The sequence below is a fragment of the Primulina eburnea genome, chromosome 12, assembly GCF_022965805.1.
Source record: "Primulina eburnea isolate SZY01 chromosome 12, ASM2296580v1, whole genome shotgun sequence".
NCBI classification, from domain to species: Eukaryota; Viridiplantae; Streptophyta; class Magnoliopsida; order Lamiales; family Gesneriaceae; genus Primulina; species Primulina eburnea.
In genome coordinates, this window is record NC_133112.1 from 11,473,941 (window position 1) to 11,546,029 (window position 72,089).

The window sequence follows — 72,089 nt, forward strand, 5'->3', positions numbered from 1 at the left end:
TTGATCTGCGCCTTTTTCAACTGAACCAGTTGGTTCTGATCTTACAGCAGCTAAAGCAGTTGTTGCTGCTGGGGTAGATGGTTCTCCTTCTCTAGTTTGTAGTTCAAACTCATATGCTTTTAAGTCAGCAAATAGATCGTGCAGTTCAACTTTGTTCAGATCTTTAGATTCCCTCATTGCCATAGTTTTGACATCCCATTCTTTGGGTAGTCCTCTGATCACCTTCAATGCCACTTCTTTATTTGTATACACTTTTCCAAGTGCATTCAGTTCATTGATAATACAGCTGGTTCTTTCATCATATTCGTGCATTGTTTCTCCCACCTTCATTCTGATGTTGTCGAACTTCTGCACAGCAACTGAAGCTCGTTGCCTTCGCAGAGTTGAATTAGCTTCTCCCAAATTTCTTTGGCGGTCTTGCACATTTTGATTTTACTGAACGTTACTTTGTCCAGTGTCTTATACAGTATATCTTTTGCTACATTATCCAGATTTGCTTTTCTCTTGTCTTCAGCAGTCCACTCATCTCTGGGCTTTTCAATACGGTTCGGTGCCCCATCTGTGATTGCAATTGCTGTATTGGCTTTCAAGATCTTCATGGGTCCGTCAGTTATAACGTACCACATGTCATCATCCTGTGAAGACAGATGAGCCTGCATCCTGATCTTCCAATCGTCGAAATCTTCTCTGGAGAACATAGGAATTTTGTTGAATGAAGACATAGTGAGCAAATTGAGTATAGATAATCTTTGATAGGATATGCCCTGCTCTGATACCACTTGATAGGATCGGTTAATAGACTATGAGTGTTTAGAAGGGGGGGAGGGTTGAATAAACACTCCTCGATTTTGTCAAATCCTTCGAAAAAGAGAGTTCAGTTTTGTTACAAACTGAACTAGATATCCCAACGATCAAAAACAATCAGTTAAACTGAATATGCAGTTGCGGAAAATAAACTGAATGAATGATAGAGTATCTAACTGAAAATGAAAAACTGAAGTAAAGATAACACGATATGTTTCTGGATGTTCGGAAATTTGAATAACTCCTACGTCACCCCTTCTATCACGAGGATAGGATATTCACTAAAAGACTTTGATCAAATACAAGCAATGTACTGACCCACTTCAGTTATGGACTTATCACTTTGCCAAAACTGAAACTCTTAGTATACAACACTTTTCAAAGATCGTAACTGATCTTAGTACAACTTGAAAATCAAACAGCGATTACAAAGTGTTATGTAAGCTCGAAGATGTAGTCTGAATACTACTGATATGACTTGTGAGCGAGAGCTTTGATTTCTGATTGTGAGCAAGTATTTTCGCAGCGTAACAGCAAGTAAGATTATAACTGAAGGTCTCTGTTTCTCTTTATGCTGTCTTCATCTATTTATAGGCTTTCCTTACAACGGTAACATTAAAGAATGTTTGAATATCCTTACCGTTGATTGCCACGTCGGTACGTTCTGACAGTCGTGCACTGCTCATTCTGAAATGCGGCATTCCACTACCAGTTTGCAGATGACTGTACTATTTGTCGGTTGTCGTTTTCACTTCATGACGTGTACAGCTGAATGATCAGCTGGTAACAAATCAGTTGGCTAGAATGAACTGGCGAGAATATCTGCTGAAATATCAGTTAAGCTTGGTTCAGTTACGTCGATCAGTTGGTTGCATTTAGTTGCTGAATTCAGTTGTGAGTCTTTTGTCAAACGCCGGAATTAAGTTTCCAACAGGAATTCATCTATGCACAAAGGTACAAAAGCATCTGTACTATCAATAGTACAATAATGGATGTTGCAGCAAAGCTTAAAGACAAAACGTTCCAGAATGACTTTCGGAAAAGTCGAGACACAAATTTCAAAGAACGCATTCAAGCTACAACGATCACATGTGATGAGTCTTGATGTATGGTTGCACAGACCAAGACCATAATTATATGAACGAGAGGTGAAAAACAAGAGAGAAAAGAAAGAGAACGCTTATTGAATATCAGCTTACAAAGAAGCAATAAGCCCAGTTGAGGGAACACTTCAAGTTATATCAGCTTAGTGTAGAAGCTTATTTCCCGAAAGTTGTTCTCCTCAGTATGTGAGAACAACTTTCGGGTTGTTTTCAGATATCAGTTCTCACACACACACACACACACACACCTCCACTCAAATTTCGTCTTGCACAAAGACGTAAAACTTGTGTTTTTAGTCTTTGACACATTGACGTTAAACAAGTGTTGGCTGGAAGATGATGCCTTCAGTCTAGACGAAGAGTTCAGTTAGGCAGTGAGTAAGTCCTAAGCTGGGTGGATTTGTACAAGGTGTTGTATAAACAAAGTTTTCTAGTGGATCCTACCCGAGGTGGTAAAATGGGTGACGTAGGAGTAGTTGAAGTCTCCGAACATCCATAAACATATCTTGTGTATTAACTGCTCAACTGTGTTTCTTAAATTGATTTGATCAGTTCAGCTGATATCAATTCAGTTCAGTCCATAGCTGAAATGATAGTAGTCATAACTGATTTCCCGTATTTCAGTCGATCAGTTTACACAAGTCTTTAGTTTTTAAAATCTATCAGTTTTTCTTAAAGAAGGATTAATTCGAGTGTTTTTCGCTTGGTGTGAAACCAAACTCGATCTAATTCATCGGTTTATGCATTCTTAGAAGAGCTACTGCAGCACATTGAGAATATTGTAATTGAAGCACCCTTGCAGGTGCCCTAATCGATCCATCAATTGGTATCAGAGCTTGCTGTTCTAAGAAGGACATTTGAAAACTGAATAAAATTATTTTACTTTAAAATAATTTTAAAAGCTATTTAAAGATACTTTATATTATCTTCAAAACTATTTGAAAATGTTTATCTAACGCTCATTGCGAAGAGTTGAGAGGATTGGCTCTGCAACTAACATTGTAGCTACTTCACTCGACTCAGAGCTTTGGAGCTTTAATCTACCTGCAGGGGTATGTGTCCTACCTGCTGGATATTCAGCAAAACTGTTCGGAAGACAAGGTTTTAGCTGCCAACCTACTAGTTGAAGCTGATCAACAGATTAAACCCAGCTATGTTGAGATGTTGGATGATTAAAGTTGAGCTTGATCATCAGCAGGATACCGCCGCTTAACTTCCATATCAGATCAAGTATATGATCAATGCGGTTCAACATTAGGTGAGTCCAGATTGAGTCAGCCCGACTAGTTTGGCAACATAGAGATCATGTCCAAGGAAGCTAGCTATTACTCTGGCAAGAAGACTCAAGATTGTTGCAGCACTTCAAGAGTTCAAGACAACCAGTTGTTGGTACATTCAGTGCTGTCGTACATAAATTGTTTGGTATTTGATGTTATTTAAAATATGCTATTGTATTAGCAATTTTCCCTTATAACTGATGATGTACTTAAATGTATAATAAAAAAGAGATCTATTTGATTAAATAAACATCATGTTTATCCAATTATGTTTCTTTGTGATTGAACTGATATCTCCAAATGTTCTGTCTAAACTGCTTGAATGATTAAATCTACTAAATTTTGGAGTGATAATTATTTTTAAAGAAGACTTTTCAATTTAGTTAGTGAGGGAGAGCTTTATTTCACTCGAAATTGAAAAATGTTTTGAACTCGTTTTTAGCACGGTTTTAAATTCAGTTATTGAGGGGGAGCTTTCTTATCCCTCGAATTTGAAATTTTTTATTTAATCGTTTTTTAAATGTTTTTGATTCTCACAAAGGGGGAGAAAAAGTTAAATTTAAAATTTTAAAAATCGCTTTAACTGTTCAAGTTTTGTGATCATAAAAAGGAGGAGATTGTTGTAACATTTCATGTTCGCAATCTTCATTTTGATGATAAGAAGACTTGTTAATGTGTTTCTAATGATTTTACATAAGTGCGCAGAAATGAAACTGATCAGGACTTGAACTGATATGTTATCAAGTCAAAACTGAAACTATCGAGACGCAAATTGAAAGTGCCAACTAATTGATCGAATTGAACCAGTATAACTGAATGATCAAGAGCAGTTCAACTGATTGTCTAGTTGATAGGAGATTCAGCAGAAGACCTTCAAAAGCCCGTCCAGCTGATGAAGTGTTCAACTGATGAAGAGCCCAACTGACTAGTTTAACTGAATAAGTGAAATCAGTGCAGCTGTCGATTCAACTGATTTCACCTTACTAGTTCAAGACCAGTTCAACTGACTAGTTCAGAACATCAATTAGAACCAATCAGCTGCAGAAGTCGACAAGCTTATTCAATGGAATCCAGCTGTGCACAAAGATACAAAAGCATTTGTACTATCAATAGTACAATAATGGATGTTGCAGCAAAGTTTAAAGACAAAATATTCCAGAATTGCTGTCGGAAAAGTCGAGACACAAATTTCAAGGAACACATTTAACCTGCAACTATCACATGTGATGAATCTTGATGTAAGGTCGCATTACTGCTATAAATACAAACCAAGACCATCAACAAACATATGAACGAGAGGTGAAAACAAGAGAAAAAAGAAAGGGCACGCTTATTGCATATCAGCTTACAAAAAAGTAAGCAGCCCAATCTAGGTAACACTTCATGTTATATCAGCTTAGTGTAGAAGCTTATGCCCCTCAGTGTGTATGAACACCTTTCGGGTTGTTTTCAGAGATCAGTTCTCACACACACATACACCTCCACTCAAATTCTATCTTTCACAAAGACGTAAAACTTGTGTATTTAGTATTTGACACATAGACGTTAAACAAGTGTTGGTTGGAAGGCGATGTCTTCAGTTTCTTAAATTGATTTGATCAGTTCAACTGATATCAGTTCAGTTCTTTCCATAGCTGAACTGATGGAAGTCATAATTGATTCCCCGTATTTCAGTCGACCATTTTACACAAGTCTTTAGTTTTAAAATCTATCAGTTTTTCTTAACAAATGATTACTTCGACTGTTTTTTGCTTGGTTTGAAACCAAACTCGACCTAATTCATCGGTCTATGAATTCTTAGAACACAAGATATATCAGCTCATTGAGAATATTGTGTTTGAAGCACCCTCGCAGGTGCCCGAATCGATCCATCAACTACCCACTACACAAGTAGTAGAACCCATACCCCAACAACCAATCAAAGAAATATAAGCTCCTAGGAGATCCGAAAGGATCTCAAAACCGCTGAACAGGTTGAGCCTGCTTCTTGAAGAGGGCCAAAGTGAGCCCATTCTTACATGTGATCCAAGAAATTTCAGGGAAGCATTGTTTGATGCCGATTCATCTAAATGGATTGAAGCCATGCAGTCCGTGATGGAATCCATGTATTCGAACCAATTATGGTCCTTATTATATCCACATGAGGGAATTGTTCCCATAGGATTCAAATGAATGTACAAGAGGAAACTTGTAATGCCCAAGATTTTTATCCTGATAATTCGAGATGATTAATTTATGAATTGATATGATTATGAAGGACCCTTCTGAGACTTGATTTGAGTTGTCATGTGATATCGAATGTGCGAGGACAGAACACCTCGCGCATATGCGCGAGATGGGCAGAGGACCTCGCGCATATGCGCGAAGAGTGTGCGCGCATATGCCCGAGCTGTGCGTGAAGATTAGTCTGGAGACAGTAGGTCTTGCGCATATGTGCGGCAATGGTGTGCGCATATGCGCGAGCTGCCGAGAAAATAAGCGCCGAGATAGAAAGTCTCGCGCATATGCGCCGAGAGAGGTCGCGCATATGCGAGAAAGCTACGGAAAATCCTTACGCCTTTTCATATTTTAGATTTTGATTTGCGAAAGATCCGTCCGTCTGATTTTGAATCCGAGCATAATTCCGTGTTCCTCTCGTCAAGAACTTCAAGAGGAGGTAAATTTTATTGATTTCTAGCATGGTTCAAATTTCATGTGTTGAAGAAATCAGATACGATTGATTTATGATGTTCTTGATATATTAGACATCGTATAATTGAAATTGGATTGAAGAACAGATACCGTATGAAATTTTTATGATTTTTCAGAGTTGATTTGATTGAGATTATATAGATTTGATATCAGATTACGTTTGTCGATCGATTATGAGTTGAGATTGGCATTTATTGATATTTGTATTGTTGTGTATATTGAGATTGTGCAGTTATGCTATTGAAACAGAATTAGATTGAGTTCTGATTATATCCAGTATTGATTTGAGTGGTATATTGATAATGTACTCCTCGATATTGTCATTTCCAGATTGAGTATTGACAGGCTTCGAATTCGAGACTTCGATGGAGCCAGAACCCAACGAAGGAAAGGTATAAATCAATGTTAATCGGGAGATCGACTCGAGTTAGACTTGACTTGAGTTTTCCTAAACCACATACTTGTTTGTTATTGTCTTAATATTGTTGTATTATTTGAATGTATATGTCTATTCTATTGACTTATAGAATAGCAGAGAATAGAAGATAGATTACGAGAATGAGTTATTGGCAGAGGTGTCAAGTCTGTGGCAGAGGTGCCTAGACATTGGATGATTGGTTTAAACCGATGTTGCTTAGAAGTAGATCGACTTATATTGCTGAGATTCGGTATGATATGCCAAAGTCCGAGAACCGGGATCCCTAGATTAGACTTGATCAGAGTCGAGTCAGAGATATGAGTTTGATTTATAGTTTTATATCATTTCATGTTTCAGATTGATACATGTGATTGATATTGTTATATGCTTTCTTATATCATTTTATATGATTGCATGTATACGTTGTTTATACTGGGAATATTATTCTCACCGGAGTTATTCGGCTGTTGTTGTGTTTGTATGTATGCATGACAACAGGTGGGACATGATCAGGGTCAAGACGAGGATGAGAGATTATATTTTATCATGGAGATCCGACCTAGAAGTAGAGTTATTTTCATTACTTGATATGTAGTAAAAGAACAGTAGTTTGTTATGACATACTCTTGTACAAGACATGTACTTTTACTTTTGATATGTATATCAGATTGATTATGTTATGTTCCGCATTTGTATTTAAAAAAAAATTAGACCCAGTTTATTTAATTGATTCAATTATTCCCAAGAATGATTAAGAAATGAATTAGCGTCCGAGTCCCCACAAAACTTGGAGTGGATGGGAAAGTGGTGACCTTCAAAGCTATACTGGTAGCAAAAGGATATACTCAAAGACAAGGTATTGACTATGAGTAAAAAATTTCTCCAGTCGTAATGTTCAAGTCCATTAAGATACTGATAGCCATAACAGCATGGTATAACTATGAAATATGGCAGATGGATGTGAAGACATCATTCCTTAATGGGGGTATGAAGGAAGAGATTTATACGTCTCAACCTGAAGGATTCACAGCAATAGGAAGCGAGCATAAAATATGCAAACTTTAAAGATTCATTTTTAGATTCAAACAGACATCGAGGTGCTATAACATCATATTTGACAAAACTATCAAAGAGTTTGATTTTACCAAAAACCCTGAGGAACCTTGTGTATACAAGAACGTCAGTGGGAGTGCAGTAACATTACTATTGTTTTATGTTGATGACATACTACTCATTGGGAAAGATGTAGGAATGTTGCAGTTAACTAAAGTATGGTTAGCTGGTAAGTTCTTCATGAAGAATATGGGTGAAGCATAATATGTATTAGGAATACAGACCTATAGAGATAGATCAAGAAGATGCTAGGGCTCACGAATCCACATATATCGATACCATACTGAGGATATTCTCTATGCAGGAGTCTAAGAGATGATATCTCCCAATGTCTCATGGTATGATCTATCATAGTCTATGTGCCCTAAGACTGATGAAGAGATGGAAACCATGAGCTGCATTCCATGTGCGTCTACCATAGGCAGTATTGTGTGGTATGATATCTACTCGACTTGATATGGCAAATGCACTGAGTGTTGCATGCCGATATCAGTCGAATCCCGACCCACTGCATTGGAAAGCAATGAAGGATATTCTTAAGTACTTGAGAAAAACTAAGAATTTGTTCTTGGTATACAAGAGTGGAGAACTAAAATTGGAAGGCTACACTGATTCTAGATTCCAATCAGACGTGGATGATTCGAAATCAATCTCTGGATTTGTATTCAAGATCAATGGTGGTGCTGTCTTCTGGAAGAGTTCCAAGCAAGACACTACAACAGATTCAACCACTGAGGCCGAATACATAGCTGGATCGGCTGCAACAAAGGAGGGTGTTTGGATGAGGAATTTCATCCAAGAGTTGGGTGTGTTCACTGTGACAACACCAATGCCATTAAGCAAGCGAAGTAACAAATATCTCATTAGCGATCCAAACATATACTGAGGAAGTTCCACATAATCTGGGAGATTGTGGGAAAATGAGACATATCGATAGAGAGATTCTCCTCCGTAAATAACGTTGTTTATCAACTGATGAAGCCCATGCCAAGACCATTGTTTGAGAAGCATCGCGAAGCAATGTGTCTAAGTTCTATAGGTAGTTGGCTTAGGGCAAGTGGGAGATTATTAGAGTAAGTGCCCGGCAAGCCAACTTTTGGCTCCTGTTTTATTGAATCTGATGTAAAACAATAATTATTTTAATAATATTTTATGATTTTATTCGATTATGGAATTATACTTTATCTGTATACCCATGCAAGCTGCATAGATAAAGACCTCGAATATACAATAGGTACCATGAGGTCTGCGTCGCAACATAAGATCATGAAACTCATTAGAAAGTGTACCATATATTATAAACAGGTTCCTAGTTGAATCAGCCGCCTAAAACAAGGATAAAGGTCCCTTGAGCTCGAGACTATCATTGTTATGTAAACGCCATGTTTCATTGGCAAGGGCATGGAGATGTCCATTCACACAGATGGGTAATCATATGATGATGTACTGAACAACTCTCCCTCGAATTGTCCAAGTTGTTCTCACTTATCGAGTGGAATAGTCCGCAGTTACGGTTGTACACCATTAGCCCTTTGACCTGGGACAATGTAGGGGCTATACGTAATACCATACACTTTGATCCATTTACCGACTCCATCGATGGTCATCTGGTGACGAGGTTGAGTGTAGTTTCGATTACGTAAGAACAACTGCATTGTAATCTGGGATCCACCGTTCGTCTATGGGTGAAGATATCCTATGTGATCTGATGAGTTAATAGTGCAAGGAGTCTCTAGTCAGAGCAAGAAATGTGCTTTAGAGAAATGTGTTATCCTAGTTGCACATACCATGCCACTATTAGTAGTCAAAGATAAATCGCATCGTTATCGAATTAATATGCAACTCTCGATATACCAAGGGTTACATATTCGATCAGGATATATGTGTTGAAGGGACCGTACTGTATGCTAACCATGACTAAAGGTTCTTGTAGGCACTATCAGTGATACCTAGGGGATCATGAGACGATGCTACTAGACACTCTTACCTTGATCTGTTGGGTACAATTAGAAATGAGTTCTGACATTCTTGATCAAGGAGTTGATGAAAAGAATGGGGTTAACTAGGGTAAACCCGAAGAAGAATAAATGTTATTCTGAATCACATGGAGATGTGAACCCATAGCTAGCTGTATCCCTGAACCATTGAAGGTCACACAAGTATCGGATTCTGTGTTCCCGTTGAGATAGTCGAATTTCAAAGAGTTGGAATTTGGCGACTATAGTTTGATGGAAATCAAACATGAAGCTTATAAATGAATTTATGAGCTTATTCAATGGGATGGAAGACATGGAAGTTAGCATGATTGCTAAATAAGGAAGGAGACTGAAACCTCCTGTTTGGTGAAATAATTCACTAAACTGGCAGCTGCCTAATTTGGCAAATGAAATTTTGATCTTTGAAATTTTCGATTTTCATTATATGAACAAGATTTATATCTTTGGTACATCAACGCTCTCGGATCGTCGATAAGGGTTATAAAGAGTTCGAATTTTTTTAGTGAGTTTGGAATTTATTAATTAAATGATTGTGCTAGTACTGGTGACTACTAACATGCAATAATTCTCATAAATATTCTAGAGGAGTCTAGAATTAAATTAACCAAGGAGTTAGTTCATGTTTGCGTCTTGATAGCTTCAGTTTTGGCTCGGTAACTGATCAGTTCGAAGCCTGATCATTTTCAGCTTTCTTCACACTTAGGTAAATTTATTATAAAAAAATAACAAGTTTTGTTAACATCAAAATCAAGATTGCGAACATGAATTGTTCCCAAAATCTCCCCTTTTTTTATGATCACAAAACTTGAGCAAATAAAGCTATTATTTATTTTAATTAAAAATAAAAACTTTAAACATTTAATAACTCTCCCCCTTTATGAGAATCAAAATCTTCTAAAAATTGTTAAGCGAAAAAGAAATTTTCAGTTCGACAGATAACATATATAGTTAAAACTCCTACTCAAGTACTGAATTAAAAGATTTAAAATATTTTTCAGTTAGAGGGATAGCATATTTAAAAACAATTTTGAAAGAAAATCTCCCTCTCAAGAATTGAATTAAAACTCCTCCTTAAAAATATAATTATTAACGCGATTTAAAAAGAAATTTTAGCAACATTTAGCATTCAAGTAGTTTAGGCAACGAATCTGGAGATAGCACTTCAGTTACATAGAAACTAACTTGATAAACACGATGTTTATTTAATCAAATGCGCATCCCTTGTATTATATATTTAAGCACACCAATATGTGTAAGGGAAATTGCTACTACAATAGCAAATTTTAAACAACATCAAATATCAGTCAGTTTATACATAATAGAATTGGATATACCAATAACCGGTTGCCTTGAAATATTTTGAATGCTGCATCGATCTTGAGTTTATTTGCCAGAAGAACAGCTAATTGCCTTGGACTTAATGTGATATCCCACATCTTAAAAATGAAATATTTAAAATGAGTTTATAATGGCTTACAATGGACTTCTATAGAAACTTGGGTTAATCATTTTCGTAAAGTAAGGACAAATACGAAATAGTTGCTATATGATGGGCTTATTGTGCAGTCACGCAGCCGCGAGCCCGGGCTCGGGCGTGATAGAATGGTATCAGAGCCGGTCACCGGTATGGAACACCCGGAAATAAGTGCTATGCTGGGGCAACGTGCTACGTGCATGGGAGCCACCTCTTGAACTTGCGGGGCAAAGTGCTACATGACGGGAGCCACCTCTTGAACCTGTAGGAGCCACCTCTAGATACTCGGCGTTGGTGGATCAAGGGGTTAGGCCGCGACGAGGACGTCGCGTTATGAAGGAGGTGTGATTGTGATGTCCCACATCTTTAAAATGAAATATTTAAAATGAGTTTATAATAGCTTACAAAATGGACTTCTATAGAAACTTGGGTTAATAATTTTCGTAAAGCGAGGACGAATACGAAATATTTGTTATATGATGGGCCCATTGTGCAGTCACGCAGCCGCGAGCCCTGGCTCGGGGCGTGACAGAATGACTGTGACTGTCCTCACTGTACCAAGACGAGTCTTTCCAGCGTGCTTATTTCCTCACTCACACGCACCCTAGAAAACTTCTCAGGAGGTCACCCATCCCAAAATTGCCCCAATTCAAGCACGCTTAACTTTGGAGTTTTTATGTGATGAGCTACCGAAAAGAAGATGCACCTTCTTGATATGAGTAGTATATATCAAATGTTTTAAGCCATCTTCAACTGTACAGTCCATTACATTGAACAGTCTTGGAATCCCTATCATTCCGGTGTGGGATTGGTTCATTCATGTTCCCTCTACCTAGAAGCTTGCCAGGAGCCGCTCATTGTCCGTGCAACGTCATGGCACCGACGATCACCCCCCGCCCTCTTCGGCCTCGGGCCTCACACTTAATCTCTGTGCTGGCTAACTGGTCTAGTAGATGCAAACTGGACTCAACTGATGGTGAACCGCATTGATCATCTGCTTTGATCTGATATGACAATGAAGCGCCGATATACTGCTGATGATTAACCTCTTAATCATCCAACATTTCAGTTGGTAGTTGGGGTTTATCTGTTATTCAGCTGAAATCGTAGGCTGGTAATTGAAATCTGATACGCTGAACAATTTAGCTATCCTGTTGTCAATTTGAACTCAAAACCCTTGTTGGAAACGAAATTCCGGCAGTTTGACAAAAGACTGACCAACTGATTCTAGCAACTGAATTGGTCTAACTGATTGACGCAACTGAACACGTCATCAGTCAACTGATCGCTTCAACTAAAGTCTATTCCATCGACAACTGATCTTTACCAGCTGATCTCTCAGCTGTACACGTCATCAGTTGAAAGCGACAACCGACAAATAGTACAACCACTGGTAGTGGCTCGCCGCATTTCAGAAATGAACAGTGTACTATTGTCAGGATATTTCGACGTGACAATCAACGGTTAGAATATTCAAATATCTTTAATGTTACCGTTGAGAGGGAAGCCTATAAATAGTCGATGGCAGCAGCTGAAGAAAAAATCGCATTCTCAGTTATCTTACTTGCTGTTACGCTGCAAAAATATCCGCTCACATTCAGAAATCAAATCTCACGTTATCAGTTATATCAGTAGTATTCAAGACTACGTTCTAGAGCTTTCATAGCACTTTGTAATCGATTGATAAATTTTCTAAGTTGTGCTAAGATCAGTTACGATCTGTAAAAGTGTTGTATACTAAGAGTTTCAGTATTGACAAAGTGATAAGTCCAAACTGAAGTGGGTCAGTACACTGATTTGTATTTGATCAAAGTCTTTTAGTGAATATCCTATCTTCATGATAGAAGGGGTGACGTAGGAGTTATTCAATTCTCCGAACATCTAGAAACAAACTGTGTTGTTATTATTTTCAGTTATCATTTTCAGTTAGATACTCTATCTTTCAGTCAGTTAGTTTTCCGCAACTATTTAGTCAGTTTAACTGATTGTCATTGACCGACGGGATATTTAGATTCAGTTTGTAACACAACTGAAATCAGTTTGTCGAAGAATATTTTAAATTGAGCAGTGTTTATTCAACCCCCCCTTCTAAACACTCTTCACCCGATTCACCGATCCTTTCAAGTGGTATCAGAGCGAGTCATATCCTTTCAAAGATTATCTATACTCTAAGTGCTCACTATGTCTTCATTCAACAAGATTCCCATGTTCTCCAGAGAAGATTTCAAAGATTGGAAGATCAGGATGCAGGCTCATCTATCTGCACAGGATGATGACATGTGGTATGTTATAACTGACGGACCCATGAAGATCTTGAAAGCCAATACAGCAATTACAATCACAGATGGGGAACCTAACCGTATTGAAAAGACCAGAGATGAGTGGACTGCTGAAGACAAGAGAAAAGCAAATCTGGATAATGTAGCAAAAGACATATTGTACAAAACACTGGACAAAGTGACGTTCAGTAAGATCAAGATGTGCAAGACAACTAAAGAGATTTGGGAGAAACTAATCCAACTTTGCGAAGGCAATGAACAAACCAAAGAAAACAAGCTATCTGTTGCTGTACAGAAGTTCGATAACATCAGAATGAAAGTTGGAGAAACAATGCATGAATATGATGAAAGAACCAGCTGCATCATCAACGAACTGAATGCACTTGGAAAAGTGTATACCAATAAAGAAGTAGCATTGAAGGTTATCAGAGGTCTTCCCAAAAATGGGATGTGAAAACCATGGCTATGAGGGAGTCTAAAGATCTGAACAAAGTGGAACTCCATGACCTGTTTGCTGACTTAAAAGCATATGAGTTTGAACTGCAAACTCGAGAAGGAGAACCATCTACCCCAGCAGCAACTACTGCCTTAGCTGCTGTAAGATCAGAACCAACTGGTTCAGTTGAGAAAGCTGCAGATCAACTAAGCAATGACGCTATGTCATTATTCATCAGAAAATTCGGAAGATTCATGAGGAAGAATCAAGGGAATTTTCAGAAGCAGTACCAAAGAAACAATTCCAGAGAAGAGTCCAATGCATGCTACAACTGTGGCAAACCTGGTCATTTTATTGCTGACTGTCCCAAACCTAAGAAGGACAGTCAAGTTTCAACTGAAAGAAAGAAGAAAGTGTATGAGCATAAGAGGAGATCTAAGGATGATAAGAAGCCTTACAGAAAGAAGCATTAGGTACTCCTAGCTGAGGATAGCAAAGCCAAATGGGCAGAGACTGATAGCGAAGAGTCAGAACCAGAAACCTCTTGCAGTTATAGTGAAGATGAGGAAGAAGTAAAGTGCTTGATGGCTGATGACACAGACGTTCAGTCAAGTAGCCAACAGGTATTTGACTTTAGCTCAACTGATTTCACAAGGGAAGAACTTATTACAACTCTTCATGACATGGTTAGTGAATATCAAAAGCTTGCCTTATCATTTGAAAAGGCCAGAGTAGAGCAAAATGATCCTATCGACAATAAGACAACAACTGATATATCAGTTGAAATGTTGAGTCTAAAAAGGGAGATTGCCGAACTCAATACTGAAAGGAGCAAGGATCAATTAATGATTCAAAAGTTAATGCTTGAAAATTCAAAGCAAACTGAGCTCATTCAAACTTGGAATAAATCATCCGTTGCATTGACTGATATACAGAACTCTCAGAAATCATTTACTGATAAAACTGCATTAGGGTTCAGTAACCAGGATGAAACACCTTCCAAAGATATTCAACCGAAACTGAATATGGACAAAGGGAAATATATTCACTTTGTCAAATCAGTTATGGTACAAGAACAAGCTGAGCCAAGTAAACTGATTGAACAGCCGACTCATAATATGAGCAAGGGCAAAAGATGTGGTATTGGTTATAGCCCAAGAGCTGTGACTGACTCACGAAGTCAGCCACCAAAAATTTTCAGCAAAAACTATTCAAACGGCTATTCCAACTACTATAACAGCAAGCCAGTTCAGAAAAGATACTGGCTGAACAATCAGTCGAAAAAGGGCAAATCACATGTTGTATCCCCTGCACACCATACACCACACACACAGACCGGGAAAGACAATTTGGAATACAGCAACTGGACGGTCAGTCAGACTGATCCAAGTTTGGATTCCTAAAGGACTAATCAACTTTGGACCCAAATAGAAAAGGGTACCACAATCTTATCTTGTGTTTGATTGCAGGTAACAGGTACAAGCAGTGGATCTATATGGTATTTGGACAGTGGATGTTCACGCCACATGACAGGAGATTCAAATTTATTATCTCAACTGACTAAGTACACTGGACCAAACATCAGTTTTAGAGATAACTCTAAAGGTAAAACTGTGGGTAAGGGTAAGCTTATCCATGGTAACTTCACCATTAATGATGTTTTATTAGTTGAGAATCTCAAGTATAATCTGATCAGTATCAGTCAGTTATGCGATAATGGATTCTCAGTTCAGTTTGACAAACATTCTTGTTCAGTCAAAAACTCAACTGAAGAGATCATCCTAACTGGAAAAGGTGTGAAAACACTTACAAAGTCAGTTGGAATGATGAACCTTATGCACCAGTATGTTTTATTGCTTCAAAATCTTCTAAAAACTTGTTGTGGCATAAGAGATTAAACCACCTCAACTTCAAATCTATTGCTTATTTGAGTAACCACGATCTTGTTACTGGATTGCCCAAAATGGATTTTATCAAAGACAAAATTTGCTCAGCATGTCAGTTTGGTAAACAAATCAAATCCTCTTTTAAGAACAAGGGTTGTAAATCTTCCTCCCGATTCTTAGAACTGCTACATATGGATCTATTTGGTCCTATACCAGTCATGAGCTTAGGGGGAATGAAATACACCTTGGTGGTTGTAGACGATTTTTCAAGATTCACTTGGGTTATATTTCTCAAGTCCAAAGACCAAACTGCTGCTCAACTGATTAAGTTTTTCAAAAGATTATTAAATGAAAAATCAGTTGGAATTGATAGAATCAGATCCGATCGAGGAACTGAATTTATCAATCAAATTCTTTCAAATTATTTAGAGAATACAGGAATCAAGCATGAGCTCTCAGCAGCCAGAACTCCTCAGCAAAATGGTGTAGCTGAAAGGAGAAATCGGACCCTCAAAGAGGCTGCTAGAACGATGCTTGCTGATTCTTCTATTTCTCAAAGGTTTTGGGTAGAGGCAGTGAACAATGCGTGTTATACTCAAAACAGATCAATGATTAATAAGAATCATATGAAAACACCTTATGAGATCTGGCATGGACAAAAAAGTGTGGTTTCTTACTTCAAAATATTCGGCTGCAGATGTTTTATACTTGTCAATGGTAAAACCCATTTAAAAGCTTTTGACGCTAAATCTGCAGAGGGAATATTTCTTGGTTATTCTTCAGTGAGTAGAGCTTATAGAGTCTTCAACAAAAATACCTTGAATGTTGAGGAATCTATTCATGTTGTGTTCGATGAATCTACACTAACGTTTAAGCCAACTGATACACTTGAGTTAGCTGATAGATTTATAGATATAAGCTTGGATGATGATGAAGAAGATGTTCAACTTAATCAAAACAACCTCCAATCACCTGAACCTAAAATATTGGATCAATCAGCTGAGTTGGAAGCAAATCCTGACAATCAGTTAGTGGAGCATACAAATTAGAATCAGTTGCCAACTGAACTAGCTCCAACTGAAACTGAAGATATTTAGTTACCTACTGAGGATATTGCTAATACAGAAGAAACAAATGCTGAAATTAGATGGAAGAAATCACATCCTCCAGAACTGGTGATAGGTAATCTATCTGATCCGGTAAGAACAAGAAATCAAATGCTTAACTTGTTTATTCATTCAGCTTTTGTATCTCAACTGGAGCCAAAGAAGACTGATGAAGCTCTTGCTGATCCTAACTGAATAAATGCAATGCAAGAAGAGTTAAATCAGTTTACCCATAACAATGTCTGGAACTTAGTTCCAAGACCAATTTCTAAAACTGTGATAGGTACAAAGTGGGTATACAGAAATAAGCTGAACGAAGATGGTTCAGTTGTGCGCAACAAAGCAAGGCTGGTAGCACAAGGTTATAGGCAGGAAGAAGGAATTGATTACGATGAGACATATGCACCAGTTGCAAGACTGGAGGCAATCAGAATATTCCTTGCCTATGCCTCTTTCAAAAACTTCAAAGTCTATAAAAAGGACGTAAAGAGTGCATTTCTGAACGGCCAGTTGCAGGAAGAAGTTTAGGTTGAACAACCTCCAGGTTTTGTAAATCATCACCTTCCTGATCATGTCTATCATTTGAACAAAGCTTTATACGGTATTAAACAAGCTCCAAGAGCTTGGTATGAAACACTTTCAAAATTTCTAACTGACCATGATTTTTCTGTTGGATCAGTTGATAAAACATTGTTCAAAATTCTCCAAGAATGATCATATTCTACTTGTTCAAATTTATGTTGACGATATTATTTTTGGGTCAACTAACCCCAAACTATGCGAGAAGTTTTCCAAGTTAATGCAGGAAAAATTCGAGATGAGCATGATGGGTGAACTGACATTCTTCCTTGGTCTACAAGTGAAACAACTGGATTCAGGAACGTTTATTAGTCAAACCAAGTACACAAAGGAATTGCTGAAGAAATTTGGCATGGAATCATGTTCAGCTGCAAGCACCCCTATGAGCTCATCAGCTAAATTAGACACTGATCAAGGGGGAATATCAGTTGAGACGACGCTTTACAGAGGTTTAATAGGTTCATTATTGTACCTAACTGCTAGTCGTCCTGATATTGTGTTTGCTGTATGCATGTGTGCAAGATTCCAAGCTAATCCTAAGCAATCACATTTTTCTGCTGCCAAACGTATCTTGAAATATCTTAAAGGCACGCAAAATGTTGGTTTATGGTACTCTAAAGACTCATCTTTCAATTTAGTTGGCTATTCAGATGCAGACTATGCAGTATGCAATCTTGATCGGAAAAGTACAAGTGGATCATGTCAGTTTCTAGGAGACAGACTGATCTCTTGGTTCAGTAAGAAGCAAACATCCATAGCAACTTCCACAACTGAAGCAGAATATCTTGCTGCTGGAAGCTGCTGTGCCCAACTGCTCTGGATTCAGCAACAACTGAAAGATTATGGTGTTGATGCAAAGGAATCGCCAATATTCTGTGACAACACGAGTACAATCGCTATTACGTATAATCCAGTTCTTCACTCCAGGACTAAGCATATAGATGTCAGACATCACTTCATCAGAGACCATGCTCTAAAGAAGAACATCAGATTGGAATACGTATCAACTGAACAGCAAGCGGCTGACATCTTCACCAAACCACTGGCTGAGACTAAGTTTTCTCACTTTCGCAATATACTTGGATTAATTGATTTGTCCTAATTAATTATTATTGCTCGTAATTTGTATGTAAGCTTTACTGCTTTCTTACTGATTATTTAAGAGAGTTGCTTATTCTTATGAGTTCTTAACTGATGTCAGTTAGTGTTTTTGTCGTTCTTGTGTTTATATCTCATACAGATCATTGCAAGCAGGAATAAAGAACAACGACGATAAAACATAATAAACATTTTATTTAAGAAGAGCGGGTTAAATTTTCATATTTGTCCTCCACATCAGTTATCCACATACTCAACCATGCAGCTAGTGCTGAGGAAGAGGTTTTGCAGAAACTGTGGGAGGAAGCGATGCGGCGGAGGGTCTCCAGCTCCTTCAGAAGAAAGAGCTGATAGAGATGACCTTCCTTGAAAAGGTCCACCCCCGCAGGAACTTCTAGGAGCTCCCGCACCTCTCGTAGTTGGGCCATCCGCTTAAAAGTGGTGACCCGCCCAGAGTAGTACAGGAACTCCAGCTCCTGCATCTCCTCCCAGTAAGGAAGGCTCGCGTAAAATACTTCGTCTTCAATGGCCTCCTTCCGGGCCTGCAGTGAGAACGGGGAGACGCCTGAGCTTCCAGCACCTGCCATTATTTCTCTCTATGAAACTTGTTTGCTGAGATAGCTGTGACTAACCATCTTACCCTTATTTATAGGCCAAGAAGAGGGAAATGAAAGGACACTTATCTTAGTGACGTTTGCTCTGCCGAGCACCAGACTTACCTTTAATCATTTCTGTCTATTGCCGTCATTTTTTGAAATGCATTTATTAAGGGGGAATAATGGTTCAAGAGGTTAACTGAGAAGACAGTTGTAAGTGAATTCTCAACTGAAAGGACTCAGTTTTATCAACTGATCTATCAGTCGAATTTTCCACTAATCTTCTCATATAAGTTAACTAATTAAACCGATTATATTCCAAATCAAATGACGTGACTGTCCGCTAAACTAATGATGAATTTCAGTTTATGACGTGGACTCATTTTTAACCGCTCAATTTATACACACGATTATAGCACACGTACACACTTTGCTTTTCAAAATTTCTACGGACTGACACGTGTCCAGAATTTGAATGGTCACGTACATATGTACTATTACCCGCTTCATTTCAGTTTCACTTTACGATTACTCACAAATTTTTGAAAGCAAGAACTATTTCATCCTTCGAATTCTCTTTCAGGAACTTTCTCAATTATCAATGGCAACTCAAATTCCCGCTTTTATGTTGAATGCTATGGCCATCAACTTTGGATCTATCTTATCTTTCGGCGATGCTGAAGTCAAGAAAGTATTTCAGAAACTTGAAATTGCTGGACTGAGAACATTTTTGGGACAATCTTCATAGGATATTTATCCCAAAGAACTTCAGGATTTCTACTCCACTTGCATGATTGATTCTGAGGGAAACATTAATTCTACTATCAATGGTCAGTTGCTGACCATCTCTGAAGATTCTCTTGGTGAATTATTTTCTTTACCCTCTGATGGTATGGCACAACTTTCGGATGTTATAGCATCTGATATTGAGGAAATGCAAACCCTTCTCTCTGCTGATCGACAGAAGATTAAAGTTTCTGATCCTAAGAAGGAACTCAAGCATGAAGTTCAATTGCTTGCTGATGTAGTTGCTAAAGGGTTTTTGGCAAAAGATGGATCATTTGCTGCCCTCACCTTGGAGAAATTTCAGGCCATTACTGTTATTATGGCTGATCGCAAACTTAACTGGAAGCATCTCATCTTTAATGTTCTGAAGAATATGTTTTTGTCTTCTAAACAATCCAAGGGTTTTGCTGTTCAAATCAGTTATCTACTGAAAGTTAAAGGTTTAGTAGCTGATGATTCTGAGAGGACATCGAAATTTAAGGTGTTCAATGCAAAGAACACGATGCCAATCAAACCCAAAATGGACATAACTCCTACTCAGTTTGTGCAAATCAAACAGGAAATTGGGACTCAGTTAGCTGCTCCTAAATCAGTTAAGAAGGCCAAAACGTTGGCTCAACTGAAGGTTGCCAAAAGGAAATTGGTATTGAGTGCATCAGAGTCAGAGAAGACTCCATTTCCTCAGATTGCAAAGAAGCCAAGAACTCAAAGGGTTAAAACAACTTCTGAGGTATCCATACCTACTGATGCAATGATTTCCTTAACTGATCAGCATCCTATAGAAGCAGTTCCACTGCGGATTATTCCACAAGCTGCTTCAGTTGGTACTAAACAGGAATCAGTTAGGACTCAAGCTCCTGTTATTCAAATATCTCGACCTATTGGTGTAGCACCTGCCAGACCCAAAGGCATAAAATTTGTAGAGCAGGTGGAATCTACTCGAACAGGACTGGAAATTCCTCATATCATGAGTACTGATAAAGGGAAAGGGAAATTGATTGTAGAGCCCAGACCATCCAATCCAATTCAGACTCATATTGATCTTGTCTGGGCAAAGGTGAACAGTTTTGATGCTTCAAAGATTAAGTCCTATGATGCTTGGGTAGCCTATCGTACTGAGGTTTTTGCCAAGCAATTGAAGAAGAAGTCTGAGCTGAGCAAATATATCAAGCTGGAGGCCTTTGTTCTCCGAACTGTCAAAGCTGCCTCTATTGCTCAAGCTATGGAGAGGAAAAGTTACTTATTTGATCAGATGAGAGCGAAGAAGTTGGCTCAAATTGTTGCCAAGCTAAAAACCAACTACTTGCCTACTGGCCCTACTGTCTATGCTGATCAAGCTGTAATTACTCAGCTAGACACTGATCTTATAGGGCTACTATCTCGAATCAAGTTTTGGGAATTGAATCAAGAATTGGTTATCTATCAAGGAGATTCAGATGATGACGATGAGGAAACAGTTGAAGAAGCATCCTCTGACAAAACAGAACCATCATCAGCTTTAGTTCTTGTTCCAACTGAAGAGCCAGTTTCTGATAAGCCTCTTTCACCGCCTGTTGAACAACAACTGTATACTGAAGCTGAGCTTTCTTTCGATCATATTGATGAAGTGATTCAAGCTGTGGTGGAGGAATCCCATATAAGTGAACCCGTTCCTGACAAAGTTGATCACTCTGCTGATCAAACCAATCCAGAGGTCACTATTCCTTCAGAAGAAACTGTTCAACCAGATCCATCTGCTGATCAGGTCAAACCAACTGATGTGCCAGTTGACTCAAAAGGATGATCGATTGAGTCAACTGGCACATCTGGTGAAAAAATCTTCGTTTTTGTGCAGGGGGGCAAGAATTGAGGACAAATCTTTTTGAAGAAGGGGAGTATCACCTGATACGATCCCGCCCACGAGATCTTTGATTTGTCCCGATCTTTGAAACAAGTAATTGATAGGTGTGATAATCACCTCTAGATCACGCGGTCTAGCAACAATTAATCAACGAAAGAAACAATCGCGTTCAAGAGAACCTCCAAAGAACCCGTCCTCGGCAACCCTCGTGATATTCGATTGACAAACGCCACAAAAGATAAATCTTTTGATAAGTTTGATTTGATACAACGCAAAAGTTATAACGAAACTTAAGCTTGTTTTTGAGAGAATTCTCAAAGAAAAGTTTTATAAACTCAATCAATAATGAACAAAAGTTGTTTACAATGATAGATTTTCGAGTATATATTGTTCACAAATCTCAAAGATATCAAATCTAGTTACCAAAATAATGAAAACTCTAATTTAGGAAAAATATTCTGGCCTAAAACTAAAGGACACGGACCCCGTGTATGCCTCCGGATGAGGGTCCGTGTACACTCGGCCAAAAATATTCTCCAGCTAACAAAAGACACGGACCCCGTGTAGCCCTCCATGCATGGGTACTTGTAGGCTCGGTTTCTTCATTCTCGATTGTGATGGACACGGACCCCGTGTACAGGTCCGTGTAGCCTCGGTCGACAAAAATGATGCTTGAATAATGTTCTTTTGATCTCCAAACATACTTTCATGCATCACGAGCCCTTCTTCCTTGATCATCCCTCCTTGTAGTGCCTCTTTGAATTTTTTTCCAACTATTAGCACGTCATGCCCGGCCAGATTCATATCACCAGGTCACTTAAGACCCTTGAAACAAGCCCCAAAGGTTTCTGGAAATCAAACAAGAAATTCTTGCCCCCCCCCCCTTCTTCACCGACAAATAGTACAGCCACTGGTAGTGGCTCGCCGCATTTCAGAAATGAATAGTGTACTATTGTCAGGATATATCGATGTGGCAATCAACGGTTAGAATATTCAAATATCTTTAATGTTACCGTTGAGAGGGAAGCCTATAAATGTCGAAGGCAGCAGCTGAAGAAAAAATCGCATTCTCAGTTATCTTACTTGCTGTTACGCTGCAAAAATATCCGCTCACATTCAGAAATCAAAGCTCACGCTTAATGTTATATCAGTAGTATTCAAGACTACGTTCTAGAGCTTTCATAGCACTTTGTAATCGATTGATAAATTTTCTAAGTTGTGCTAAGATCAGTTACGATCTGTAAAATTGTTGTATACTAAGACTTTCAGTATTGGCAAAGTGATAAGTCCAAACTGAAGTGGGTCAGTACACTGATTTGTATTTGATCAAAGTCTTTTAGTGAATATCCTATCTTCGTGATAGAAGGGGTGACGTAGGAGTTATTCAATTCTCCGAACATCCAGAAACAAACTGTGTTGTTATTATTTTCAGTTATCATTTTCAGTTAGATACTCTATCTTTCAGTCAGTTAGTTTTTAGAAACAAAATAATAAGTTTGTCAACATCAAAATCAAGATAGCGAACATGAAATGTTCCAACATATTCTAAACATGTTCCTAGTGGAATCAGCCGCCTAAAATAAGGATACAGGTCGCTTGAGTTTGAGACTAGCATCTATGATGTAAACGTCATGTTTCATTGGCAAGAGCATGAATATGTCCGTTCATACTGATGGGTGATCATGTGATGATGCACTGAACACTCCTTCGGTCTGTCCAAGTGTTTCTCTCTTATCTAATGGAATAGTCCACGGTTATGGTTGTACATCATTAGTCATTTGACCCGGGACAATGCAGGGACTACGTACTTGCATGCACTTTCATCCGTTTACCGACTCCATTGAGAGTCATCAGGTATTAAGATTGGGTGTAGTTTCGAAATACGTAGAAGCAAATGCATTGTAGTCGGAGATTCACTATTTGCCTACAGATGAAGATATCCGATGTGATCTAATGAGTTAATAATACAACGAGTATCTGGCCAGAGCAAGAAATGTGCTTTAGGGAAATGTGTTTTCTTTGTTGATCATTCCATGCCACTATTAGTACTCAAAGATAAATCACATCATTATCGAATTCATATGCAACTCTCGATATACCAATGGTTACAGATTCGGTCGTGATATATGTGTTGAAAGTACCGTACTACATGCTAAAGATGACTTAATGTTCTTGCAGACACTACCAACGATGCTTAAGGGATCATGAGACGATGTTACTAGACGTTCTTACCATGATCCTAGACGTTCTTACCATGATCCGATGGGTGCAATAAAAAATGAGTTATTATGTTCTTGATCAAAGATTTGAAAAACAGAATAAGACTAATTAGGTTAAGCCCAAATAAAAATAAATGTTATTATGAATCACAAGGAGATGTGAACCCACATCTAGTTGTATCCCTGAACTATTGAGGGTCACACAAGTATCAAATTGTGTTCCTATTGATAAAGTCAAAGTTCAAGGAGTTGAATTTAGCGACCAAAGTTTGATGGAGATCAAACGGTATGCTTATAAAGGAGTTTATAATTTGATTCCATAACATGAAAGAAATGGAAGTTAGCTTAATTGCAAATTGAGGAAGGAGAGTGGAACTGCCTATTTTGGTGAAAGAGTTCACTAAACTGCATCTACCCAATATTGTAAGTAAAAATTTTGATTTTCGAAATTTTCGATTTTCATTATAAGAACAAGACATGTATCCCCGACACACCGGCGCTGTCGGATCTTCAATCGGAATAATAATTAGTTCATAATTATTTTATTTATTGAATTTTGAATTTATTAATTAAATAACAGTATTAGTAGTGTTGACTACTAATATATAAAAATTCTCATAAAATATCCTAGAAAGGTTTAGAATTAATTAACTAATGAGTTAAATAAATAATAGTACTAGTAGTGTTGACTACTAATATATAAAAAATCTCATAAAATATTTTAGAGAGGTTTAAAATTAATTAACTAATGAGTTAAATATATAATTAAATAATGGTTATTTAATTTAACTAATATATCTATGCATGTATTAAATGTACATGTGTAGATATGTTAATGTTTATACACACACACACTCTCTCTCTTTCTCTTTATATGGAGATATAAAATATGTGTATATATAATAATAATATATCACGTATTATTAAAAGTTGATAAATACATTATATATTAATAATATGAGAATTTTATTATAATTAAATTAAAGATTCTGGTGAGACAAGGATTAGGAATTCTGATGGAAGAGAGATTCGCACTCTATATTATATCATGAGAGGGCATATAACACAATAGAGTTTTTGCACACAATACAAGCACAAAAATTCCTCCTCCCTCCTTTGAAGCTCTTGCCATCACCCAAATTTTAGAGAGAAATTTAGGCTAGTGCTTGTCTTCCAAGGCCGTGCCATTGGTTTTGCAACGACTCCGGATTTTGAAAATTCAAACGACCCTATATCAATGTATGAATAGTTTGGTTTCTCTAGTGTGATCCAAACAAGAAAAACAGTACTCTTTTGATCATGGACCTAATTTGATAATCAAAAGACGGAGATCTGTGCGAAGGAAGTACAAGAAAGGTTATCTCCGCTTATCTCTGATTGATTTGGAGTCCAACTTTTAAAACGTACATGTATAATAACTAAACACTCTATTGATGGTTTAATCCATACGATGGGCAGGTATAATAACTAAACACCATATAGATGGTTTAATAACTAAACATCCTATGGATGACCAAAAACATTTGACAAATGACTATTGAGAGAATCTCTTATTCACATTTTATAAAGTGAAAATAAAGTTTTAATGAAGGTTATTCATGTGTATTTTTCTAGTTAATGCGTTATTTGAGTTTATGATGTTTTCTTGATGAAATATGAAGTGACAGGATTTGACTGTGAGGTGTTCAAAGTGTCGGTTTTATTTGGTTTATTCCTTTATGCTAAATAGTGTCGACGGAGAGGAAGTTTATTTTTGTCATTTTTGTTTTGTATTACTTGTTATATCTGGAACAATTTATTGAGTTGTTAGGCTCATTAGGTTCCATCGATGTAGATATAAGGACTGCAAGTGATAAATTGAGGACTGAGGTGGCGTCTGCTGGTGATGATGTACCTTTCTGGGTCACGAGCACATATCCATGTTGATTTTATTTTACTCAAATCAGTTTAATTACATGAATTTATTTGGCAACATAGTTCTTTTTATGTTGGAAATTTATTTCGTGTTTCGATTGTCAACCGTTGAGAATTGTTAGTTGTTTCAATGAATATACTAATTACGTGTTTGTGGGTGGTGAAACTAAAAGCGGAAGATGAAGCTGCTGCTGCTGCGTTTAGATACTAATTATCTAGAGCTAAAATTTTGAGACTTCCCATGAGTGTTGATTCTTGTAAGTATTATTATCACTTTATCTGGTGGCACTTGAGGAAAACACCTTTATTATTTTAATGTAGTCCAATTTTTCTTGGTTCAATTCAAGTTACGATTGATTTTTTTACCAACAGTTAACGATTGGTTAGATCTTTTAAATTGAGGTGATTTTACTGATAATTTTAAGTGTTGGAAATCGATTGCTACTTCATATTTGAAGTCGTCCATTAATTTAAGTATTCACCGTTTATGTACCTTATTTTCCTATTTGAGAGATTCACATAGTTCCTACTTCATAGTGAACTTTGCAGAAGCCCCTGATAATTAACTGATTCTAAAATCTTTAGATTATGTAATGAACATATGTGCTTTTGATCGGAACTTGCAGTGGCAAACTGAAAACAAGAAGTAACGTCGGATAAGAAAAGAAAGGAACCATCGGTGCTTAAGGACTTGCCGAGTGCGCAAATTGCTGCACAAATATTTACTTTTCGCGAGCTAGCTGCCGCTATACTAATAATTTTGGGCCCGAGTGTTTCTTAGGGGAAGGAGGGTTTGCTCATGTGTACTGAGGGAGGCAATCCAAATGGTCAGGTAGAATAAACGTTCTTCTATTTTGCAACTTATTTTTGGTATTTTGTGGATGGAGAATTTGTTGGAAAATCGGATTTATGTGAATAAATATTGTGGCATGAGTTCCATATAGGAATTGGAAGTGGTTGAAATCGAATTGATAAACGAATTAAGGGACCGATTTGAACCATAAAAATTTCAATGATGAATTTCATTAGAAATTTATGGGATTGCTCATCTGTGACCTCGTATTGAAGGCAATGGAGAATGCTCCTTGAAGTTTTACTCTTGCCTTTATGTTTCGGCTTCATACATTCAACCGTGAATTGAGCTAGCTCGTGAGCTATATTTTATTTTTTCTCGAATTTATTGAATTCGAACAAAACTCAAACATATTTGTACTGAACTCGAGACTAAATTTTTTTGCTCAACAGTGTGCGAATTTTAATATTTTATTAATATATTATGATTATATATTAAATAAATATATTTCAAACTTTTCGTTATTTATTTTCAAGTAATAATTCGAATGACCCATACACATGTTCAAACGTTTTGAGGAAAATTCGAACTTAAACTATAATTCGAGCAAATTTTTAAAAAATTTTGAGTTTCAAATAGAATCCGAGCTTGAATATACCTAAATCGAGCCAAATTTGAGTAAAATTATTTTAAATTTTGGATCAATTTTGTTCGTTGACACATTTCGTTTTAATCGTTGTACTCTAGGAATGAGACACAAAAGGGTGAATGTATTTTAAGGAACCTGCAATGAGTTCCACAGGCCGGGATGGTGTCAAGTTGTTTTACAAAAATAAATAATTTATTTTTTTCTTTGCAGAGTCGGGGTTATCTCTACCTAACCAGGTTCCGGTTTGAGTGTTTTGACTTCGCTAACCGGCAGTTAAATCTCTACCACACGCAATGAATTGATTGGCATTGGCCGCATTCTGTGTATGTCGATTCGCTGCTGAAGTGTTGGTTCCACCGCTAGAATTCACACTCTACTGCCATGTGTTTGGAGTTCATTCAAATTGACGCACGTGGTTTTCCAGTAGGGTGTGGTCTCGACTGTATTGCCAATCTCTTGTTCCTTTCGACACAAAGATTTACTTAATGAAGTTTCACTGTAATATCAATCGTCGCTGTAATTATTGTAATTTTATCCAATAACTCCAATATAGTATTTCGATTTTCTGATTATATGGAAATTGACCTTTTATCTTCTGCTTCCGTCATATTAAATTTTTAGTTACGCTGGCTGGTGGTTGCCGTTAAGCAGTTGGATTGAAACGGACTTCAGGGTAACACAAAATTTCTTGTCGAGGTTCTGATGCTTAGACTTCTGCATCATTCTAACTTAGTGAATTTAATCGGTTTTTGCGCTGAGGGAGAACAGAGGCGTCTCATCTATGAATTCATGCCATTGGGATCGTTAGAAGATAATCTACATGGTAACTTTTGTTTACTGCTCTATTGTTTTTGTTCGGATTTCTCTTTCACATGGAAACAAACTGTGACTAGTTTATTACAATGTACATTCGAATTGAGATTTGAACCTCTTTGTTTTCACATTTCTATGTTCTCATGATTAGCTTCACGCATTTCTTGTTTCTTGATCTCGTCTCATGTCATCCATGGTGTTTTTGGTTGAAAAAGGTTAATTAATGACAGATGAATATAATATTATATATAATGCATTTTAAATGAGAGTATAAACTATAATTTACTTTCATTTTGTCATTTCTTAGTTTCAGGGTGTACATTCAAATTGAGATGTGAATAATCGTTGCTTGGATCTTCCATCCAACAAAGAGCCACTAGATTGGAACACCAGAATGGAAATAGCAACACATCTCCATGACAAGGCAAATCTTCCTGTCATATATCGTGATTTCAAGTCGTCCAACATATTACTAGGTGCAGGCTAATTTCCAAAGCTTTCCGACTCTGGACTCGCTAAGCTGGGTCCTACACGATGTGTCCGCCAGTCATGTGAACCTACGGCTATTGTGTGCCAGAATATGCTATGACTGACAATTGACAGTGAAATCAGATGTCTATAGTTTTGGAGTCATCTTCTTAGAGCTCATCACTGGAGGCAAAGTCATTGACAATGACGGTAATCATACACTTGAATATCACATATGATTATCGAAGATAATCATATTTTGATTTATGATCTTTGTAGTTGATTTACTAACCTTCTTCGATCATGTCAATACACTTCGATGGTCTGACACCGATCACGAACGGAAAGTAATCAATTTTACACGATCCAAATGCTTAATAATTGTGATATGATTTGTGTACTTTGAAAATGAATTTCTCAGCCTCATGTATGCTTCCGAGAACCAAGAAGAAGTATTCAATTTGTGTAGTGGAAGTTAAAAAAAATTATCTAACCGAAAAAATACCACTCCCTCTTATAATTCAAAATCAAACTTTTGAATTATTTGGATGGGTTTGGTTGGGTCGGGTCGGGTCGAGTCTCATAGGCGACCCGTTAACCCATTAGTTATTTTTTACATCTCCCACTCGCACATGAGGGCTAGACATCATATACCACCAATTTCATACAAGCAAATGGATCGTGTGACCGACGAGCATATTAAATAAGAGCTCAGAGCTATACACCGATTAAAGATATATCGCAACTCAATTTAAAAAATATTTATGAGGACATTCTACTCGTTATACCTTAGATTTATTTATTACACTAATCAACGCATCTCTTGACCCAAAATAAAATAAAAAAGAGCATACTTGATTCAAAACTATTTATACCTGTATGTATTCACAATTATGTTCTCACAACTAAGTAAAAATAATTAGCCGGCTTGTGAATACAAAATAAGTGTAAAAAATAAATCTTCCTTTCACACTAGAATATTTCAATCTTAATCTTAGCTGCTTTCTTAGACATGCACAGCAGTACCAAATAATCCATAGCTATTGGTATCAAATAAAGTAGCATCACTAAAATAAATTAAAGAGACTGATGAAAGTCTCAAGGGTATAATATTAGGTTTATATATATAAACCTATGGATCTCACACAATGATATCGGACTCGAATAATCATTATCCAAATGGTCACTCACTACAACAAAATATACATTCAACCACACTGAAAAGACAACGGGTTTTCTGAAAAATCGTTGTCTTTTACTTTTTAACAACGGTTTTAATGAAAACCTTTGTTAAAAAAACATCAAAAAACCGTTGTCTTTGACCTCAAAAAACACGCTAAAAGAGAACATTTTTATAAACTATTGTCTATTAGCGTGTTTTTTGGACAAACGACAATGGTTTTCTAAAACCGTTGTCGATTGACGTGTTTTTTTTTGGACAAACCAAAACGGTTTTCAAAAATTGTTGTGATTCGCGTGTTTTTTTGGAGAAACGACAACGGTTTACTAAAACCGTTGTCTATTAGCATTTTTTTTTGGACAAACGACAACGGTTCCGTTGTGGATTGGCGTTTTTTTGGAAAAACGACAACGGTTTTCTATACTGTTGTCAATTAACTTATTTTTTTGGAGAAACGAAAATTGTTTTAGTGAACCGTTGTAGATTAGCTCGTTTTTGGAGAAACAACAACGATTATAGTCAACCATTGTTACAATAGTGATGGTTTAAAACAAAAACCGACGCTATAAAACCCGTCGCTACACTAAAATTGCAATAGTTTTCCAAAACCGTCGCCGATTTTAAATTAACGACGGTTTGTTTCAAACCGTGGCTATATTTTAAATCGGGGACGGTTAAACAACTGTCGCTATTCGCGACGGTTAAGTATTAGCGACGATTTTACTAAAAACCATTGTTAATAGCCACATTTATACCATAAGCCGTCGCAAATTGTCTATAAATACTCACATTTTCGGTCCATTTCCTCCCACATCTACAATACATTTTCCTCTCTGGTACTATTTTAGTTTCGATTTAAGGTAAGTTTTTTCGATTTAATTCTTAGTAAATTTCTAATTTTTATTTAAGATTATGAATTCTTGGTATGACGACGATTTGCTAGAAATAGCTATTGAGCATTTTAAAGAGAATCCTCATTTCTTGACTCATTTGTTGACGTTGTGGATGTTCATGAATTTGCGCAAATTTTATTTATTCTACTTAAAATATTAGGGACGGATTATGATTAAACTGTCGCTAATTAGTGACGTTATTATTCTAAAACGGACGCTATTTGGCGACGTTTTTGAGAAATTAGCGACGGTTTAGTCATAATCCGCCGCTAATATTTTAGACGCTTTAACCATAATTCGTCACTAATTAGTGACGGTTTTTTTAAAAAACGGTCGTTAATTGATGCTACCACAATGGTTTAAAACCGTTGTCGTAGAACGCACTTTCAACAACACTGCCAATTTCAACAGTTGTAACAATGCCTAAATCCGTTGTCATACAACGTTTTTTTTGTAGTGACTCCAGCACACATGGCATGAAACACGTGCTACAATGTGTTTCTTCCTCTTTAAAAATGTATGTCACAAAAAAAAAATTCACATTGTACAGATCTTATGTAACGAACCGTATTCTTTACTACTTAAAATTCGCGGAAAATTAAAAATTTTATTCAAATAAAACATCCGTACGGTCGTCACCCAACATTCATAAAATATCTTTAAAATAATCCATCGTCAAATAAAAGTTTGCATAAACATAAACTTGCGGTCCTCGGGTTTAGCCTGCCGCTCAGCCCAAGCCTGCCCCTTGGTCGCCACCTCCTGCCTCCTGCTCATCGTACTCACCTGCATCGATCAAGTCTATTGAGTCTAAAGACTCAACACGTATAAACTGGGATAACTAGTACTAAGTAATAAAATCGCATGCAACTTTAAAATAAGGCATACATAACTTGAAACTTGAACATACGTACATGCGTAACTAGACGTGCCATCAACATAAACTTTCATAACATACTGCATACGTAAACATTCGTAACATGATCATTTTTCGTAGAGGCATGTTTCAAAGCAAGTGACCCATAACGTAAAAGAGCCTGATCAGACTATACCACAGTACTGGGCTGACAGGGACGTATCCACTGCCGCATACATAAGATCCCTGTTCATAATTTAACAGGTCAGTTGATCCACGTTCATAATTTAACGCTTCACAACCACGATCTAACCCGTTCATAATTTAACGGGCGGATTGGTCCCCGTTCATAATTTAACGCTTTCCAATCCTAACATAATTTGGTCACAAGACATTTAGCATACCTCAAAACTTAAAATATTTTCTTTGCACGTCAACATACTTACTTGGCGTTGAGGGATTCGTTGGACTTCGATCGGGGCCGTTGCTGCAACATACTAACATAAACTTGTATACTCAACTCACATAACTTAACGTAGAAATCATACTTACTCTCGAGTTCGATCATTACTTAGGACGTTCTAAAATTTCCCATGACACGTCCTTGATAATTCTTGCACTAAATCATGACATCAACCTCAAAACAAACTATATTATTTTTCCCAAAAATGGAAGGACACGGACCCCGTACCTACATCCGTGTAGGGGTCCGTGTAGGTACTGGAAGTAGACACCGCAAGGAAGCAAAGGCACGGACCCCGTGTCAGGGTCCGGGTGAGGGTCCGTGTAGGTATTGGAAAAAGACACTAAGTGAAACCCAAAGGCACGGACCCCGTGTCCTCATCCGTGTAGGGGTCCGTGTAGATACTGGAAAAAGACGCCGAGGAGAAAACAATGGCACGGACCCCGTGTCAGGGTCCGTGTACGGGTCCGTGTACCCACTGTGATCGCGAACTTACAAAAATTCTGAACACCCAATGCTTATTCTTCTAGACTCGATTATACGGACCAAGCACCGACCCCTCGAGACTCATCCTAGCATACCATAACATAAATCCAAATTGTACAACCGTTCCAACACAACAATGTTCGCTCTACGACACCCACGACCCAAAATACGGCAATTGACATCAAACTGTTTCCTACGACTTCTCATTAGTTCGAGTGCCTATCGACATGAAACGTAACCTCAAAAACACTCTTAACATCATTACTAACATACCCGTACGCAGCAACAATCGCCCGTCGATCTCCAACGAAACCTGCAACACTGAAACTTCAAGAATTATCAATATCATCACTTTTCTGAAACGCAGTTTGAGCAGTCCCACGAAAAACACCATAACTCACTCAATATTTGTCCACAAATTTCGAACCATATATCAAATCGAAGGTATCGAAAAGTTCTACGTTTTTGCCGTTGAAAGTTTTCCCAAAATATGAACAGAAAAATCGCAGTTTTGACATGAACAGTAAAAACGAGTTTTAGATCTAAAAATTTTCCTTCGAAATTGATCCGATTCATGATCCGCTCAAACTACTATCATCATACATAACTTTTACGCATAAAAACAACGCAATACAATATATGACTTGATCGACACAGCAAGAACAGATTATACGTGCCTTTTTGATATTTAAAATACCGTACGACGACACCGAAGCGGAGATGGAGCGAGGTTTGATCCGGGACGAACGTGGCACCGATTTTCCTTGAAATAAATCACGAAAATTGCTGGAATTTGAGAGGGAAGGGGGACGGCTGCTATGTGCACAAGAACCCTAACCTTTTCTCTTTCAAAATAATAAAACTAGAATGGATGAAGTGTGTGTGTTTGAGCGTGCATCGGTGTGTGTAAAAGTGTGTGTGTGCGTGAGTTTAGTGTGTGCAAAATGTGTGTGTGCGTGTGTTAGATAATTAGGAGGAGTAAAATTTGCTAATTAATAATTAACAATGCTAATCAAGGTGCTAATTAAAAAGGTTGACTAAAAAAAAACAATTTAATTAAAATACTATCCTTACTCCTCTTTAAATAAAACTCTTTAATTAAAATATAACACACACCATACTAGACTTTAAAAGTTCTAAAATCATAAACTCACAAAATAATTAATTTAGGATTCAAAATGCTAACATCTCACTAAATTATTTAAAATGCCCCCAAACTCAACTTAAAATAAAATACCATCTCTAAAATTGCCAAAAATCGTCACCGGGTCTTTTCCTCAATCCCGCCTCGAATGATCGCCTGAAACATGAAACTCGAAAGACATTTTAACGTACATCACATAATCATGAATAATTTAAAATAATGCATTTTCATAAATTATGTATAGCTAAAGCTCATTTAAAAAAATAAGTAAATGATCTAATAATTAAATGAATGCATAGGTCATACGTGTACTGAATTTGGGCACTACAGTTCCTCCCCCACTTATAAAAATTTCGTCCTCGAAATTAAGTCTTACCAAACAACTCCGGGTAGCGAAGTCTCATGTCGGCCTCTGACTCCCAAGTGGCTTCCTCCACTGATTGATTCAGCCACTGAACTTTGACTAGCTTAGTCACTTTGTTCCGAAGCCTGCGCTCCTGCCTGTCTAGGATTTGGACTGGTTTCTCCTCATAAGACAGGCCTGGAGTCAACTGTAACGGCTCATAACTCAGCACATGAGAAGGATTAGTCAAATATTTTCTCAGCATCGAGACATGGAACACATTGTGCACCCCGGCCAGATTCGGCGGAAGGGCTACACGATACGCTAGCGTCCCAACTCTGTCCAAGATCTCAAAGGGTCCAATAAACCTCGGACTCAACTTGCCTCTCTTCCCAAATCTCATAACACCCTTCATAGGTGCTATCTTGATAAAAACGTGATCTCCTACGGCAAACTCGAGATCCCTCCTCCTTTTATCTGCATAGCTCTTCTGACGGCTTTGGGCAGTCTTCATTCTCTCACGAATCTTGACCACCACGTCTGCAGTCTGCTGAACTATTTCTGGACCAAGTTCTGTGCTCTCACCAACTTCATCCCAATGAACTGGTGATCTGCACTTCCTCCCGTACAACGCCTCATAGGGAGCCATACCAATAGATGCTTGGAAGCTGTTGTTGTATGTGAACTCCACTAGAGGTAGTCTAGACTCCCAAGTTCCTTGAAAATCAATCATGCACGCTCTTAGCAAATCCTCTAAAATCTGAATCACTCGCTCAGACTGGCCATCTGTCTGCGGGTGAAAAGCTGTACTGAAAAGCAACTTCGTCCCCATTGCTGCATGCAAGCTCTTCCAAAAGGACGACGTAAACTTTGGGTCCCTGTCGGACACAATCGATACTGGAAATCCATGTAAACGAACTATCTCTCTGAGATAAAGCTCCGCATACTGCGTCATGGAGAAAGTCGTCTTCACCGGTAGGAAATGCGCTGACTTAGTGAGTCGGTCCACTATAACCCAAATAGAATTTGATCCTCTGACTGATCTCGGCAACCCAACCACGAAATCCATAGTAATGTTCTCCCACTTCCACTCGGGGATGGGGAGTGACTTAACCAATCCTGCTGGTCTCTGATGTTCAGCTTTTACTTGCTGACAAGTGAGACATTCCGATACGAATCTACGGATGCCTCGCTTCATCCCTGGCCACCAATACAAAATCTGAAGGTCCTTATACATCTTGGTACCTCCCGGATGGATAGAATACGGAGATGCATGTGCCTCTGTCAGAATATCCTGTCTGATCGAACCAACACTAGGCACCCACATTCTACCTCTGTATCGCACAATGCCGTCTGCAACTGTGTACAGCTCACTGCCCTTGGCTTCGTCTTTCAGTCTCCATTTCTGTAACTGCTCATCTGAAGACTGACCTGCTCGGATACGGTCTAGCAAATCAGACTTGACTGTCAGATTAGAAAGCCTAGGAGCCTTGCCATCACGATAAATCTCTAGACCAAACTTCTGAATCTCCGACTGTAGTGGTCTCTGAGCTGTCAACTGAGCAACAATTGCCACTTTTCTGCTCAAAGCGTCTGCGACAACATTAGCCTTTCTCGGATGGTAGCTAATTTCGCAGTCGTAATCTTTCACAAGTTCTAACCACCGTCTTTGTCTCATATTCAGCTCTTTCTGCGTGAAGAAGTATTTGAGACTCTTGTGGTCGGTGAAGATCTGACATTTCTCGCCGTATAAGTAATGTCTCCAAATCTTCAGTGCAAAGACAACGGCGGCTAATTCAAGGTCGTCCGTCGGGTAGTTCTTCTCGTGCACCTTTAACTGTCTGGAAGCATAAGCTATGACCCGACCTTGCTGCATCAACACTGCGCCTAATCCGAGCTTAGATGCATCGGTATAAAGCACAAACTCACCTTGCCCCGTCGGCATGGCTAGCACTGGCGCTGAAATAAGAGCTTGCTTCAGAGTATCAAAGCTCTTCTGACATTCATCACTCCACACGAATTTAGCATTCTTCTTGGTGAGTGAAGTGAGTGGCACCGCTATGGATGAAAATCCCTTAATAAACTTACGATAATAGCCCGCTAAACCCAAAAAGCTGCGGATTTCTGATGCGTTCTTTGGCTCAACCCATTCCTTAACGGCTGCTACCTTCGATGGGTCCACCTCAATACCACTGCTGGATACTATATGCCCCAAAAATGCAACTTTCTGCAGATAAAATTCACACTTACTGAACTTCGCAAATAACTTGCGACTCTGCAAGGTCTGCAAAACTGTCCTCAAATGCTGGTTGTGCTCCTCATGGCTCTTCGAGTAAATAAGAATGTCGTCAATGAATACTATGACGAATTGATCGAGGAACGGCTGAAATACTCGGTTCATGAGGTCCATGAAAATTGCTGGAGCATTCGTCAAACCGAATGGCATTACTAAGAACTCGAAATGCCCATACCTGGTCCTGAAAGCTGTCTTATGAACATCTGCATCCTTAACTTTCAGCTGATGATACCTTGATCGAAGATCTATCTTAGAGAACACGGTAGCTCCCTGCAACTGATCGAACAAGTCTTCGATTCTAGGCAACGGGTATTTGTTCTTGATCGTTACCTTGTTTAGTTCACGGTAATCGATGCACAACCTCATGCTCCCATCCTTCTTCTTCACAAAGAGCACTGGTGCGCCCCACGGTGAGAAACTAGGGCGGATAAAGCCTTTGTCGAGGAGCTCTTGAATCTGCTGCTTGAGCTCTAACATCTCAGCTGGAGCTAACCTGTATGGCGCCTTAGAGATTGGCGCTGTGCCCGGCACGAGCTCGATTGCAAACTCCACCTCTCTCTCTGGTGGAAGGCCGGTGACGTCATCAGGAAAGACATCTGGAAATTCGCTGACTACTGGCACTTCTGAAATAGAAGGAGTGGGCACGTCCGGCGCTGCTATAACACTGGCCAAGAAAGCCTGACATCCCTTGGAAATAAGTCTCCTTGCCTGCATGCATGAAATCATGCGAGGAAAACTCCTCCATCTAGCTGGCTCGAATAGAAACTGCTCCATGCCCAGCGGCCTGACTAATACTGACCTTTTCTGAAAGTCAATCAGAACTCTGTTCTTAGTCAGCCAGTCCATTCCCAATATAATATCGAACTCTGGCATCGGCAATACGATCAAATCTGCATATACTAGGTGGCCCTGCAGTTCTAGATCGATGTCCCTGATCACACTGGTAGCTAACAACTCTTCCCCTGATGGGACTGTCACTAAGAAGTTCAAGTCCAGACCGATGGACTTGATGTCCAGGTGATTAGCGAAGGTCTCTGATATAAAGGAGTGGGTGGCTCCTGAATCTATCAGTGCAGTTGTAGCTAATCTCTTTATGAAAATATTCCCTGAGATGCGTTAGCACAACACAACTTATATCCCAAGACACTAACAAGATAGTAACCCAAATATACTCAAACAATACTAGCATCCTACTTATCCCAAGTAAAATTCCACATGCAAATCAAATAGTACTGAACTTAGGTAGAAAAGTTTACCGGTAAGTAAAGTAGTGTCTGGGTCCGCCTCCTGTGCATGCATGGCGAATACCCTGCTCTGGGTTGGCTGCTTCCACTGCGGGCACTCCTTCAGCATAGGATCTGTAGCTCCACACTTGAAGCACCTGCCTGATCCATACAAGCACTGTCCCGGGTGCTGACGATTGCATTTAGGACACACGGGGAAGGCAACGGGCTTCTGAGGCGCCCTTTGCTGCTGAACTGGACCCTTGCCCTTTGGTGGTCCATGATAAGGCTTCTTCGCTGGCGGCCCCTGATACGGTTTCTTAAAGTGGGGTCGCTGATTCTGCTGCTGATGGTGAGGCTGTGGTGGAGCCTGATAGGGCCTCTTGCCCTGCCTGTCAGCCTCAATATCTCGCTGGTCCTGTTCTGCCGCCAAAGCTCGGGACACGGCGACTGCATAAGAAGTGGGACCAGCTATTCGGACGTCGCGGCGCAAGATCGGCCGCAAACCATTCAGGAAATGTCTCAGTTTTGCCTGTGCATCATTCGCAATAAGGGGCACGAAGTGACACCCCCTTTCAAACTTCCTCACGAATTCTGCCACGCTACTGTCTCCCTGTCGCAGCGTCATAAACTCGTTGGTGAGTCTGGTTCGTACTTCCTCAGTGAAGTACTTGGAGTAAAAGACCTCCTTGAAACCATTCCATGGCAGTACCTGCAAGTTGACTGCCACAGATGCACTCTCCCACCACAATCTGGCATCCCCTGTCAGAAGGAACGTGGCACATCTGACCCTATCTGCGTCGGTCAGTTCCATAAAGTCGAAAATCACTTCGATGGATTTGATCCACCCCTCAGCTATCATCGGGTCAGTGGTACCCGAAAACTCCTTCGGACTCATCCTCCGGAATCTCTCATAAACGGCCTCTGGTTGGGGCCTTGCCCTTGCGCCTGCTGCTGCAGCCTGGTTCCCCGCAAACTGTGCGAAGAACTGCGTCATGCCTGCAAGCATCTGTGCCTGCATGTCGGGAGGTGGTGGTGGCGGAGGATTGGCTCTTTCCTCCTCCCGGTGCTCCATGTCCTCAGTCCTAGCTTCCTGGTTAACCATACGTCTCGGAGGCATACTGTTCCAACAATTACCCAACACGTAAACCCAACATGCATGAATATAATACCAATGTCATAAGATGCACGTAAATTGACTTTAAAACATAGACATGCTGAAATCCTGATTTAAAGCATAATACATAGCATAACTCAAAACTTTAAAACTTACAGACTTGAGGTGTGACTTCGTGAGCTTCTTGCGACTGGCGGTAGGCGTAACCCTTTACAAGAACACCGCTCTGATACCAACTGTAACGAACCGTATTCTTTACTACTTAAAATTCGCGGAAAATTAAAAATTTTATTCAAATAAAACATCCGTACGGTCGTCACCCAACATTCATAAAATATCTTTAAAATAATCCATCATCAAATAAAAGTTTGCATAAACATAAACTTGCGGTCCTCGGGTTTAGCCTGCCGCTCAGCCCAAGCCTGCCCCTTGGTCGCCACCTCCTGCCTCCTGCTCATCGTACTCACCTGCATCGATCAAGTCTAGTGAGTCTAAAGACTCAACACGTATAAACTGGGATAACTAGTACTAAGTAATAAAATCGCATGCAACTTTAAAATAAGGCATACATAACTTGAAACTTGAACATACGTACATGCGTAACTAGACGTGCCATCAACATAAACTTTCATAACATACTGCATACGTAAACATTCGTAACATGATCATTTTTCGTAGAGGCATGTTTCAAAGCAAGTGACCCATAACGTAAAAGAGCCTGATCAGACTATACCACAGTACTGGGCTGACAGGGACGTATCCACTGCCGCATAAATAAGATCCCTGTTCATAATTTAACAGGTCAGTTGATCCACGTTCATAATTTAACGCTTCACAACCACGATCTAACCCGTTAATAATTTAACGGGCGGATTGGTCCCCGTTCATAATTTAACGCTTTCCAATCCTAACATAATTTGGTCACAAGACATTTAGCATACCTCAAAACTTAAAATATTTTCTTTGCACGTCAACATACTTACTTGGCGTTGAGGGATTCGTTGGACTTCGATCGGGGCCGTTGCTTCAACATACCAACATAAACTTGTATACTCAACTCACATAACTTAACGTAGAAATCATACTTACTCTCGAGTTCGATCATTACTTAGGACGTTCTAAAATTTCCCATGACACATCCTTGATAATTCTTGCACTAAATCATGACATCAACCTCAAAACAAACTATATTATTTTTCCCAAAAATGGAAGGACACGGACCCCGTACCTACATCCGTGTAGGGGTCCGTGTAGGTACTGGAAGTAGACACCGCAAGGAAGCAAAGGCACGGAGCCCGTGTCAGGGTCCGGGTGAGGGTCCGTGTAGGTACTGGAAAAAGACACTAAGTGAAACTTAAAGGCACGGACCCCGTGCCCTCATCCGTGTAGGTGTCCGTGTAGATACTGGAAAAAGACGCCGAGGAGAAAACAAAGGCACGGACCCCGTGTCAGGGTCCGTGTACGGGTCCGTGTACCCACTGTGATCGCGAACTTACAAAAATTCTGAACACCCAATGCTTATTCTTCTAGACTCGATTATACGGACCAAGCACCGACCCCTCGAGACTCATCCTAGCATACCATAACATAAATCCAAATTGTACAACCGTTCCAACACAACAATGTTCGCTCTACGACACCCACGACCCAAAATACGGCAATTGACATCAAACTGTTTCCTACGACTTCTCATTAGTTCGAGTGCCTATCGACATGAAACGTAACCTCAAAAACACTCTTAACATCATTACTAACATACCCGTACGCAGCAACAATCGCCCGTCGATCTCCAACGAAGCCTGCAACACTGAAACTTCAAGAATTATCAATATCATCACTTTTCTGAAACGCAGTTTGAGCAGTCCCACGAAAAACACCATAACTCACTCAATATTTGTCCACAAATTTCGAACCATATATCAAATCGAAGGTATCGAAAAGTTCTACGTTTTTGCCGTTGAAAGTTTTCCCAAAATATGAATAGAAAAATCGCAGTTTTGACATGAACAGTAAAAACGAGTTTTAGATCTAAAAATTTTCCTTCGAAATTGATCCGATTCATGATCCGCTCAAACTACTATCATCATACATAACTTTTACGCATAAAAACAACGCAATACAATATATGACTTGATCGACACAGCAAGAACAGATTATACGTGCCTTTTTGATATTTAAAATACCGTACGACGACACCGAAGCGGAGATGGAGCGAGGTTTGATCCGGGACGAACGTGGCACCGATTTTCCTTGAAATAAATCACGAAAATTGCTGGAATTTGAGAGGGAAGGGGGACGGCTGCTATGTGCACAAGAACCCTAACCTTTTCTCTTTCAAAATAATAAAACTAGAATGGATGAAGTGTGTGTGTTTGAGCGTGCATCGGTGTGTGTAAAAGTGTGTGTGTGCGTGAGTTTAGTGTGTGCAGAATGTGTGTGTGCGTGTGTTAGATAATTAGGAGGAGTAAAATTTGCTAATTAATAATTAACAATGCTAATCAAGGTGCTAATTAAAAAGGTTGACTCAAAAAAAAAAAACAATTTAATTAAAATACTATCCTTACTCCTCTTTAAATAAAAATCTTTAATTAAAATATAACACACACCATACTAGACTTTAAAAGTTCTAAAATCATAAACTCACAAAATAATTAATTTAGGATTCAAAATGCTAACATCTCACTAAATTATTTAAAATGCCCCCAAACTCAACTTAAAATAAAATACCATCTCTAAAATTGCCAAAAATCGTCACCGGGTTTTTTCCTCAATCCCGCCTCGAATGATCGCCTGAAACATGAAACTCGAAAGACATTTTAACGTGCATCACATAATCATGAATAATTTAAAATAATGCATTTTCATAAATTATGCATGGCTAAAGCTCATTTAAAAAAATACGTAAATGATCTAATAATTAAATGAATGCATAGGTCATACGTGTACTGAATTTGGGCACTACATCTTAGTTCAAGTGCATCTCAACACTTAAATTGAGTTTTCTTTTTCTTTTTTACTTATCCTCCAACATGTATCAATATAAAGAAAACTTTAATCTGGCTTTAAGACAAGTTAAATGGATTGTGGGAAAATCCATTTCGATTACAATAAAATCTAAATAAGTAATCTCATCTTGGTAATATGTACCAAGGCAACAAATGTATGGATTTGTTCTCAACAAAACCATATCGTCTCATCTCTCATGTTTCTCAGCACTAGAGGTGATTGCTTGTGTGAGAGAGTCAATCTCAACTTGTCAGACATACGTTCAATTTTTAGATTAGTAATTCATAAACTGTACACAATACACATATCGAAAACATCATTCTAATAATGAGTACAATGTCTTAAATACATTTGTTTAGTTACAATCATATCCTACAGAGTCCAAGAGATCTAATATTATCTATAAATATGTCTCTTGGTATTGGCTTAGTAAACGGATCAGCCACCATCATGCGTGCATGGATGTATTTCGAAATCACATATTTCTTTTCAACTATATCTCTGATAAAGTTGTACTTCGTGTCAATATGTTTGGTTTTTCCATAGTATTTGGGGTCTTTTGTTTAAGAAATTGCTGATTGACTATCATAATAAATCGTGAAAGCTCCCACTGGACTGCTTACGATACCCAAATGACATAGGAATATCTTCAACCAAACACTTTCATGCACTGCAGAAGCATATGCCACAAATTCTTCTTCTATTGTGGATAGTGATACACAAGTTTGTTTCTTACTTCTCCAAGAGATGATTCCATTATTTAGCAAAAAAACATAACCAGAAGTTGATTTACGATCGTCTAAATAACCACCCCAATTAGCATATGTGTATCCTTTCAATGTTGAATCTTCTCCTTGATAACAAAGGAAGTAATCTATAGCGCCTTTTATGTATCTTAGAATCATTTTCACTGCACTCCAGTTGTGAGGCCCGGGGCCGAAGAGGGCGGGGGGTGATCGCCGGTGCCATCAGTTGCACGGACAATGAGCGGCTCCTGGCAGGCTTCTAGGTGGAGGGAACATGAATGAACCAACCCACACGGGAATGAGAGGGATTCCGAGACTGTTCAATGTAATGGACTGTACAGTTTAAGAGGTCTTAAAAGATTTGATTTGTACTACTCATATCACGAAGGTGCATCTTTTTTTCGGTAGCTCATCACATAAGAACTCCAAAGTTAAGCGTGCTTGACTTGGGACAATTTTGGGATGGGTGACCTCTTGGGAAGTTTCCCAGGGTACGTGTAAGTGAGGACATAAGCACGCTGGAAAGACTCGTCTTGGTACAGTGAGGACAGTCGTCGAATCTAGAGCGTTACACCAGTGTCTTCTTCTTGAATTAGATTGATACCTGCTGACCAGACCCACGTCATAACAAATATTAGGACAAGTACACATCATTGCATACATTAAACTCAACTGCACTAGAATATGGCACTTTAGACATCTCATGGATTTGTTTAAAAGTGTTTGGGCACATTTCACGACTTAAGCTTTCACCTTTGGCCACAAGAGTATCAATGGTTTGCAATTTGACATTCTAAATCGTTCTAGAATCTTTTTAATGTAGGATTCTTGAGGCAGTGCAAGAAGTCTCTTAGAACGATCTCTGTGAATTTTAACACCTAGGATGTAATATGCCTCACTCATATCCTTTATTTAAAAATTTGAGGAAAAACATTTCTTAATGGTTTCTATATAACCTTTGTCATTCCCAGTTAACAATATGTCTTGACATAAAGAGATAGAATTACAAATATTTTATTGAATCTTTTCACATATACACTATGGTCTTCATCTATCATAATAAAATCATATGAGATTATTCTCTGTGAAATCTCAAATACCATTGTCTAGAAGACTTCTTAAGGCCATAAATTGATCTATTCAATTTTCAAACTTTGTTTTCTTGACCTTTAACAACGAAACATACTGGTTGTTCATATAGATTTCTTCCTCAAGTTCTCCATTAAGGAAAGCAGTCTTTACATTCATTTGATATAAATAGAAATCCAAATTAGCAACTATGGCCAATAATAAACGAATAGAAGTAAATCTCACTACTGGTGAAAAGGTTTCTTCGTAATCAATACCCTCTTGTTAAGTGTAACCTTTTGCCACTAGTCGAGCCTTATACCTCTCTATAGTTTCATCAGAATTTCGCTTAATTTTGTGAACCCAAATGTTCGCAATAGCTTTATGTCCCTTTGGAAGTTCAACTAGTTCCCAAACTTGGTTTGATTTCATTGAGTCCATTTCTTCTTCCATTGCATTAATCCATTTGTGCCTTGAAGGACAAGATAGAGCCTCATCTATGTTTTTAGGCTCTTCATCATCTACTAAATATATGACACAAGCACGCCCTTCAATCTCATAGTGACGTTTGGGCATACCTTTTCTATTACTCTTTCGAAGTTGGGGATCAGATGAATCAAAATGATCAGGATTGCTCCCAATAGGATCATATGAACCATTGTGATCATGATTGTTCCAATTGCAATTCATCCCACTAGGATCAAATGAATCATTGTAATCAGGATTTCTCTAGTTGAAATCAAACAATAACTCATCTATTTGAGCTTTTGATGACATTTGGCAACAACTCATTATCTGAATCAGATAACTCAAATAAAGGTTCATTCCCATTTATTTCACATTTCTTAGGAAAGTCATTCTCCAGAAATTTTACATTTCGTGATTCAATCTCAGTAATGCTTCCATCTTCTTGTTCACCAATGAACACGTAACCCTTAGAATGCTCAAAGTATCTAACAAAAATACATTTCTTTCCTCGAGGACCCAACTTTTCATATTTACTTGTTGAGTCATAAATATATGCAGCTGATCCCCAAGGTATAATGTTACTTAGGTCTGGTTTTCTACTAGTCCATAGTTCATATGGCGTGGAAGGAACTGACTTTGAAGGAATCTTGTTTAGTATATAGGCCGCAGTTGATAAAGCATCTCCCCAAAAGGAAATAGGCAAATTATCTTGCGCCATCATGGACCTTGTCATGTCTAACAATGTTCTATTCCTTCTTTCAGCAACACCATTTTGCTGAGGTGTGTAAAGAATGGTCAATTGTCTAATTATTCATTTTCATTCCATAGATCCTTGAATTGATCAGACAAATATTCACGGCCTCTGTCAGTTCTCAAGGTTTTTATTGTCTTATCCATTTGATTTTCTACTTCATTTGCATAATGTCTAAAACATTCTAATGCTTCAGATTTATGTGAAATCAAATAGACATGACCATAACGAGTGAAATCATCTATAAATATAATGAAGTAAGAAGCTCCATGTCTAGCCTTCACATTCATTGGACCACATATGTCTGAATGAATCAATTGCAATGGAAATTCTGCCCTAATTGCTTTTCCAAAGGGTTTTCGTGTCATTTTACCAGCAAGACAGTGTTCACAATCCAACAAATCAAGTTTAGATAGAGAACCTAAAAGTTCCGCTTTGATTAGTCGATTCATCCTGTTTTTTCCAATGTGACCTAATCTAGCATGCCAAGTGTAAGCATCCATATTTGCATTACTAGATAAAAAATAAAACACAACGATCAACATAATAGTTAAAAAATTATCTGTCACAATCCAACACCATAAAACCATTCCTAAGTTGTCCACAACCATAATACATATTACCACATTAGATACGAACAAGATTACTACTAAAGTTCAAAATGTAACTCTAGTTTGCAAGTACATCATGTAAGATAAGAGCTCACAAGATTCCTAAGATGTCCACAACCTAGATTTAGCCGAATCTCAAGTTCATAGAGGACATCATGTAAGATAAGAGTTCGGCCATCATGCAACTCTAGTTTGCAAGTACCGATGCCTTTGACTTCAACTTTAGCATTATTTCCTACATATATCCATCTTGTGCCGCAAGGAAATCGACGAAATTCTACAAACGATTCACCGTCTCTAGTTACATGGTATGTTGCTCCTGAGTCTACAATCCACACATGATAAGAATCAGTTAGTAAAACAGTAGTAGAGACACATATAGTACTCACAAAAGCGTTAGTGAGTGCTACTTTTTTAGGCTCAGGGCACTCATGAGCGAAATGACTAAATGCTTGGCAATTGAAGCACTTCATTTTGCTCTTATCTTTCTTCTTCCCAAACCTCTTAAGCTTGTTATTTTGGTTTGGCTTGAAGTTGTTCTTCTTAGATCCTTCCACAACATTCTTTCCTTTCCTATTTTTCTTCCAATTCTTAAATCGTTTAAAGCCCGAAGCTTTCTTGGAATTAGATTCAGCCACAAAAGAACTTGCTATGGATTTAGAAGCACTAACCCGCTCATCCTCAAGCTCAACATGTTGAGCAACATCAGTAAAATTCTTAATGCTATCATTGTGAGTCAGATTGACTTTAAAATGCTCCCACTTTTTAGGAAGAGATCGGATCAAAGCTTGAACTTGTTGCTAATCAAAGAGGATATGACCAGTTGAAGTCAATTCACGTATCTTGTTTGACATAGTTCTGAAATGTTGTTTGATGCTGTGATCAGCCTGTTTCTTGTAAGTGTCAAACTTGATAGTCAATTGCCTCAGACGAATGACAGTAGTACCTCCATATTTCTTTCTTAGGTACACCCAAATGTCATGAGCAGTGAGATGTTGTTCACATTCATGGATGAGATCATCAATCACAGAACTAATCAGTATAGCACGAGAAGTGGAATCTTTATTTTTTCATAACTAGTAAGTTTCCTGATCTCTCCGTTGCTAGCAGTGTTACCCCACATCGGGATCCTGCATGACTTGGTTCTAAGGCATCTTGCTCATCAAGCACATACCCAATCTTATGGCGTCATGTATCATAGTTGTTACCATTCAGTTTGTCACCCTTGTTGAGATCAGCAATTATAGATTTTGATGGTATGGCCTATTTATTTTAAGGGTGATAACACATGCTAATACTCATTAAATGTACACTTTAGTTTTGTACTTAAAATAAGCATATATAATGATTTAACATAAGGCATAGACCGGAAAGTTCACTAAGTTCCCAATCATAATCTACAATCCTAATGTTGCATCATTATAAATTTAATTTCTAAGTAACAAAAAAAATATCAATTGATTTTAGGTGAGAATAACTCAAAATCTTCCAACCTTAAAACTCCCACTTAATTTGGACTATCTCAATAAATTCCAAATGAACATATGTAGATAAAAAACTAACATAAAAGTTAATACATTCTTTTATTTAAACATAAATAAAACACATGCTAAAAATATGTCACATAACATGCTCATATAAAAAAAACATCGAAATAAACATGCATAATAATTAGTCATCTTCCTAAAGAAAATCTAATTTCTTATTATTTTACACATGCGGGATATCATTTTGGTTATTCCTTTCGAAAGCCTATCTAATGGAGCGAACTTCAAAAGAAGAACTTCAGAATTTTTCTGTAAGATAATGTCTTTTTCATCTCAAGTTCAACCTCTTTTTCTCATCTCTTAATCAATGATGACTTCAACTCATCAAGGTAGATCATTGATCCCTTTTGTTAAGCATATCGTCGATTATACTTTTCCAACGTCCAGTTAGAAAATCTCTTAAAAGTCCAACTATCATATCATGTTCAAAGTGATGACCTAAATGCATAAGATATAAACGTTAGTTATCCCAAGCTTTAATATGTTGAGGAAGGGTGTGAGTGGGATCCATTTTGTAATGTTTAAACATGTGCAACTTAGCTATTCGTTCCGGGCCTCTTTGAACTTTAGCCGCTCCCCAAAAGATACTAAGAGTGTGTTTAATTCTTGCCATATGTGTAAGATGAGAGCAAATATTCAATTGGACACAAAGCCAACCTTAATATTTAAGATTCAAGATTAAAAATTTTCATACATCATAATAATCTCTCATTCTCAATATTATTGGCAAACTGTCCTTTGATATTTAACACATGAAACTCTTATTATGGATCACATTTAGATAGACATTGACCAAAAAAAAATTTAAATAAATTTTGCAAAAACAAATCTATGTATAACAAAAATATGTCATATTGCCCCTTTTTTCAAATTATAAAATATTAGTCAATCGGTCTAACAAAAAACTCACAAGTGCACTTCAACCTTTTTTTTTTTGTATCAAATATCATTCTGTAGACACGTTTTTCCATTCTTCATTTTAGGGAAGAAAAATCAAACCTTTGTTCTAATTAATTCTACCGCATGCTCACGTAGCCCATTTCTTCATTTATGAGAAGAAAATCAAAACTGATTGTTGCTACTTAATTCCACTGCATGCACTTTTACATAAAAAAAACTCAAATGCGATTTTTTTTTTTCGAAATGTTTCAAGAACCATGATTGAAATAGCACCTTCAAATCATAAGAAATGGTTGTTATTTCATCGAAAATTTTTTAGAATATCAACTAAAAAATTGCTCTGATACGAATGACGGTAATCATACACACGAATTTCGCATATGATTATCGAATAAATTCATATTTTGATTTAGGATCTTTGTAATTGATTTACTAACCTTCTTCGATGATATGAATACACTTTGATGGTTTGACGCCGATCACGAACGGAAAGGAATCAATTTTACACCATCCAAATGCTTAATAATTGTGATATGATTTGTGTACTTTGAAAATGAATTTTTCAGTGCTTCCGAGAACCAAGAAGAAGTATTCAATTTGTGTAGTGGAAGTTAAAAAAAATTATCCAACCAAACAAATAAGTACTACTCCCTCCTATAATTCAAAATCAAACTTTTGAATTATTTGGATCGGGTCGGGTTAGCCCCATGGACGACCCATTAACCCATTAGTTATTTCTTACAGACAGAACCCTTCCACGGGGAGAACAAAATTTTGTTGCATGGGTAATACTGCAGCGTTTTCTTTAAATATTTTTGGGAAACATTATGCTATGGTATGTCAGTGGAGAACTTGTGTTGTGCTTTCCATTGGCAATGTCCGATTTATGCAGATAAGGCCATTGTTCAATAAAAAATTCTTGAAACTTGCAGATCCAAGACTGCAAGGTAAGTTTCCCATTTGTGGGTTTTACCAAGCTCTAACAGTAGCATCCATACGTATCCAAGAATATGCTCCGGGTCGCCCCTTGATAGGAGACCTGGTTACCGCATTTTCATACATGGCTAATCATAGGTACGATTCCAGTATAGCTGTTGGCAGTGACAAAAGAATTGCTCTGGAGAAGGATGACAAGAGAAGAAAAGATGAGAGAGTTGAGAGTGTCGGAGTACCGTTTTCTCGCGCCTTAGAAACTTAAAAATTTTTGTTTCGAAGTTCAAAATGTTTCTTGATTTAAAACATTAATCAAAGGATTTTTAGTTTATTTACTTATGCGTTTAAGAACGTTGGACACTAAACTAGTCAGGGATTAGCGGAGTTGGTTCTTCTTGTAAATCCCAACGAACATTCTTCAATTTCTTAATCAAGTTCACGATCAGAAGCTTTGTTCCTCGTGTAGAATGTACTAGAAGTCTACACGAATTATTCCTAGACTGGATCACTAGGATTTTACAAATCTAGCATCGTTGTGGCATCGACGGGGCGGGGCGCGGTGGAAAAGGTGGTGGCCGAAATGTTCTTGTGAAATTAGAGGGTTGGCCAAAATTTTCCTGATGATGGAGAAGGAGGAAAATTTTAATGGACAAATTTTTTCTGCAAAAATCTGTGTATAAAAACTTATCTTATTTCATATGATCTTCAATTAATTTCTTTATAAGCAATCTGTTTGATCTTCATCAAACTACAATCAGCAAATTCAACTCATTGAACGAGATACATCTAGTCATGAGTTCACAACTTCATGTGATTCAGAATAACATTTATTTTTACCCTAATTAGCCTTTTCTTTTCATCAACATCTCGATCAAAAATATCATAACTCAAGTCTAATTGTACCATCAGATAATAGTAAGAGCGTCTAAGAGCATCGCCTCATTATCTCCTAGGTATAACTGATAGTTCATACAAAACTTAAGTTATGGTTAGAATACAATACGGTCTATTCAACTCATATATCCCGATCGAATCTGCATCCATTAGTATATCGAGAATTGACAATGAATTCGATAACGATATGATATATCTTTGAGTAATAACATTGTGAAACGTACACTACTTTTAATTCTTAAAATCCTACTAAAGTTTTTTTTTTTAACATAAAATTAGAAATTCATATTTAAAATACTCAACATTTTCAAAATTCAAAAATTAATTTAACATCTAAATATTTAAAGTGCACAAAAATCCCTAACTTGTTAATTAGCAAAACTCCTACATCAACCATTAACATGATCAACACTAACTTCAAAATAAAGCATAAATATATCTAAATAATTCATTAATGAAATCTTTATTTCAAAGCTTCAACCATCAAGGTAATGTGAAAAATAATGTCCCTCGGGAGTGTACTGCCGGACTCGATCCACTCAAGCGTCAGCGCCTCCCTCAATCTCATCCTCACCTGCAACATTCAAACCTAATGAGCCTAACAACTCAGCACATTCTAAATAAGAGTAACAAATAATACATATACAAGCACATGCATTAAAAATCATATTATTATACATAATAACCTAGCATAAATTTTGTAAGCATCATAAATCGTTAAATCATAAAGCTTTCCATTATTTATCGTTATGGGTAAAGTTTGATAATTGAAAGTTACTAGCTATATCAAGTGGTCGACTGATCAGTCTTAGCTCATCATTGCAGGGTACGGGCACTAGGCACCGACATAAAATGAAAATACGATCATAAAATATCGCGTCAATTCACATCCTTCAAAATATTTTTGTCACATATCATTTCACATCCTTCAAAATATTTTTTTTTATTTTTAATCATAAAATATCGCATCCGGTTTTGACACATATTGACTCGAAACTTATCGAAATTTCCCCAAATTCGAACCAAAGTTAATAAAACCTAAATAAACCATATTCAACCCAAATAAAGCCAAACAAGACCAATGCACAAGCCTAGGAAGCTACTGAATTTTTCAGCACTTATATTTCAAAACCCTAGCTTGACTAACCTTGCACTCTTCGGCCCTAGCCCTTAACCAACCCAACCTGAAACATCTACAGCTTAAAATACTACTTAATGTTTTTTTTTTTTTTAAAAAAATTAGATTCGAACTTTAAAATCTTGCATGCATGCACCTGCTGAAAATATGTCTTTAACAAAATAATCATGATCGAATAACGAATAAAATACTGCAGTGTAAAATTTGTCCATTCGGCCTTCTACCATGCATGAACAAAATAACATGAGAAAATTCATGAAAAAAAAAATCATAACATAATAATGTATAAAAATGATCATGACTACTCAAGCTCATAAAAACGTGATGTACGGAAAAGTGTGGTCCTCGGGTCGTGTGCGCACATCCATCCCTGCTTACTTAGAGTTCAACAACTCCAGTCTCCTCCTCAAAATGCTCACCTACATCATACACGCCTAGTGAGTCTAAAGACTCAATACATCTGTACCGTTAATGGCAAATATACACTACAACAAAAACGCCATACGACAACGGATAAAATCCGTTGTCGTAGGCCATTTTCGACTGTTGTAACTGAGGGTATTGTTGAAAGTGTCTTCAACGACAACGGTTTTAAACCGTTGTCTTTTCTACCTACGACAACGGTTTTGCAACGGTGTTAAACCGTTGTAATTTCTACCAACGACAACGGTTTTGCAAGGGTTTTAAACCGTTGTCTTTTATACCAACAACAAGGGTTTTGCAATGGGTTTAAACCGTTGTATTTTATACCAACGACAACAGTTTCACAACAGTTTTAAACCTTTGTTATTTAACACTATTGACAATAGTTTTGCAACGGTTTTAATCCGTTGTCATAATATATGTACGACAACAGTTTCGACACTTTTTAGACCTTTGTTTTTTATAACAACGACAACAGTTTTGCAACGCCTAAAAACCGTTGTCTTATCTATCAAAGACAACGGTTTTGCATCTGTAGTCTTTAATAATTATTTTTATTAGGTAAAAATTTTGTATTAAATTTCTTTTAATTTACAATCTATTTAATAATAATTAAACCAAAAATAACAACAGAAAACAAAATATTTACCACGTTAAATCCATGACTATGTTATGTTCAAAATCCATCATCCAAAATATGCCAACGATAAACAAAAAATTTACAAATTTGAATTTAGTATTGCAATTGACCGTGATCCATGTTCGTCATCAACGTGGCAATGTGGTAGCTAGTAGAGTCCCACAATATAAAGTCTTTCCAAACAAAAAATACGGATATACTGCAATCTTTTGTCATCATCAGCCTCGATCTCCTCAAACCTCATCAACATTTATGCATCAAAACCTTCCATTTCATCCCTGGCATATAATCCACACATAGAAAGCCCATTAAAAACCCATGTAAGAGATGAGATTGCAAGCGAAACTGGCACTGGATACGCAGCTAACACAAATGGTGCATAGAGACAAAATAAAGTCATAACTAATATATACTGAGGAAAATAGAAATTTCGGCATGACCTCCCCATAAATAAGACATCCCAAAAATTTCCATCCAACACAAACAACATTTATATACTCGAAAGTAAGTCATAACATCAATTCACAAACGAATAACATTTATATTCACGTGATAACAATACGTCAGATTTACAATATACACAAAGTACCTAAAGAAATTAAATAAGTCTCCAAATGTTAATCTTTAATAAATCACATGACATTTCAAGCAACTGGCCTTGTATGGATATTAATGTGGATTCCGACCTATGCTTACCCACTACCTAAAAAAGAATCGATATAAATATTGATAACAGGCCACAAACATACATTTAACTATTCTAGGATGATCAATATCTTTAAATGGTATTCATTTATTATTTCCGGAGTATAGATGAGCAATACATGCCCTTGAAATAAATTTATAAGTGAAACGATGCACACATATTATCTAGACAACGGGTTTAGCCTACACAAGTTCAAACTCACCGAATGTAGAACCTACAAGGCAAGGTACTGCATAATCTAGAATTGCAATGTTGAGGAATCTTCGTAATCAAAACAATCATGTAGCTGAACTTGATTCATTGAGAAGTTTATGAGTTATTGAAATTTAGTCCAGTGACAGAACGATTGGGGGAAAGGGCTAAGAGCAGAAACCCATCCATACTTTGCATTACTATACCATGCATTATTGAAGAAAATAGAAAAATGATTGATTTGGTTCATTGTAACACAAAGCACTTCATCAACACTTTGCATACATATTCGTAAATATAGTCTTGTATGCATTCCGCCCACTCGAATCGCACTTCATCAATCTCTTCCTTGGAATACTCAGTTTTCATGAACTGTGAAAAAACACAATGTCAATATTAGTAAAAAAACAATCAATAGACATTGAAAAATGAGAAATACACAATTATTTGTGAATATTGAGAATATGTCGAATATTACAATTGAAGATATCGAGTTCTTCTCACTGGTAGCATTTTTTTCAATCATTTCTCTCATAAATCTCATAACATAAAAACCACATTGTTTCGAATCTGGTTGTCGTGGACCCTAATTTTTTTTTAAAAAATTGTTAGTGATTGATACACAAATTGAAAAAAACGTTAATTAATGACAAGTACACATGCATACCTTTACTACTTCCCATATAGCTTGTTTTTTTCCCTTTCCTCTCCTTATTTGAATTAAAAAAACTTACACTCCTGCATACATCATTAACAGTCAACATATGAGTGTTTTATTCACTGAATTAAATTTGATATAAAAAAAAAATATTAACTTACATATCCACCACATATTTCCAGTCATCGTAACGGTTTCGATGACCAAGTGAATCCAGCAAATAAACCATCTCCTTGTAAGGATCGATGACGGTAAGAATCCAATGGTAACTATGCACAGAACACATAGTCAGTGCATACAATTCAATAAAATGTCAAGAAAACAAATTAAATTTGATATTGTAATTTTGACTCACCCAACATTATGCGGCACTAAAAATAGTTGATTTGTTGATGCAACACTTAGTCTTTCTGCCAAAACACTTGCTCTTTCGTTCAAGTGTTCGATTTTTGCGTTTCTGTCAAGTTTGGATACATATGGCATGTATGGGATCGTGTGTGGATTGACAAATCTGAACTTGTCAGTCTTGTTGTCTTCTTTCATCTTTTTATACAGATGCCTACAATTTCCAACAGAAAATGTGAATATGATAAATTAATTAAGTTTATACAGCTTAAGTGGTCAACAAACAAAAGAAGAAGACTTACCACATGTACACAACTATACAGTTGGCAGATATTGGATCCAAACTGTAGAAAGGAATGATGTCTTCAAGGTGCAGAAATAGTTCGTAACTCTCGTCAAACAAATCATGATCAAAAGACAGTGATAAATTTTGTTCATCGGTTAGAGCACGTTTACAATAACAGTACAGAAGATGCAAAGATCTTGGCACACTTGAAGACAAACCAATCTTATTTCTGTGGTACACAATTTTCTTCTTTTGAGGCTTCTAAATATTGCAAATGTACACATGTTAGATGCAATATTGAATTTTTTATGATACTTTAAATTTAAATATAAATTGACATTTACCTCATCTTGAATTACTACGAATTGTGCTGGCCAAGCTACATGGGCCCCAACAGCATCACCAACAGTAGCACATTCGTGAGGAATCGGAAATGGCAAATGTGCTAATTCGTCCACAGCACTATCAATGGCAACGTGCATGCAAGGAATGGGTGATGGAACACCATGAAATAATTTCTCATCCGCATTGACGTGGATAATTGTGCCGTAGGCAACTGTATTCGTCCTACAGTCCAATGTCAATGCAACCGCCTTCCCCTAGAAGACAAATAATCATGTTATAAATTGATACAAATCATAGTCATGGACAATTGCAATAATCAGATACCTGCAGAAACTCAGCATTGCTCAAAGTTTTGATGTCATCATCATGCGAATTTGCATAGTTTGAAACACTCTTCTTGTTTTTATCGTGACTCATGGGATTCAACTTTACTGAGCAACTACCTTTTTCTTCAATGTCAAAGTTGCTTGCAGCCTTTTTGAACATTTCTTCAAGGAGCTGTATGCGTGCATCTTGATCTGATATGCGTGCATTTTGTTCTACGATGCGTGCATCTTGTTCTGAGATTAATATCTTCGCCTCCATCAACTCCTTTGTCTGATTAAGAAGTATATGTTCATCACCAAAAGGACTCTTCCATACTCTACCAATATTAAAGTAGATGCTTGGAGTGATATGACCTCCAACACCTCTCACACGACCAGAATGTTCATATGAATCCAGTGCTTTCGTAAGTATATCATTTTTTCCCTCTTCATATTGCAACGTACCCTCGATTTTTTGTTGCACATAACCATCCTGTCATGCACAAAAGAACAAGATAATTACTAAAAACAGTTATAATGAAATAAATAATTCATTTTCATGTATTGTTTGCTTACAATCTTTTCTATTGCCGATTTCAACTCATCGCCTTCATATTCACCCTTCCTATTGACCCGTCCTTTCTTCCACATAATTGCTCGATTTATATCATCATCGTCACATAACTCAGCTGCCTACAAACAATATGCACGGTATCAACAAATTTAAAAATCACATAGCATGGACTTAGTAAAATTTCCGAGATTAACTCAGTTTCTCAAACTTACTATTTCGTCGGCGAAACGTGCATATCCTTTGCGAGACATACGATGGGGGTATATGTTTTGCTTTCTTCTATTCTTTTGTTCATCACGCAATTTCTAGTTAATTGAAAATTGCCCACATATATCATATGTCAATAGAAATAATTTGTTCTGGTCTACTAATTTGAAAATCTCAAATTTAGAATCTTACCATGAAGTCATCAGACAAGCGACTGATTACAAATGAACTCCAATCATCTCGTGCAATACCAAACCCAGTAGGTGGTTCTTTCAAATCCTCAGTGTTATCCCGCTTGCTAAGAATGAACTTTTGAGTGAGTAAAGCTTTAAACTGTCGCCACTTGTTATTTGCAGAGTTCAAACATCCCTTCTTCCAGCTTTGATCAACATTGTACGTCAGCTGTAGAAGTCATATTAACCCATAACATTAAACATATCATAACCATATGAAAAATAATTAAAATAGCCAAAACATTATAACTTACATTAACCGATTCCCATATTAAATCTTTGACATCATTTGGAACCATTTTCCAAGTCTGATAGCTTATCTTTACCTTTTCTCGAACAAGAACTTCAATATAACTTTTCATCTCACCTGCAAATTCCCCAACTGGCTGTCCCAATTTATTGAACCTTACATCCTTTTTGATTCCATGAACCCTTTGCCTAACAAGCCTATCCAAACGTGTACGACCTCTAGATGATTTTGTTGTTTCCGTCTCTGTAGATTCCAAAACTGTTTTGCCCCCACAACTATTGTCATTGGCAGAATATGCAGTATTCTGTTTACGCTTCTCATTATTTGACATCCTGCAAGCATTTACAATTTGTTAGGCAATCAAAAAAATACATTATGCACTGCATGTCACAAGAAAATAAGTACGCAGTTCTTTATTTTTGTTTGTACATGAAAAAGTAATATGCAGAACAGAAAAGGAATGAAACCTTTTATGCTGGTTCAAGTCATTTAGCATTGCACTTAATTATTGTCAACCCAATACCCATCACAATCTTCACGAATGAATGGCGGTTCATTTTCATCTATTCCATCAACATCCATTGATACAAACCCTCGTGTAAAACATTGATAGTGGGATACATCATTCTCCAATTCATCACCATTCATGTATTGAATATACTCTCTTGTGGGACTTGCAAGTACAACATGCCATGCAGGATCTTGAGGATCTTCAATGTAAAACACCTGCTTTGCTTGACTGCCCAAGATAAAAGAGTCGGACTTGAATCCAATTCTCTTCAGGTTTACCAACGTGAAACCAAGATCATCAACTTTAACACCGTTAATATTCTCAACCCAATTACATTTAAACATTGGAATTTGAAACATTTGGTAATCAAGTTCTCATATTTCTTGAATAACTCCATAAAAAATCATGTCTGACACAACTGGATTTTTATTGCACTAGCGACTTGCATTGTTGTTGCCACTAAGCTTACTCCGGAATTTTGCACAACTCGTACATCATCTCGCTCTTTTGTATGATAAGTGACCCCATCAATCAAATAACTAGAGTACTTTAACACTTGTTTGCTAGGTCCGCGCGCTACCCACTTCAATCTTTCTGAAATTTCACGAGTGGAATTGCCAACTGCACTTGCAACCTATATTTCACAAAGTGCTAAAATTTAACCCTAAGTTTTAAAAAAACTCCATGATACCGATATTTAGACAACTTACAGTATCACGTAACCAGTTAATAAAGGTTCGGTTATGCTCATCTTGTAACCACCTTTTGGACTTTGCTTTATGGGGAAATTTTGCATCCAAAAATGTCATGTGTTCCCTGATGAAATGATTAAGGATAAGTTAACCAATTGAATGTAAAAGAATAGCAAAAAAGTATTACTAAGTCAAAGAAATTACTCGATATAAGGCTCAACGTCAACATCATTTTCCAGTAGATAACGATGTGCTTGATTCAACTCATCGTCACTAGTGTAGTGCATTACTGAACCAGACAGAGGCTTAGTGAGTTGTACTCTCCGATGCATTGATAGGATACCAATTGTATCTACACTAGACATGTAGTCCGAGCAAAATTCCACAGCCTCTTCAGCAATATAACGTTCGGCTATACACCCTTCAGGCCGATTGCGATTTTTCACATAGCCTTTCAATATCTTCATGAATCTTTCAAATGGATACATATGCCTAAACCAAACCAGTCCACACAATTTTATCTCGCGTACAAGATGAACGGTCAAATGAATCATTATATCAAAAAAAGATGGGGGGAAATATTTCTCCAGTAATATTTTACAGTATGTATAGGGGGCCTTTCAGCTCATGTAAGAAGAAGACATGCGATATATGTATAAGGTTGTTTCCTTCGACCTTTGTCATGGTAGAGATATTTTTTTCTGCTGTAACATTCCGCATTGGACTTCACTATTGAAACCCCCACGAGAAATGAAAATGAAGCATGCTCACCATTACAGTAAACCCGCAAGAATGGAAACAAAATCAATCAAAAAATAATAAAGGAAAACGAAAAGAAAACAATAATTACACAGGAAAATGAATACCCGTAAAAATAAGCATCAGAAGCCGAAAAGCATAACGACGTACCTTGTTGGAGATGTGGAGGGATTGGAGATAGATTAAAGAGAAGAAGATTTGAGTGTGAGTTTTGATTTACTTGTGTATTTGTGAAATCACTTGTTCCTCGTCGGCTAGGGATTTTGGAAGGGGGAAGAGAGAGACGTAGCGCGGGAATATACTCCTCTTTTTATCTCCCTTTTATTGCAAGTGTGTATTATAACACTACAATTTATTTGAAAAAAATTCTAAGACAACGGTTTTTATAAACCGTTGTTGTAGGCCAACAAAAAACAAGCTAATAGACAACGGTTTTTAAAAACCGTTGTCGTAGGCAAAAAAAACACGCAAATAGACAACGGTTTTTAAAAATCGTTGTCGTAGACAAAAAAAACACGCAAATAGACAACGGTTTTTAAAAACCGTTGTCGTAGACAAAAAAACACGCAAATAGACAACGGTTTTTAAACACCGTTGTCGTATAAAAAAAAAGCTAATAGAAAATGGTTTCTAAAATCCGTTGTTGTAGACATATCTTTGACAACAGTTTTTAAGAAAATGTTGTCTATGTGCAGGTTTTTTGAGCCTACGACAACGGGTTTTCTTAAAACCGTTTTAAAAGACAAAGAACAGAACAATGACAAAATTTAAATTTAGCGACGAATTATAAAACCGTCGCTACATAAAATCGGCGACAGTTTACAAAACCGTCGCTAGGTTTGAATCGGCGACGGGATTTTCTAAAACCGTCGCCGATTTAAAAGTAGCGACGGGTTATAATTCGTCGCTACGTTAAATCGGCGACAGTTTACAAAACCGTCGCTAGTTTTGAATCGGCGACAGATTTTTCTAAAACCGTCGCCGATTTAAAATTAGCGACGATTTATAATTTGTCGCTACATTAAACTTTGTGACGGTTTTACTAAACCCGTCGCTAATAGCGACGGTTTTTTGTTTAAACTGTCGCTATTTTTAACAACGGCTCTCTAAAACCGTTGTAATTTCTCCGAAAAAAAACGCTAATCCACAACAGTTCACGAAAACCGTTGTCTTTTCCCAAAAAAAAAAACGCTAATCCACAACGGTTCAAAAAAACCGTTGTCGTTTCTCCAAAGAAACACGCTAATAGACAACGGTTCACGAAAACCGTTGTCTTTTGTCCTCAAAAACACGCTAAAAGACAACGGTTTTTGTCCTCAAAAACACGCTAAAAGACAACAGTTTAACCGTTGTCGTTTGCTGCTTTTTAACAACGGTTTTCACTAAAACCGTTGTTAAAAAGCAAAAGACAACGGTTTTTTTAAAAAACCGTTGTCTTTTGAGTGTGGTTGAATGCATATTTTGTTGTAGTGATATATACATAACATGCAACAATGAAAAGTATTGTAATAAAATACATTTCATGAACTTAAAAGCATAAACGTAAACATACCATGAGAAATCATATCGTCTCAAAACAACTAGTAATACCATCATATACTTATACTTTTACTTTAGTTGAATTCATTTCTTTAGTTGTTTCGTATCAGCTATATCCTATCAGCTCTATTTCGTATCAGCTTTATTTGATGGATCTATCTACGTATAACAGTGGTTCCCCGCGGCTGTCGGACCTCAGCGATAGTATTACCCATCTACTAGGCTTAGGCCTCATCATCAGCGTTTACATATATCGACAGTCACAACCAAATCTCATCCTTCAAAAAACATCACCATTTTCATCACTTAACAAAAATCATGCATATACGTAATTTTTCCTTCAAACCAAGCATGCAACGTATTTTCATAATTTCATAAAAATCATATACGTGATACACAACATTTAAAAACAGGGCAAATTTGTGCTCAAGGCGTTTTTAGGACAAAAATCTCGACTCAGGTGAAAAAATGACCATTTTCCCCTAGAAAACAAAATGACTGTTTTACCACTGGACCTCTAAAATTCGACCCAAAACTTACCAAACTCCTTAAATCATCCCAAAACATATTTAAAATTATTTATGAGACGTAAACTCAAGCCGTTACAAAACTTAAATGATTCGTTTTAAAACTTAGACCGGAGTCCCGAACCCGAATCAACCCGAAACTTAATCAAATTTTTCCGAACTTTTACCCTACCTTAAACACACCTCAACAACCTTAAATCATCTAGACCAGCCCACTAAACCCTTCGAACTCAAAGCTTCAAGCTGCTGAAATTTGTACACATTACATTTTCGAAAACCCTAAATCGCCAAACATGAAAATTATCGGCCCTAGGATCTACTGGTTCGGACCAGCCTTGAACCAACCCTTCCTAGCCCATCTGAGGACCCTACTGGACTGACCTAACCTAATCAAAACCTCAAATATGCAGCAACCTGACAACAGCCGAGAACATCCCAAAACCCTCACCTGCGGCACCACTCGACTTAATGTCCCCAAACGAATCTTAAGCCACGACCATCAACGTGCAACCACTCTAGACCATGAATTAGACCCACCAGGTTCTGGTCTTCGGCTTGGAATATCTCTTCATGCCACCAGCTTCACTCAAACTCATGAACTACACCAAAGCGATCATACCTGAACAATACATCGCATGACCTCTTACTTAACTCCACTATAACTAGACACCAGCCTCATGACACAATATTACCTCCTTGAACAGCCCTTAGAACGCCCCAAAAACAGCAACCCCTTGCATATACACAAGAAAACGTGAGAATGAGACATCACTACAAGAAAAAAGCCTAAAAACAATGGTGAAAAACCGTTGTCGTAAGCCCTGAAAAAACGTTGTTAAAGCCCCTATTGTTAAAAGATTCGCTCAAAGACAACTGTTAAAAACTGTTGTCGTAGATCAACTACAACGGTTTTTCACCGGTGTTAAACCGTTGTGTTTCAGCGGTATAGACGACGATGTAAAATGTTGCTAAATTTAGCGACGGTTTTGTTTAGCGAAGGTTTTCCATCAAGTCCGTCGATAATTTTAGCGACAGTTTTTCATGATTTCCGTCGCTAGGTTTTTAAGTAAAATAAAAATAATTTAATTTTAATAATTTAATAAATCTATAAAAAAAACATTATAATCTGACTATGCTAACAATATTCATGATCTTAACAACACTTTAAATTTACAAAAAATGAAAAAGAAGAAATTTACCCTAAATCGAAATTAAAATCGTGTAAGAGAGAAAAAATTTTAAGTATTGTGAAGTAGTGTGAGGAAAATGGACAAAAACGTGGAAATTTATAGACAATTTACAACGGTTTTTGGTTAAACCGTCTCTAGAAACGACGATTATTTCATTAAACCGTCTTCGATTTAAAAATAGCAACTGTTTTGCTAAATCCGTCGCTAAATTTACCGACAGTTTCAGTAAAACCGTCGCTGATTTTAAACATGCGACAGTTTTGCTTAAAACCGTCGCTATATATACCGAAGAAATAAAAACCGTCTATAAATTTAGCTATGGTTTTAAGCAAAATCGTCGCTATTTTTAAATTAGCAGCGGTTTTGCTAATATATCAACGGTATAAATGAACCGTTGTTGTTTGTCCAAAAACACTCAAATCGAAAAAGATTTTCTAAAACCGTTGTCGATTTCCCAAAAAAACATGCTAATAGACAACAGTTACCGTTGTCTATGACCCTAAAAAACGCTCAAAGACAACGGTTTTCTAAAAACCGTTGTCTTTGACCCCAAAAAAACTCCAAAATACAACGGTTAAGAAAACCGTTGTTAAAAAGTATACGACAATGGTTTTAGTGAAAACCGTTGTCGTAGATGCGTTGTTGAAAGCCATATTTCTTGTAGTGCATAACAATTCAAAGTTTTCGTGTCAAACTCATATAAAAATGCATACACAAGGTGTCACGTCCCGTGTCCGAAGCATCGGTGAGGCATTTTTTAACAATTATATTGAAAACAATAAAGCCTCGTATCAAATCAAACCAGTATTTTTCATAAATAAAGTATTGTCTTACAATGACAATAAAATACATCAGAGTTTCAAATAGCGGAAACGAAAAGAAAGTAAAATCTTGAGTTCTGATCTTGATCTTTGATTCACCAACCCCAGAAAGCATCCCGCTCTTCCTCATTCAGTTGCTCCTCATTTTTATTTGAAATTTGTAAGGGGTGAGTGTTTTGGAAAACACTCAGCAAGTGGGGGTCGATCGATTCAAAGATACGTATAGAACTTAGTTTTTCTTAAAATGTTCTTTTAATAGACTTTCATAACTTAATATTCTTAGCTTATCAGGACAGATAAAAATCGAATAAATGACAGAATTCATCAGATGATTCAGAACAATTCAGAAACAGATTAAATCAATTTAGAACAGAACATATCAGAACAGACATAACACTGTTACTCATCTCATTTCCATGGTCAAATTGTCCCCAATATGTTAGTCCTCTAAGGGGTGAGGCCAGAACATGGTTTTATACCCACCAATGGGGGCCAGAACAGAACATGGTTTTATACCCACCAATGGGGGCCAGAACAGAACTACAATTCTCGTCCCATTTCAAATTCGAATCATAACAGTGTAACAGGATTCAGACAGAACTTTTCAAAGTTTCAGATTTCAGAATTTTCTTACAGACACAGCGGAACCAAAGATTTCAAAGTATAGAAGAGAACACATAATCAATCGAAATTTTAAACTTATCATACCAATATTTTCGAAAAAGGGACACACCAATATGCATGTCTCATTATTTATATCAAAGTTTCAAAATACATCAAATTATTTATCGAAAGCCCACTTACCGTATCTTGAAGGAAGTTTCTTGTTGAAAATCGGGCAGCACTTCGACATGACTTTAGCAAATGCAGTCTTCAATCAAACAACACTTCGACATAAGACTTCCGCACTGGACTGCACGAACCTTTCTTTCTTCCTTGCTAGCTTGGCCGAAACTTTTGAAGGATGAGGGGAATCCAAAATCTTGGAGAATTTGGGAGCTTTTTAGCGTGCACTTTGTATAACATGGAACCTTGTATTTATAGACAAATTTTTGTCCCTTTGGCTCCCCTTGGCCGACCCCTTGGAGCACAAGAAATGCAATAATGGTGTGGTCATCCCCAAGAGTCACCTTGAACATCTCAAGGGTTATTTCTTATACCATGAATTTGTCCTAACCCTTAGCTCCTTTGTGGGTTTATTCAAAAGTCATTTCTTGCATACTTAATTTGTCCAAACCATTAGCTCATCCTTTAGCTTCCTTTGTGGTCTTGTTAAGACAAGCTTGGTTGAGCTTCTTCGAGCTGAAGGATCGAGTCCTTGAGCTGGGGTTTTACTCCTCTCGTGATAACTCCTCGATGGATATGGTTATTTGCAGCTTAGCCTCCCGTTCAGCTCACTCCCGAGCTTTGAAAATACTTCATCGAGTTAAATTTGCTGAAAATTTGATTTTCCTTGGATCGTAAAATCCCGGGTTCTCACATCCCTCCCTCCTTATTGAAAGTTTCGTCCTCGGAACTTGGATCAGCTCGAACTGTTGAATAAATGAGGATATTGTGAGCGCATCTTCTCTTCAAGTTCCCAAGTGGCCTCTCTTTCGGTATGATTTGACCACTGCACTTTGACATAGGGGATTGTCCGGTGCCTCAACACTTGATCTTTTGTGTCCACTATTTGAATAGGGACCTCTTCATATTTGAGTTCTTCATTCAGGTTTCCTTCAATCATCAGCGGTGCCACTCTGAGTACATGACTCGGGTCCGGGACATATTTCCGCAGTTGTGAGATGTGGAAAACATTGTGTACTCTGGACATCTCAGGTGGCAAAGCTAGAAGGTAAGCTAAGGTTCCCACTTTCTCCAGTATCTCGAACGGTCGCACATATCATGGATTTAACTTTCCGGATTTACTGAATCGTACCACTCCTTTCATTGGCGAGACCTTGACATAAGCCTTTTCACCGATTTCTAATTCCAACGGTCTCCTCTTCAAATCGGCCCAGCTCTTTTGTCTATCCTGAGCTGCTTTGAGTCTTTCCTTGATCATGGCTACTTTGTCAACGGTTAATTGAACAAGCTCTGGTCCGGTAACAGCTTTTTCTCCGACTTCGTCCCAATATAGAGGCGACCTACACTTTCTACCATACAAAGCTTCATACGGGGCCATCTCGATGCTACTGTGATAGCTGTTGTTATAGGCGAATTCTATCAGGGGTAACTGTTCACTCCAGTTCCCAGGAAAATCCAGAGCACATGCCCTCAGCATGTCCTCGAGGGTCTGAATCGTCCTCTCAGTTTGACCATCAGTCTGAGGATGATAGGATGTGCTGAGAGTGACTTTGGTTCCCATCGCCTTTTGAAAACATTTCCAGAACCTTGATACAAATCTTGGATCCCTGTCAGATAATATACTTGCTGGAACTCCATGTAGTCTCACTATGTTGTCCATATACAAGGTGGCTAACTTATCCAATTTATAATTCATCCGTACTGGCAAGAAATGGGCAGACTTGGTCAATTTGTCAACAATTACCTAGATTCCATAATGACCTTGTCTTGATTTTGGTAGGCCGACTAAAAAGTCCATGGAGATATTATCCCACTTCCATGTTGGTATTTTCAATGGCTGTAAAAGTCCTCCAGGCCGTTGATGATCTGCCTTGACTTGTTGACAGGTTAGGCACTTGGAAACTAAGACAACCACGTCTTTCTTCATTCCGTTCCACCAGTAATTATTTTTTAAGTCTCTGTATATTTTAGTACTCCCTGGAGGTACCGAAAATCTTGATTTATGTGCCTCGGCCATTACCTCCTCTCGAATTCCATCGATGTTTGGCACATACAATTGTCATTTCATCCAGAGTATCCCATTATTATCTATTTGAAATTCTGGAATTTTTCTTTCTTGGATTTGTTCTTTAATTTTAAGGATGGAGGTGTCTTGATTCTGCTTCAATTTGATGGTTTCTCAGAGACCTGGTTGTACCGATAATGAAGATAAGTTCACCTTCCCAGGTTCCTTCGGCTCAACGCATCTGCCACCTTATTTGCCTTTCCCGGATGGTAATTGATTGACAAATCATAGTCCTTGAGAAGTTCCATCCACCTTCTTTGCCTCATATTTAATTCCTTTTGAGTGAAAATATACTTGAGGCTCTGGTGATAAGTAAAAACTTCACATTTTACTCCATAAAGTTAGTGCCTCCAGATTTTTAGCGCAAATACTACGGTGGCTAACTCTAGAGCATGTGTGGGGTAATTCTGCTCATATGGTTTCAACTGCCGTGAGGCATAAGCAATTACCTGACCCTCTTGCATAAGCACACACCCTAATCCTTCCTTTGAAGCGTCACTATATACAGGTAAATTCTTACCATTCTAGGGAAGAACTAGTACTGGTGTGGGTGCGAGTTTTGTCTTCAGAGTTTCAAAACTTCGTTCACACGCTTCTTTCCAAATAAATTTCGAATTTTTCTGAGTAATTTTGGTGAGTGGGATGGCTATCGAAGAAAATCCTTCCACAACTTTTCTATAGTAGCTAGCTAAACCCAGAAAACTCCTTACTTCAGTCACTATCTTTGGTTGTGGCCAATCGTTGATTGCTTCCACCTTCTTAGGATCTACTGACACCCTTAATTTGGAAATTATATGACCTAGGAATGCCACGCTTTTTAACCAAAATTCACATTTCTTGAATTTGACGAATAGTTCTTTTTCTCGCAGTGTCTGCAAAGTGAGACGCAAATGTTTTCTGTGTTCTTATTCACTTGGTGAGTACACAAGGATATCATCTAAAAAACAACCACAAATTTGTCGAGGTATGGTTTAAATACCCGATTCATCAGGTCCATGAATGCTGCAGGAGCATTTGTTAGGCCGAAAGGCATTACTGTGAATTCGTAATGTCCATATCTCGTCTTGAACGCAGTTTTAGGGATATCTTCGGCTTTGACCTTCAACTGGTGGTAACCAGATCTCAGATCTAGTTTTGAGAAAACTTTAGCTCCTTTTAGCTGATCGAAAAGATCATCTATTCTCGGTAGTGGGTATTTATTCTTTATGGTGATCTTGTTTAAATCCCGGTAGTCAATACATAGTCTCATGCTCCCGTCCTTTTTCTTTACAAAAAGCACTGGGGCTCCCCACGGGGATGCACTAGGACGAACCTTCTTCTTATCCAGTAATTCCTGAAGTTGCTCCTTTAATTCCTTCAATTCTTCTGGAGCCATTCGGTATGGTGCCTTTGATATGGGTGCAGCACCAGGGACCAAATTGATTTCAAATTCCACTTCCCTATCGGGTATCTCTCTCGGTAATTCCTCGGGGAAAACATTTGGAAATTCTTGAACAATTTTTCTGGAGCCATTCGGTTACGGTTGTTTCGGGGTTGTCTGCCTGCCATTTCCTATAAACAGGTATTTTATTAATTTGTTTGCCACAATATTTAATTAAAGAAATAATTTCAGTAAATTGTAAAGATTTTTTCATACAACCAAGCTTTTAAAAACAAATGATTAACCAAATATTTCTAGATACAATCGAAGTCTATTCTAGAACTCTCTCTCTCTACTCGTCTATTACTTCTCCGTCTCCTACTGCTTCATTAATTTCTTCTTCCACATGGTTTTCTTCCAGTCGTTCCATGAGTTCTTCCATATTGACCATCTCATTCTGTAGATGCTCGATGTAATTCTGCAATTGTGTGTTGTGGTGATCGAGGTTGTTTACTTGATCATGTAGTTCTTGTATTGTTGATTGACTTACCTTCTCATCGATTTCTTGCTCCCGATTCGTTCTTCCAGACGGTGCTGTGTTTTGAGGAGACTATTATCCCGGATTTCTAGCGTAGAAATCATATCTTGCGCTTTCTTCAACTCTTGCTTGGTGATTTCGTGCTGACGCTCTGACTCTAGATGGTAAGCCGCGTAACGTCTAACGTCTTCGCGTATTTTCTTCTCTTCCACTCTGGCCTCACGAAGATCCTCCATCATACACACGTTATTCCCGTCCAACTAGTAGTAATCTCTCTCAAGTTTATCATTCTTTTCTTTCAGTGTTTTAATTTTTGACTCCTTTTCCTGAAGTTGTTTCTGAAGTTCATTTATAATGCTTTGAAAGTCCATGTTGGTTTCTTTATTATAATGCCAATCTAATCGAACATCTCTCCGTCGTCGCTGTCACTGGTGCTGTCATCTCCGGCCACCTCCATCGGTGCTACTTCCTCTTCCTCCATGTTCTCTATCACCAAATGTAGGTAGTTGTTCTGCTCTTGAAGTCTCTCCATGGTACCGTGGAGCTTGGAGATATACCGTTCTTGTTTGGTGTTCAACTGTTCATGACGGTGACGAGCCCTAGCATCACGTCCTCTTTCTTTTTCTATTCTCCCAAGAAATTCTCTGTTCAGTGAAGCCAGACGCTGCATGCGAGCTGATTCGGTGGGTATCTGAAGGAGTTGGCTCTCAGCCAAGTACAAATGGTGAGTAAGTCGCTGCACATCGGTCTCCAGTATATGCCTAATCTAAATAAGTTCCTGTTTTTCCAGTTTCTCTCTAGCAAGTTGCACCTTCAAAGTTGCAATCTCCCTAGCTTGATTATCTATGGTAAGCTGACGCATACGAAGTGTAGCCTTAGCGCGATTACATGGAGCATCCATTTCCTAGGATAAAAATGGAAGTAAAGCGTCAGAATCGTATAAAGGATAAAAAGGCGCAAATAGTAGAAACACAGTGGTCGTGGAAATTTTGATACTAAGAATTGTCAAGCGATTGAAGGGATAGATCGATTTTGGAAGTCTCATCGAAATTTAGGAAACAGATGAAAGTTAGACATCAAGAACGGATGAAAGTTGGACTCAAATTGGGATACACTAGGCTTTTGCCAAAATTTGACTTCGTCAGATTTTTTCTATCAAATTCAAAGCGGGATTATGAACCTGGCGGCTCTGATACCACTTAAATGTCACGCCCCGTGTCCGAAGCATCGGTGACGTCCGGCATTGTTTAACAATTATATTGAAAACAATAAAGCCTCGTATCAAATCAAACCAGTCTTTTTCCTAAATAAAGTATTGTCTTACAGTGACAATAAAATACATCAGAGTTTCAAATAGCGGAAACGAAAAGAAAGTAAAATCTTGAGTTGTGATCTTGATCTTCGATTCACCAACCCCAGAAAGCATTCTGCTCTTCCTTATTTAGTTACTCCTCATTTGTATCTGAAATTTGTAAGGGGTGAGTGTTTTGGGAAACACTCAGCAAGTGGGGGTCGATCGATTCCAAAGATACATATAGAACTTAGTTTTCTTAAAACGTTCTTTTAATAGACTTTCAAAACTTAATATTCTTAGCTTATCAGGACAGAGACAAATCGAATAAATGACAGAATTCATCAGATGATTCAGAACAATTCAGATACAGATTAAATCAATTTAGAACAGAACATATCAGAACAGACGTAACACTGTTACTCATCTCATTTCCATGGTCAAATTGTCCCCAATATGTTAGTCCTCTAAGGGGTGAGGCCAGAACATGGTTTTATACCCACCAATGGGGGCCAGAACAGAATATGGTTTTATACCTACCAGTGGGTGCCAGAACAGAACTACAATTCTCGTCCCATTTAAAATTCAAATCGTAAAAGTGTAACAGGATTCAGACATAACTTTTCAGAGTTTCAGATTTCAGAATTTTCTTACAGACACAGTGGAACCAAAGATTTCGAAGTATAGAAGAGAACATATAATCGATCGAAATTTTAAACAGATCATACCAATATTTTCGAAAAAGGGACACACCAACATGCATGTCTCATTATGTAATGCCCAAGATTTTAATCTATTAATCTGAGATTATTGAATTTGAATTGATGTGATTATAATCGGGCTAGCACTGGACCAGATTGGCTAAAGCATATGAAGGGTTCAATTTTTAGACAGAACTATTGGCGCCCGAGCGGTAGAAAATAACCGCCCGAGCGCCAATGTTCAACAAGAACATGTTCAGGCAGAAGATGTGGCGCCCGGGCGGTAGGTTGTGACCACCCAAGCGCCAAGGTGCAATTGAAAGTGCTTGGACAGAGAATGCCGCGCTCGAGCGGTAGTTTAGCACCGCCCGAGCGCCGACCGAAATTCATGAAAAGTAAACACTTATCTCTAACATGCAAGAGAGATATATATATATATATATAAATATATATATATATAATGTTTTCCTTCAGAATTCATTAGAGACGAAGAAGGGAAATCGAGAAATTCTCCAGAAAATCCTTACGCCTTTATATTTCGATCCGTCCGTCCGATTTTGAATCTGACTGCAATACTGTGTTCCTATCGACGTAGGCTTCAACTGGACGTAAGTTTTGATATGTGTTGAAATTATGATATTGTCAGAATCAGGCATGATTCATATATGGTGTTCTTAATATAGTGGACATCATAGAATTGAAGTAAGATTAAGAAACAGATATCATATGAAATTGTTATGATTATCAGAATGGAATTGATTAAGATTAATGTCACATTTGTACGGTGGTTGATTATAAGTTATTAGAAATGGTATATACTGATATGGTATTACCGGTATCGCAAGATTGTACTGTTGTACCGTCAGAATTTGATAAGACAGAGATGTCTTGATTTAAATAGAATATTGATACAGTATATTGATATTGTCATTGCCAGATTGAACATTGACAGACTTTGAGTTTGAGACTTCGATTGTATCAGAGCGACAAAAAGAAAGGTATAAATTAATGTTGAGTTGGGATTGCACAACTCGAGTGAGGTTTGGCTCGAGTTTCCCAAAACCACATACTTTATGTTATTGCATTGATATTTGAAAATTATCAGATTGATATGTTTAGTCTATTGAATTATAGAAGAGCAAGAATTCGAGTCTAGGGAAGATTAGCCTAGCTAGGGCAGAACCGCCAAGTCTTTGACAGAACTGCTAAGACCCTAGACTTACGGTGTATCGATGAGCTTAGATGTAGATCGACTTCTATTGTAGACATTCGATACAACATGCCAAAGTGTAAATTAGATCGAAATCCCTAGATTAGAAATGAGTCCTTGATTTAGGTACAAATTTGTATTGATTCATGTGGTCAGATGAGATACATGTTTTGATGTTTATTATGCTCTTATATATGTTTTATATGATTGCATTTATACGTTGTTTATACTGGGATTTTATTCTCACCGGAGTTATCCTGCTGTTGTCGTGTTTGTATGTGTGCATGACAACAAGTGAGACAGGTTCAGGGTCACAGAGGTGAAGAAAAATCGAGATTACAGTGGAGACTACGGACTTGGACTAGATATAGGGTTTAAACACTTGCTATATAGTTGTTAAACCTTAGTTGAGACTGATTGTATATAGTGCAAGACTTGTACTTTTAATACTGACATGTATATTAAGATGTATGCCATTACGTTCCGCTTTGATAATGTACTTTAAAAAAAAATTAGACCTAGTTTATTCTAATTGAGTAAATTAGTCCCAATGACGATTAAGAAGATGATTATCGTCTGGGTCCCCACACATTATTTATGTCAAAGTTTCAAAATTCAACAAATTATTTAACGAAAGCCCGCTTCTCGTATCTTGAAGGAAGTTTCTTGTTGAAAATCGGGCAGCACTTCGACGTGACTTTAGCAAATGCAGTCTTCAATCAAACAGCACTTCGACGTAAGACTTCCGCACTGGACTGCACGAACCTTCCTTTCTTCCTTGCTAGCTTGGCCGAAACTTGTGAAGGATGATGGGAATCCGAAATCTTGGAGAATTTGGGAGCTTTTAGTGTGAACTTTGTATAGCATGGAACCTTGTATTTATAGACAAATTTTTGCCCCCTTGGTTCCCCTTGGCCGACCCCTTGGAGCACAAGAAATGCAATAATGGTGTGGTCATCCCCAAGAGTCACCTTGAACATCTCAAGGGTTATTTCTTATACCATGAATTTGTCCTAACCCTTAGCTTAATCCCTTAGCTCCTTTATGGGTTTATTCAAAAGTCATTTCTTGCATACTTAATTTGTCCAAACCTTTAGCTCATCCTTTAGCTTCCTTTGTGGTCTTGTTAAGACAAGCTTGGTTGAGCTTCTTCGAACTGAAGGATCGAGTCCTTGAGCTGGGGTTTTACTCCTCTCGTGACAACTCCTCGATGGATATGGTTATTCGCAGCTAAGCCTCCCGTTCAGCTCACTCCCGAGCTTTGAAGATACTTCATCGAGTTAAATTTGCTGAAAATTTGATTTGCTTTGGATCGTAAAATCCCGGCGTCTCACACAAGGTGGATCATAAAATTTTAATGCAAATACATAAAATTCAGCATAATTATGACGTGTATGAGGAGAAAACGAAAATACAATCATGGCTAGATGATTATAGGCTCACAAACTCGAAGAAACGTGCGTCGGGGAAGCACCGGAGGAGCTGGGAGGGAACTTGCTTGAAAGAAAAATGGAGGAACTCGACGGTGGCTGGCTGCTGCTGCAACAGCGTGAGGGAGAGGCTGCTGATGGGGAGGGAGGGGCGGCCACTAGGAGAGAATAAGGTTAGGATTTGCTAGGGTATGTTTTAAATAGATAATACATGCACTAATGGGCTTAATCTAATTTTTAAAAGGATTAAAAGGAATTTTTAGCCCATTAAAATTTAAAACAAACCCAACTAGCCCAAAAATGCTCCTGAAAAATAATTATTTTGGTTACGTTTTTGAAAATATTGCCCGAGCCCTCAAATGTCCCACAAATCGTTAAAATTTGCGTACCGGTTAAAAATATAACCTGGCAGGTATAAATAATCAATCAAAGCTCATTTTCAAAAGTCATACTTAAAACACCTTCTATAAAATAAATAAAAATACTTATTCAATAAAAATATTTTTTTTAGTTTGAGCGCGAAATGCAACTTAAATTCTAATGCAATAAACTTTACAAATACTCGTGAATTAAATCATATCAATGCAATAATTATGCTCTAAGTGATAAAATCATTAAACACGTGATTTAAATAAAAACCCTAGATTGCATGTATTCAGGTTACGTACTTTAAATTTCATGGACCTTACAACTCTCATCCCCCCCCCCCCCCCCAAAAAAAACAAAATTCCGTCCTCGAAATTTAAAACATATCGAATTAACTCCGGGTAGCGACTTCTCATCTCGGTCTTCTTCTCCCAAGTAGCCTCCTACATTGAATGATTCAGCCACTTGACTTTAACCATGTGGATCATCTTGTTTCGGAGCCTCCTCTCCTGCCTGTCCAAAATATGAGTGGGTCTCTCCTCAAAAGACAAGTTCGGTGTCAGCTGTAGCGACTCATAGTTCAATACTTGTGAAGGATTCGACATGTGCTTCCGCAACACAGAGACATGGAACACATTATGAACTCCCGCCAGATTCGACGGCTATGCAACTCTGTATGCAAATGTCCCAACTCTCTCCAGTATCCCAAGGGGCCCTATGTATCTCGGACTGAGCTT

The 72,089-nt window shown here is 37.7% G+C and overlaps 2 protein-coding genes and 1 pseudogene across 3 annotated transcripts in view; 1 reads left to right on the forward strand and 2 right to left on the reverse strand.

Annotated features, from left to right (window-relative positions):
- The first annotated feature begins 25,152 nt into the window (after positions 1–25,152).
- On the forward strand, positions 25,153–48,635 carry LOC140806657 (serine/threonine-protein kinase PBS1-like; annotated as a pseudogene).
- Positions 48,636–52,624: 3,989 nt separating this feature from the next.
- On the reverse strand, positions 52,625–56,073 carry LOC140807511 (uncharacterized). 2 transcript variants are annotated; one of them, XM_073164380.1, is made up of 12 exons: positions 55,571–56,073; positions 55,276–55,485; positions 55,089–55,181; positions 54,879–54,995; positions 54,322–54,795; positions 53,997–54,251; positions 53,669–53,910; positions 53,377–53,580; positions 53,183–53,290; positions 53,031–53,101; positions 52,842–52,949; positions 52,625–52,735 (listed from the first exon to the last, which is right to left on the reverse strand). In XM_073164380.1, the coding sequence occupies exons 1-11, from the start codon at positions 55,895–55,897 to the stop codon at positions 52,882–52,884; spliced, it is 2,169 nt and encodes a 722-aa protein (XP_073020481.1). In that variant the 5' UTR covers positions 55,898–56,073; the 3' UTR covers positions 52,625–52,735; positions 52,842–52,881. The 2 variants fall into 2 exon arrangements, with proteins under 2 accessions (XP_073020481.1, XP_073020480.1); XM_073164379.1 differs by having other exon boundaries at positions 53,669–53,913; positions 55,571–56,072.
- Positions 56,074–71,988: 15,915 nt separating this feature from the next.
- LOC140806658 (uncharacterized) overlaps positions 71,989–72,089 on the reverse strand; it is a 1,568-nt gene continuing 1,467 nt past the window's right edge. The window contains exon 4 of the mRNA XM_073163210.1: positions 71,989–72,089. This exon is cut by the window's right edge and continues 62 nt beyond it. Coding sequence (XP_073019311.1) covers positions 71,989–72,089 — 101 coding nt within the window.

Excerpts from the sequence above, each read along its gene's own strand:
- LOC140807511 (XM_073164379.1), bottom strand. The coding sequence starts at position 55,897 with ATGTCAAATAATGAGAAGCGTAAACAGAATACTGCATATTCTGCCAAT. Across the intron at positions 53,914-53,996 it reads TCGTAGTAATTCAAGATGAG|AAGCCTCAAAAGAAGAAAAT; the intron begins GTAAATGTCAAT and ends TGCAATATTTAG. Across the intron at positions 53,581-53,668 it reads TGTATAGTTGTGTACATGTG|GCATCTGTATAAAAAGATGA; the intron begins GTAAGTCTTCTT and ends TGGAAATTGTAG.